This window comes from Asparagus officinalis, chromosome 4, assembly GCF_001876935.1.
Source record: "Asparagus officinalis chromosome 4, Aspof.V1, whole genome shotgun sequence".
NCBI lineage: Eukaryota > Viridiplantae > Streptophyta > Magnoliopsida > Asparagales > Asparagaceae > Asparagus > Asparagus officinalis.
The window spans coordinates 93,975,004-94,040,289 of NC_033797.1; the positions used below are offsets into that span (position 1 = coordinate 93,975,004).

A 65,286-nucleotide genomic window follows, 5' to 3' on the forward strand; every position below is an offset into this window, starting at 1 on the left:
GTCGGAGTAACCTATCGGCTGCTCACATGGGTTCTCAGGTATAACGCGTTCGTCTGTCCGACGCGTCTTCTTCTGAGTAAACATTGCCTTGTTGGCCTCTGCAAGAGTCGCACGTTTGGAATCACTCCTTTGTGAGGGTGAAACCTTAACGGGCTCTTGGTCCTTTGCACGCACCGCCGAGCTGGTTGTTGCAGAGATCGATTTGTTAGGAGATCGTGTACGACCCCCAGTCTGGATGTTGGCTCGAAGCTCCTTCAACGATCCCCAGCTTTCCTTGACAAGCGCTTTTCCTCGATTCTCGGGTAGAGCATCGATACGGTTGTTCAGAGGATTCCTAGACTTGGGGAAATCCACGCTGCGGTGGGGCTTTACCGAAGGTTCGGGACCTGAAATTGACGAAGGTTGGAGAGCAATATTACCTGCTTTTACCTTAGGCGTTGATTCGGCCTTTGGCATCCAAACTCGTTCGGACCTCGGCGATCTCTTAACGGCCTCTCCCTTTAGCATTTCTCGTGCTTTTTGGACCAGGGCTCGGGCATGCGCACGCAAGGCGCGGCGCTTCTGGATTCGCTCCTCGAGAGTAGAACGGGTTCTTTTGACATGAACCCATTTGTTTGTTTCTGCTTCGGAGGAGGGGCTGGTTGTTTGCCGTGGTTGCTCCTGGCGTTGCCTGGATTTTAGATCTACGTTATAGCGGATCCCATCCATCGGCTCCAAAGCTTCGGCCAGCTGTCGAGCAAGACGTTGACGCTGTCTTTGTCGTGCTCTCTTTGATAATGCCGGAGCGTCTTCAGAAGTCATCTCCTCGGCGGAAGAGGAATCCGGATCTGCGATCTCGACCAGGTTGGACGACGTGGGGACGTCGCGTGGTGCAAGTGCAGAGGCGGCAACGGGGTCTTGGATTTTTGAACCGAAGGACCTGCAATCATTTATGAAAGAGGTTACCTTTCTGTACCCGTTTGGAGAGGCGGATCTGGAGGAGGAGGAAGAGAGGCCTTCTTTGAACCGTTGTTGATCGAGCTCGTGTTCTTCATTCACCCCGATCTTGAGTGCTGGTTGCGTCACGACGGCGTCGGTTGCGATGCCGTTGGCTCCCACTGTGGTCGCCAGTCTGTTTGCGGAAAAAGTTGCTGTATTCATTGCTGCATTCATTACAACTTTGATCGTTACAATGAAATAAAAAGATAGCCTTTTTATAAGACCGGTACACAATGAAAACAAAATAAATACAACTCTTTTCAAACAAACGCAAGATCTGTTTGTCATCTCTTGCTTGCGTGGGTCTTTTGCCTGTGACGGGGATGTTGATATCCGTGGACCACCGGGGCACTCAGATCTGGTCCGGATAAATCGGACAGAGTTTCGTTGATCCGCGTGAGATCTAGAAACTTTCTGATCCGGATAAATCGGACAGAGCTTCGTCTATCCGCGGAGGGATATAGAAGCAGAGCTTCGTCGATCCGCGTGAGATCTAGAAGCTATAAGCGTATACCTCGGCTAAAGCGAGGTAATAGCTCTTCTTAGTATCAACGCTAAGGCCAATACTAAGGATCTGACGGGTGATGAAGGCTGATGTAGACCACTCCTCCTCTCGTTGAAGCACACGGGCACTCTTCAATGCGGCAGGGCTTCGCCAAGGCTCTCCAAAAATCCTCCCCAATCAAGGCACTCAAAGGGGGCTATTTATAGCATTTAGAGGGGGTAGGGGACCTCCAAGGGGTGCGGACACCCCTTGGTGTCTCGGCTATGGCCGAGACACCCCTGGGGTGTCTTGGTTTTGCCAAGACACCCCTCGGGTGTTTCGAGCTTGCCGAGACTCCGTTTAGGTGTTTTGTTGGTTCCCCTGTATATTCTTCGTCCGGATTCGGATTTGAGTGATTCCGGGTGCGTTGGATGCGCGACGAAGAGTTTGACCCGCTCTGGTGATTGGATTATCTGTAGAGTGGTCGAGGCATGAAGGGCGTTGTCCTTTTTGTGAACAGTGCCGGGCTTCCCGATTGGTCCGGGTCTTCGTGATTCCGAAGTCCTATCCGCTCATGTAACTCGTCGATTCACTTCAGTCGTTCGTCGACGTCGATTAGGCTCATGTGGATTGGATGGTGACGTTCATCGTCGCTCGTTAACACTGAACTGGTTGTGGAGAACTATAGGCAATTTTTGATGCCTACAAATCGTAGATAGGGACGATAAGTTGGTGAGTTCTCACTATGATTAATTGTTCTGTCTCGGGAGGCTGAGCCAGAGATACTGACAATGCCGCCAATGCGTCTGCGTATGTATTTTGGAGACGCGGAACGTACTCTATGAAAAATTCTTCAAACGAGCTTGCCACCTCAATGGCCACCTGGTGGTATGGAATCAGGTCTTGATTTCTGACTTCATACTCTCCTCGAATCTGATTAACTACCAGTTGAGAATCTCCAAAAGCTTCAAGGTATTCAACCCCCAGCTCTTTGGCAAACTTGAGCCCAATTATCAATGCATTGTACTCGGCTACGTTATTAGAGCATGGTTCGGTTAACGAGTATGCTCTAGGTAAGACATGCTTTCCTGGGGAAACTAACACGACCCCCACTCCTGAGGAGATTTTAGAACATCCGGAAGAACTTGCCACGTTGGTTGCTCGGGAAGCCCCATCGAAGTACAATTGCCACACTTGTTGATGTGATGTGGTATTAACTTCGTGAGTTTCGTCTGGCAGGTCATCGTACAACTCAACTACATCTTTTGTAGGATTTTCTGCCAAAAGGTCGCAAATGGCTCGTCCCTTGACTGATTTTTGTTGCTTGAAGTATAAATCATATTGCGACAAGAGCAAAGCCCATCTGGCTAGGCGCCAATTCATGGAAGCCGGTTGGGTCATGAACACTCGGATAGGATTTATGTTGGAAATGACATAGATTGTCTGTCCAACTAAATAATGTCGCATTTTCTGAATCGCGAATACCAAAGAGAGGCATTCCTTCTCAATCATTGGATAACGAGACTCAGCTCCTACCAATGTACGACTCAGATAATACACAGCTTGCTCATGACCGTTATCGTCGTCTTATGCAAGTAATGCACTTAACGAATGGCTCGTCGCTTTGACATAAATCAAAAACGGTCTGCCCGATTTCGGTGCAACGAGAATAGGTGGATTCGCCAGATATTTCTTAATATCTTCGAATGCCTTTTGGTATGCTTCATCCCAAACGAACGACACGCCTTTCTTCGCGAGTTTAGAGAACGGTTGACACTTTCCAGACAGATTTGATATAAACCGACGGATGTATGCCAATCGACCTTGCAACCCTCTGAGTTCTTTAAGATTTCTCGGGGGTTGTAGCTCGTGTATTGCCTTCACCTTATCAGGATCAATATGAATACCTTTTGTGGTGACGACGAATCCAAGAAATTTACCGCTCGACATTCCAAGGAAGGATTTAGTCGGGTTCATTTTCAGCTGATGAGTTCTCATAAGCTCGAACATTGTCTTCAGATCGTTAATGTGGTCATTTTTATCACGACTCTTAACGATCAGGTCATTAACGTAACATTCGACGGTCTTCCGGAGGTGCTCTTGAAAGATCTTCGTCATTGCTCATTGGTATGTAGCACCGATATTCTTCAAACCAAAGGGCATAACAGTATAACAGAAGACACCAAGGGGTGTTCTGAATGTTGTATGTTTTTCATCGTCTGGATGCATCTTAATCTGATTATACCCAGAAAATCCGTCCATAAATGACATTCTCTCGAACCCACAAGTGTTGTCAATAATGACGTCTGTAATCGGTAAGGGGAAGTCGTCTTTAGGACATGCGGTGTTTAGATCTCTAAAGTCAATGCAAATTCTGATCTTTCCGTTCTTTTTAAGAACTGGAATGATATTGGTCAACCATTCAGGATGTTGTTCTTCTCTGACAAAACCCGAATCAATTAATTTCTTGACTTCAGCTTCTATTGCCTCCATAATTTGCGGACGAAACCGTCTCTGTTGTTGTTTGACGGGTTTAACATCCGGTTTAATATTAAGGTTGTGCATTGCTACCTCTGGATCTAGTCCCGGCATATCTTCATAATTCCAAGCGAATAGTTCCTCTTTTTCATCCGTTGGAAGATCACCGCTGATAAATATAGGCTTTGGGTTAGCTTCGTCACCCATATCAATTTGGACTACTTTATCCTCTGTAGGAGGTTCTCTTTACTCGAATCGATCACCGTATTGGATATTCATGTAATGTGTCCAAGGATCTTCCCAAGTGGGCAACTGATCGTCTTCTTCTGTTGTGGAAAGATCAACCGTTGCATGTTTGACATGAGAGTTTTGAACCTTTCTCCAATGCTCACATCAGAATCCTAAGTTGAAGCATCGGATGAATGTCCACTCTTATTTATTAGTTGGCTAATAATCTGTTGGCCATATTCGTCATCAGATGATGAAGTATAACCTAAACCCCTTTTATGACTGTAATAATTATCTGGTCTTCCTTTTGGTACGTAGGCGGCCCGGGGTGGAACCCTGACACCTTGACCAAAATAAAGACCTTCACCAAGCGAGAGGTTATAGCCTTGGCTCGTCATGTAACCATTTGCTTGTGAACTGTACCGAGAGAAATGTCGCCTGGGTTCCTCCTCATCTGAGTTAGTGTGCAAGAAAAGATCAGGAATTGGCGATGCATCCCCTTTTCCAAAGATTATTTCTTTTTCACGCCCTGTCTTTGCAGGTAGGATTACGGTTGTTCCGGCCGAATTTTGTAGATATTTCGTGGTTGTGCAGGACGAACGAAGTGGCATATGTAGACTAGGGTCGTCGTACAATTCCTGCATTACATCATCAAGATAACGCGAGTACTCTAAATCACCATTTATTATTTCATCGGCAAGCTGCCAGTTACAACTTTCATCCGACGAATCACCACCGTCAAGATCGATTACAAGAGGTTCAATGTCATTTAGTACAAGACCTTCACTATAATCGAGCCCGGCTTCGGTATCAGCTTCTTCTCCGCTGTCCGTGCCATGGGCCGATGGTTCAGTTTCGGACTCAGCACCATAAAGAAGGGAGTCAGTAAAGTAATTTTCTAACCCCTTGAATGGTTGCTTATCCGCGACCACCGTCTTGACCTCCTCATTAGTGTCGACATATTTCAAACACTGATGGAGGGTGGAGGGAACTATAAGATTACCGTGGATCCATGGGCGACCCAACAGTAAGTTATAGGAAGTCTCCGCATCGATCACATAGCAGGTGACTTCAGATTTCAGATCTCCGAGTTGACACTTCACCCGGATTTTTCCCAACGGTCGTGACCCGCTTGTGTTGAAACCATAGATAACCGTTCCAGTGGAGGCTAACTTGCTGGCGGGAATTCCGAGGTGGTACATCAAACGAAGTGGCATGATACTAACAGCGGAACCCGGATCGACTTGGATCCGGTTGACAACGCTCGAACCGATATATCCAGTAAAATATAACGGTCTATCATGCTTTGAATTCCTGACTTGCATGTCTTCTTTTGTGAAAGCAATGCAAGGAAATTTGGTGGCTGTCAGATTGCAATGTTGTACTGATGACTCTGGTCCTCCAGGAGTTGGCTTGATCTGAGTGAGGAACACTTCAGAATCAGCCAAAGCTTCTTGTAAAGCTTCTCTGGTTTCTTTCGAGAGACGTAACAACTCGTATAGCGTGATCCTTGCTGGGATATTAGCCAACTGAGCCATGACATCAAAACGGTATGGTGCGTTCGAGCTTTCCGGTCTATCTCGTCCAATCGGTCGGCTGAAACGAGACTGCTTCGGAATTTGAACCTCTTTATGTTGGGGTTCTTTCTCTTTTTGCTTAGCCGGTTGTTGCGGCTTTTCAGCAGCTACTGGAGGAGTTGCAACTACCCCCAGCTGAGCCATAACATCGAAACGATATGGTGCGTTCGAACTTTCCAGTTTGTCTCGTCCGATCGGTCGGTTGAAACGGGACTGCTTCGAAACTTGAACCTCTTTATGTTGGGGTTCCTTCTCTTTTTGCTTAGCCGGTTGTTGCGGCTTTTCAGCAGCTATTGGAGGAGTTGCAGCTACCCCCAGTTCCTTCAGAGTTGTAGCATTTGGGTTAGAGGTTTCAGGATATTTATAATGGTATTCATTCCTACCCCTTGTAGCAAAAGATTCTTGTTCCCCCTCAGAAAGTGGTAAAGCTGAGATTTCTTCATCATCCTTCTCAGGAATTGCTGAGGCTCTGTAACAAGTTTTCTCTTTTCCTTTGCCTTTCACTTTCTTCTTCGACGTGGATGTCGTCTACTGTTCATCTTCAAGCAAATCCGGATGAACCCAAAGGATTTCGCCGTTGGGGGTTGTGTGAGATACAAGACCCTTCTGGCGCTGTCCATGAGGGTCATCATTGATGGTTTGCATTTTTACTTTGGATACTGGTTCGGCTTGAAACCAGGATAAAGGAACTGATCCGAAGCTGATAGACACCGCATTTGCACCTACTTTCTTCTCTTTCGGCTTCGGTGTCACGATGTCAACATCAATTAAGGTTTGTATTTTGTCTTTCAAGACATAACACGCCTTAGTGGGATGGTGGACCCTCCTGTGATAGGCATAATACTTTGGGTCATTGGTCTTCGTTGCTTCTTCTTGGTTTGTGACCGGTGGAAGCTTGATCTTGTTATTATCCAACAGGTATTTGAAGATGACCGGAACTTCGTCATCTTTGAAAGAGTATTCTTTCGGGAATCTAGGCTCAGAAGGCTTAAACTGCTTCGGAGGCTGTTGATTCTGATTTGGTGCCAACTGGAAGGATGACTGTTGCGGTTGTTATTGCGGTGGCTGTTGTGACGTTTGATGTGCATCCACAGCTGCCGTGGACCCTCTTCCTCGGCCTCGAGGATTAAAGTTCTGTTTTTGATTATTAGCTGGTGGCAGACCTCTCTCCAAATTCTTTCTCTTGAGAAAGCGTTCAGCATTTTCAATTCTTTCCAAGTCTTAGAGTGAACAACCCCTACCACTTCTAATACATCCAAGGACAGGTTATTATGACATGTTTGTAGAATAAATTCCTCAGTAAGTGGATCTCTGCAGTTCACTGCTTTGTCCCGGAATCGCTTGACAAAGACATCAACAGATTCCCCGTCCTTCTGCTTTTCGTCCAACAACGTGCCGATCGAGACTTCTGTGTCGTCGTCGAAGAAATTGGTGAGGAATAGTTCTTCCATATTCTCCCAGCTAGTGATACTCCCAGGTTTAAGGCGTCGGTACCAATCGAAGGCAGGCCCGCGAAGGGTCCCTACGAATGACCGGACCATCAGGGCTTCGTTCCCAGATATTACGCCAAGATGCGACTTGAAATAGATCAAGTGCTGAGTGGGTGAACCCCTGCCATCAAAAGGAGTAAAGTTAATCAAATTAAATTTTGGGGGTAAGGAATCAGGTCTCACTCCCTCGGATACGGGTATGGAATGCCTATTTTTTTCACTTCTTGGGCGGTCATCAAAGCATTAACTTTGCTTTCAAGATCGTGCATCTTCTTGTCCTCTTCTTCACTCTTTTTCAAGTAGATCTGTGGAGGCTGAGTAGATGACTTGGCCGGGCCGCTTCCGGAATTGTCTTTATCTGGAGGAGGATCGTCGAAGATAGTCTCATCTTCTTCGTTACGTCGGCTGGACTCCGCTTTCTGGCTCGATTCTGGTTGGTATTGCTAAACCTGCAAATCTCGCATCTGTTGCATAGTCAACTCCATCTCGGTCTTAAACTCCGCTCTAATTTCTTCGCGTTGTTTAGCCAACACTTCCTGCAGTATGTGAGCCAGTTGATCCGGCGTGATTGCGAATGATTCTCTGACTCGCCCTACGTTGGATGCTGTACTGTCTGAAGCTACAGCCGAACAAGTGTCTGACAATTCTTCGTCTGAAGATAAGCCCTCGTGAATTCTCTTGTAATCTCAATGTAGGTTGGCTCTTCTCTGTAACCGCGACATTCTCTGAGAAAGACCCCGCTCAACTCTCCCTCCCGGAGAGAAATCAGGGTCGTGGTTAACTGACCGTTGTTTTCCTTTGTTGGTCATGTTGATAGTGACCTCAGGGAACTCATCTTGTCGGATTACAGGTTTCTTCTTGTTGAAACGTCTCACTTTGGGTCTTAACGCTACATTGGACAATCTTTGAAATACGGAGACTCTTGTTGAATTATTTTTAGAGCATCCGCATTCTGTCAGCACTGCTTTAATGAGTCTCTCGCAAGCGCAATGAGACTCGTTTTCTTGGACAATCCTTTTTCTTGAATTATTCTTCTGATAGTGCAGCTCATCACTATTGTGATTTGAGCAAGCTATCTGTGATTTCTGAACCTTGTTAACATGCACAGGATGACTAGTTGTCGCCACTGAGCGATCCAAGGTTAAATTTTTAAATATACCCCCATGAGGGTGTGGAGTTTTCATAGGTCCTAAACGAGAGTGAACTGGTATTCTCTCGTTTTGGACTGGTGCAGTTCTGATAGGAGGGTGTTTACGACCCCCTGCGTAAGAAACCACCAAGGGTTTATTCGCTGTATCTGATTGTTCTTTGATTGGGGCTTTGCCTCGATCGTCAACCGAAGGACCGAGGCGATCCGCCATTATGATTTTAAACTTAGACAAATCTGGGCTAACCCAGGGTTTCACTGATGATGCAGTAGACGGGCCCGGAACAGATGTTTGCGACGTCTTCGGCATCCAAACTCTACGGTTCTTCGGTGGCTTTTCAAACACCGTCTCCTTCTTGATTCCTTGTGCTTGTTGACGAAGAGCACGAGCACGGGCGGCCTTCGCCTGATGCTTTTGTATCCGTTCCTTAAGGGTTGAGCGAGCCCTTTTGACGAGGGTCCACTCCTCCGTCGTAAGCTGTGCAGAAAAATGATTATTTTGCCGTTGAGGCAACTGAGTCATTTTCTGTTTCCTCGACTCTAGGTCCGCATAGTAATGGACCCCGTCGGTTTGTTGCATGGCCTTAGCCAATTGACGAGCACGGCGCTGGCGCTGTCTCTGACGAGCTCTCTTTGTCAGCACCGGTGAGCTATTGATCAACGACTCCGTAATGGGTGTAGAGTTGTTTTGAGCAGGGATGTTGCAGGCAGATTCCTTAGTGACGATCGGGCAAGAATCTTTGCCTGCGGCCTCCGTTGGAACTGCAGACTTGAAAGTTTTCTTAGAAAACGAAATCTTCCTATATTTGCGAGACGAGGAAGATTTCGCGGATGAGGACGACAAATACTCCTCAAACTTCACCTGATCGAACTCATATTCGATATCTTCATTAACAACGATCTTGATCGGTTGCGACACCGCGGCCTCGGCAGCGAGGCCGCTGGCTCCCACTGTGGTCGCCAGTTTGTTTTCAGCAAAAGTTGGTTCTGTTGAGGAATTCATTATACTTTTGTTTTATTACAACAAATTCAAAGAAATAGTCTTTTTATAAGACCTCTTCTACACAACAAAGCAAAGATTGCAACTTTTGAGAAAATAACACAGAAGTCGTCTATCGAATCCTGTTTTTGTGGGACTTTGCCTGTGCCGGGAACGCTTTGATTCGTGGACCGCCGAATCACAGATCGTGAAGGGGGTTTACTGATTCTGACTTCGTTTATCGAAGTGAGAACTTGAAACGATATCTTATCAAAGTAAGATAGTCGTTCTTCTTAAAATCAAGTCAAAGTTTAATTTCAAGGAGTTGCACGAAAACTCAAATCTGCTCTCTCTGCTCTGGATTGCTTAAAAATATGCTCGATCCTCGTCAGAAATGACCCTAGGGGGGTATTTAGATCTGGAGTATTAATGGCACAAACTCAAAACAAACACGTTATGGCCGACGATACGTGTTGCTATACTCTGTGGCGGCCAGTTGTTGCTGTTGGCCCGCGTAGACAAGTAATCTGTGTCGGAAATGGATATTTGCGTTTTGTTTAAAGCCTTCCACGTTTAATCCGTATTTTTGGCGTTTAACGTGGATTCGCACGATTTTTCCGTCCCTGTCGTAAATGCACGTTATGCGTTATCAGGTTGGTTTTTTATATTTCACACGTCTCGCCTGGCGAATAGTAAAATATGTATCGCTGGCGAGACGCAAAGGCCATGTCTCGCTTGTGCAGCAGCAAAGTCTGTCTCGCTGCCAGAGCAGTTATACGGTCTTGATTTTCCAACAGTTATGAATCAACTTCTTTGATGTTTGATGATTCCTCTATTTTTAGATATCTATTAGCTTTTGACCTAAGTCGTCCCGCTGTAATTAGCTGATACTAACAACGTTGGCGAAGTGTCTCTTCCAATGTGTGAGAGAACAGGTGTCGAATCTCTGTAGACCGGGCGGAGACCCTTGTGTCGCTCGCCGTACAGCCTGTGGCCGCTATCGACGCACGCGAAGTAGAGGCGAGCGGCCCTCCTCGAATATGCACCGAACGAGTGGGCATTGTCAGAGGATTTTTGTTAGATTCTTTCTGGCGATTTTCGTAAGCTTTAACCATGCGAAGAGCAAGGCAAATTATATAGCCGAAAAATGAACGGCTAAGATTCGCTGTCTTAAATGGATCGAACGACCCAGATCTCTAGCGACGCTTCGGGTTTGACGCCCATAAAAGCGTCGCCATTGGGACTCCAAACCGAACATTCGGATTGAGCGCAGAAGGCTAAGCATCCCGTCACTTCGCTATTAATGAGCACTAACACGCCCACAGCACCTTAGCTGGCAAGCATTGGGGTCCACGGGCAGACGCGTGGCACAAATCCGCCTACGTTTAGGTGTCTTGCTTGTAGTACAAATTCGCCCGCACTCGAGTTTCGCCTACAGCATAAACTTGCCCACACTTGAGTTTCGCTTGCAGCGTGAACTCGCCAGCATTAGAGTTTAGCTTTCAACGCGAACTCGCCAACACGTGAGTTTCCCTCAAGTTGCCACCAGCTTAGGCCTCGCTTACAACGCGAGCTCGTCAGCTCGCCTGTGGCGTAAATTCGCCCAGGCCTGAGCTTCGCCTGCAGCATGAAATCGCCAGCGGTTGAGTCTACCCAAGACACTGAATGACGACACAATGAAATATGAAAAGGAGTATGTGTACAACGAGAAAATGCAAACTTCATATGTGTACAACGAGAAAATGCAAACTTCATTAGATGCTTCTAGACAGTACATTTGAACAAAGTTATGACTTTACAACCAAGAGAGTCATAACATTACATTCAAGAAGCAAAACTAAAACAGAACGTCTTGAATCTACTCCTATCCTACGGTTTATTCTAGGAGTTTGAAAGATACAAGCTTGGCTCTGACTGCGGTTATCTTCTCCGCATGCATGGTGCGAGCTTTGGCTTCTGCCTCCTGCTGGACCCGTGCCTCGAAAGAAGCGTTAGCAGCAGCATCCTCCTGAAGCAGCAGTGGAAGATTGCGCCTCTCTCTGGCGAGGTCACCTTCCATCGTCTCGGTCTGAATGCGCAGGTCTGTCAAAACTGATTCCCCCTCTACATGCGGAATTGAGCCTAAAATGATCGAAGAAGCGACAGACTCAATGTCAGATTACAATAGGCGGTACCGAAGATCCAGATAATCAATAAGGGCCTCTTTGTCTTCTATGTCTCACCTTCGGCACTCTCATTGCCACGCGGCGTGACGACGCACTGGAGCCAAGAATAGCTTCATTTCGGATTCCAAATCCGCATGTCGCAAGTCCTCCAATTTCGTCAGGAGCAATTCTAGATCGATGAGCCTCATTGAGCACCACACTCTGAGCATGAAGTCACCCGAACAACGGAGGCAAGCCACACGATCTGAGAGGGATTGCTTCAGCTCCGCGAAGGTACCATGACCCTGATCAACGAGCGAGATCACTCGTTTCACGGCATCCTCCAACTCTTCTAACTGGACCAGAACAAGCTCCGAGGGTTTAGGCCCCGAACCACGGTCAGGCGTGAGGACCGAGGAAGAGGCATCACCCCCTATATTCTTCGCATTAGACGCCTTCGTCCGCGGTGCCATCTTGAACAAGGAGGAGACAATCAACGCAGTGCCCCCTCCGACAAGAAAAGAAGGTTATGTATGATGTACGGACCAAGTACGTGTCCGTCATCCAACGGTCCAGATGGGCGGAAGAACCGTCCATTGCACCGCCTTTAATGCGAGACGACATGCCAATGTCAGTCCAGCTGGCGGGCACTCGAGACCGCGAGCAGACACGTGGTTACCCCCTAAATCAGCATTAATTTTGCCTTCAGCTTGATTTAGCTATGGTCAGAATGCGCCCATGGATAAAATTCGCATGCGGCTTGAGTTCGCTTGTAGTTAGAATCCACCAGCGGTCTGAACTCACCTGCGTCTAGAATCCGACTATAGCTTGAATTCGCCTGTAGTTAAAGGCCCACCTGCAATGGCCTCACAAGGAAAGATGAAAGCCAAAAGACAAAGGCGACAGCGACTAGGAGGGGTACGTGCACAAACGCATTTGGGAAACCAAAAGAGCATATTATTCATCCAGTCTTAAGATAGTACATTTGAACAAAGTTATGATTTCACAATCAAACAAGTCATGACACAGTGTTAAAAGCAAAACAAGCAAAATGTCTTAACATGGTTTTAGACCTGAAATCCTAGTCCAACAAACTAAAGGATGTAAGCTCTGCTTTGACCGCGGCCACCCTTCTCGCGTGGTCCTCCCGGGCTTTGTCTTCAGCCTCCTTCCGCGCCCGATCTTCAAATCTTGACCTGGCGGCAGCGTCCTCCTGGCGCAATGTGTGAAGGCTTTGAGCTTCCTCCTCAGTAGTTTTACTGACCTTTACACTCTCAGATTAAAGCCCCCTCAGAGTCGCCTCTGCCTCCCCCAGCTCGGCCCTCAGGCGGGATACAGTGGAAGTGGCATCGCCTATCCTCTCTTCCAGTGAGCGCTGCTGACTCACCCAGAAGGCGATGTGGGATTCCAAGTCTGCTATTTCCCTAGAGCCGACATCCTGATCCCAGGCCTCCCGACGTCTAGCATGAGACAAGAGAGTCTCCACATCAGCTTCTGGGCCTTCTCGCAGCAAAGCCTCTAAACTCGTCAGGCGTGACTCCAGAAAGAGTAGCGTGTAGCGAGTCGGCATTCGCCCAGCTGCCGGATATTGGCCACACGATCCAGGAGGGACTATTTGAAGCCATCATAGGTCCCCTTGCTAAGAATGACAAGGGAAATTACCTGCTTCACAGCATTCTCAAACTCTTCAACGCGAGCCTGTATGGACAAAGAATCTGAGGAGACAGACTCTTGACCAGGAGAAAACGCCACGATAGGTGGGACCTCGAGACAAGGTTTGGCTCCGGACGGTGGAACAGGGTTTGAGGCGGAGGAAGCCACGATTCCCTCAGATTCATCATCAGAAATTAAAATGGGCTCAGCCGCACGCTCTTCGGTAGTCGGCACCTCTTCTTGAGCTGCATAACACAATAAAGACACAACAAAGAGTTAGGAATTAGGGGCATCGCCTCGACTTACGACCACCTAACCAAACTACGCAAAGACTTAGATGTAAAGGCACCATCACCGGTAGCGGCTTCGGCGGCGCCCGAGGAGGGACCCCCTCTTCCTTTCTTCGAAGCGACTCTCTTCACCTTCGGTGCCATTCCGAGTGCAACGAAAGGAAACTTGGATTTTCTCCGGAAAAGACAACAAGAAAACTGCGACCTCCCTTAACAAGGAGGGGGGCATTAAATACTCATAGCCTGGATGGTTGTCCGCCATTCGATTGGACCGTTCAAAGTCAAACAGTCGAGAGTAAGGCCGAACAACTCGGGATCTCACATGAACGGCCAAGATCTAGCAGTTCCTAGATACGATCTTCAACCAACGGCCCAGATCGGGCGTGGAGAACGAAGAGGCCCACTACGCCTTCTTTAATGCGAAAAGACGTTCCCACGTCATCTTAACTGAAGAGCGTATTAACGCTCAAATTGACACGTGGCCCACTAAGAGCGGAGCCCGCCCGCGGGTCGAAGTCATCATTTAAACTCGTAACGTTCGAGCTCGCCTGATGGTTGAGCCGTTCAGGTTTGTACGCCACTCTGAAACTCGAGTCAGTCCCGATTTCACCTCTAACTGGAGTCCGCCAGTAGTTGGACTTCGCCAGCAGCTGGAACCTGCCAGCAGTGAGGATCCCCTTTGCGGCCAAGCTCTGACTAGTTTGGGTCCGTGTTGAACAACGACAAAAAAAAACAAAGAAAGAGGCGGGACGCACACAAAAGAAGTAATGACTAGGAACAAAAGGATAATTCCATTCATTAAAAGAAGTTCTAATACAACGATAGAATGAAAAACAAATTACAAAGCTCTCAACCGCGACTCCACTTCGCGAATCTCTCCAGCATGTCAAAGCTCAAGCCTCCTTAGGATCTCTCGACGAAGATCTTCCTCAGTACGCGAAACCAAGTCCTGGACGGTGTGTTTGGCCTCCTTGAGGGCTTGGTCTTTCTCCTCAACAGAACCGGCGACCAGTTGCCGTCGGGACTCGAGTTCCTCTAACTCCCTTACCAGCTGTTCACGAGCCTTCTCCTGGGTAGCTAGTGAGGCCTGCGCATTAGCAATGATTTTCTTGGTCTTCGCTATCTCCCTTACCAGCAACGAGTTCCTCTAACTCCCTTACCAGCTGTTCACAAGCGAGAGAGGCGGGAGTCAGCCTTTTGTTGCTCGTGGCTCACTCGTTCGCCCTCAGCCTTGACGCGCTCTAACTCTTCAGACAACCTCGCCTCCAACGACATGGTCTCGTTCAGTCTGCGGTCGCGCTCCTCCAAGGCTGCTTGAACCTCACCGGATGCAAGATGAACGATCTCGGAACTCATCGCGTGAAGGGTAAGCAACTGTCGGATAGCCCGCTCTACCTCTTCCAAATGCTGAAAGTACGGTTTAGCCGCAGTGGCACCAAGCTTCTTGATCAAGAAAACCATATCATAATCAAGGTCCTCCTTGAACTCCTCAAAAGGGAAGCTCTCTTCCAATGCGAGCTTGATGCAATCAGCTAGAGTGTCTTGGAAGTTAGCTAGGGTTCGAGCCACCTTCCTTTTGCGCGAACGCTCCAAGGGAGAGAGGGTAGCCTCACGGTCACCGAGGATGAGGAAGCGGTCACCAGTCGAGCGGGTGTCTCCCCTTAGATCAGAGACTCCTGCATCGGTGGTCCACCCCCGACCGACGCTTCTTCAGGAATAGGAATTTCCCTTTGACGATCCGACACCTCTTCATGGACAGACACCCCCTCTTCGCTCGATATCGCCTCATGAATCGAGACGTCGTCGTCCGCCTCTGATTCACCCATCTCTCCAGCCGAATGGCCCGCCCAAGAAGAGGGTTAGTAAATGCCTCTCGGGAAGAGCCCCATCGATAGTTCAGTATGTGTGGGTCAGCAGCGCCGGACCCTACTCTTACTTGAGCCACCAAGCTCCCCTTCGTCTCCAGTTCCCTCCTCTTCGTCGGAAGGAATGGAAATCACTCTCTCGACTGTACCTACGTAAAGTCAACACAAGCGTCAGGGTGTGCGGATTCGACCTTACACTCAAGGGTACGACATTAAAGATTACCTCCTGGTACGGTCGTAGGGGTCGTTGAAACCCTCGCCTGTGGCCTCACCCCAGACTGTGGAGGAACACCTTCCGAAGTTACCGGGACTACCCCCGGTGCGGCAGAGGGAGCAGGCGAAACAGCCCCAGTCCCAGAAGTAGTCACTCCAGGAATGATCACCTTAGCAGCGTTATCCTGACCTTCCGCCACTCTGGCAGCCTCAACCGTCTCTTCACGATGGGCCTTCTTGGCACCCCCACTCGAGAACTTTCGGCCGCTGTCTCTCGTTGTCATTTAGAGAGAAGCAAGCTACTCGGAGATAGGAGGGGCATCCCCATCCGTCCAGCTATCGTGCTCTAGGCCTGTTCTAGACATTCGTTCGCCTGGACTAACTCGTCAGATTCTCTCTGCTCACTAGTGGGATCCAACGAAAGACCAGGGGACGGAGCCTGAGCCTCAAGTGCCCCGGATTCATCTAAACCTGCATCAAAACCCTCGGTACCTTCGGTGGGGTCTTCCGAAAACTATTCTCTAGTAGTCTGACGGCCCTTCCTTCTTGAGGAACGAAGTGCCCCCCTTAAACGACGCTCATGTTCCGTCAGACAGGAACTCAAAAACCAGAAGCCCTCAGGATTAGCGCTAGCGCCCCGGTACCACCGGCAATATAGGAGCGTATGGTGCAAATCGTGATCCTTTGCAGGTAGCTCGAAACGAGCATGGGTGCCGTCAGCGTGAGTCCAGAACCATCCCCGAGCACCATCCACTAACCCTCCTTCGAAATGCAAGTGAGGGTTGACGTTCCCCACATATAGGTGGTCATACCCAAACTGGCGGGCGAATCTACAAGGAATATACGGTTCGAGGTAGCACACAGAGCCTGTTCGCAGGATATGATACCCCGGTCGAATATTCACCAACCATCGAAAAGCGCCACAGGAAAGAACGATGTGATGGTCCACCGTCGATACATCACTAAGAGACTCGTCATATCCTCCTCCACTGAAGTAGGGGAAGAAACGGCAAAAGTTATAATAGCCGAAATATGTCTTTACACTTCCAAGAGCATCTCTCCAGGCGTTGGACGAACAGAACGAACCTGTCTCCTTGAAGAGTCGCTGGGGCACTCATCAAGCACTCGCAGTGGTAGACAAACCACGCCATCAAGTAAGTGTACGGCAGCCCCACTCTAGGGTTCGGGGTCCTGATGATTTCCCCTTCCCCTTCGTCGACAATCGACACATGGCAGAATTGGGCCGTCAATGTACGGAGTCCCTGATGGATACATGCCACCATCACCGACACCAATGTGTAAGACTTCCCGTGTGCTAAGTGAACTGCGGGATACACGACCTCCACGGGAAGCGCCTCGAAGGAATGAGTGGGGACTACGCACCTCTTCAGCCACAACATGAGGTACCCCGCGAGCAAGGCCTTTCCAGATATAGGGGACTTGGCCTAGTGGTGGAACGAGTGGAAAACAATTCCGAATTTGAATCCACCCTTGTCATGCTCGAGATTGGTGACTCCCCCTTCGGTCGTCCTCCTTTCCACTTCGGCCTGGTCACACTCGCCCAACGGTAGAGTAGGCCTTCCCTTGATGTCATTCTCCGGGAACAAGTAGTCAGCCCAGTTCTTATGGTAATCCCTGGGGTCCTCTTCTTCTTGCCTTTATGGTCTACTGCCCCCAGGGTATTGAGGCATATATGGTAATGACAGAGCAACTCACATAGGGTCTCAACCACCAGGGGGATCGGGTCGAAAGTTGGTCAATCTCATCTTGACCTGGGACGTACTCCTCATAAGGGAAGCTTCCCAAGGGCAACCCTAATACGTCATACATCTCGTGAAAGGTTATGCCGAGTTCTCCATTGGGGGTAAAGAACGTGCCACTATCCGCACAATACAGTTCCAAGATGCTGTGGAACTGGGGAACATTGATTTTCAGACCGTGTTGAGTGGCCCAAATGGCTACGTACATCTCTGAATCCATGAGATCAGAATTCTCGGCCAAAACGTAGTCAGTAATCTTGGACCACCAAGTGCTGCTACCCGGCGCAGAGTGAAGTCCTTTGGAGGGAATTTCCCCCCAGCCCCAAAGAAACGATGACGGAAGTTCTCCGCGACCGCAGTCATCTCCCCGACGGGTAACTCGTTGAATGGCAGGCCAGGACGTAGAGCGGTCACACGTTTGCAGGAGCTGTCTACCCCGTACCTAGCCGTGGAGCCTGTAAAGACACCGCAAGTGACCCCGTCTTGAGTTGGGGTCAAATCCTAATTCATCATCCTTGGGACTGCAAGGGACCGCAACTCAACAATTGAGAACCCCCTCGGCATGCTTGGAAGATAGCAATGGACCCCGTCAACTACGAGGAGCCACCTGCTCTCCTTGAGCAATAAAACTGAAGGATCAGTCGTGGCATCACCGAATAAAAACTGAGGCTTTTTTAGCTCTATCCTAGCCTCGTCTGTCAGCACCGCGTTAGTAGTCAACTTACACAACGTCAAATGGTGCCCGTCGGTGACTCTCTTGATCAGTCCATCCGGCTTGTCGGCAGCAAACGCGGGCACCGGATCCAGGAGAGGGAATCGGGGAGGCGTCGTATAGCCCGTACCTCTGGCGAGACCAATAGCCATACCCTTCGGAAGGGCTTCGTTAGAAAAGGTCGCTGCAAGGCAGAGCCGGAGAATTAGAATGGAATCCACCCTAAAAGGGGGGAGGGCAAATCCGCCTATTAAGCCAAAATAGGCAAAGCCGCCAGACAAATGTAAATCCGCCTGTCAAAAAGGCAAAGTCCGCTTGACAAAGACGAGATCTGTCTGTATAAGCTGAATTTGTCTTTATCAGACAAAAGTCGAACCCGCCTGTCAAAGACGAATTCGCCCTCGCCCAATAAAGGCCAACTTCGCTTGTAAAGACAGAAGTCATCCTCTGCAAGTGAATGTAAAATCGCCTGAAAAAGACCGATTTTATCCAAACCAGGAAAACTGCCAAAAAATGGCAGAATCCACTGGGGAAGACGAGCGATACTCATCCTCCCGACCCGACGTCGACAATCAACGCAAGGTCGTCAGACAAATCTTTCGACTTACCCAAATGCGTCTCAGGCACGCTGGCGATCGTACCGACGGTAAGGCGATCAGAATAGCATCCAGGACCTCCTCTCTTTGGAACGCATTTCTTAGATTTCGGCGCCATGTCTAAAGAGTCGGGGACGAAGCGGGAATTATTCTCTTTGGAAAGTTTTCACGAAACGAGATTCTTGAGCACAGTAGCTCTCAAAGGAGGGGAACAAAGCCTATTTAAAGGCGGAGATGCTTACGTGGCCACGATCGCTCTCAAGAGGCGAAACACTGGCGGTTAAGAGACGTGGCCACGATTGAAATCGACGGCCCAGATTACTCTCCATAGTTCGTTCTCTTTTGCGGTTACGAAGGAACCGTGGAAACAGGAAACGGGCCAGGACCCGAACCGAATCTGACAGATGAATTCGAAAACCACGGTCACGATTCGTCATCGAGCGAGGTGCACGAAGCTGACGTTATACTGTCAAAATCGTAATTGATGCGACCTGACGAACCCACGCCGCCTTAGCTGAAAAGCACGAAGCTACATCGGCGAACATGTTGTTCACACCTCCTGCCAAAATCGAATTCTGCCTGAAGGAAGGGTTTCGCCTGCAAAAAAAAAACTGGCTTTGCCTGAACGATTCCGGATAATACGACTCGTCCAGAGTTTTGAACCACCAATAGAATGGCCTCACTCAAACCCACGCCTCAAACGGCTAAGGGTTAGAGCAGAAATCTTAGCATTAAGCCTAAGAGAAACTACTCGATAACTCATCATACTGAGGGGAATAGTATGGCTAGCCCGATTCAAACGGTAATCGATAAAGGCAAATCAAACCCGTCGATAGCTGAGGGTTTGCTAAAAATCCTGAAGGGAACCAAATACACTTGCTTCGCTAGGAACTTCTTCATTCAAAGTATTCCAGACCACACGCAAGCCGGTTTAGGTCTAAAAACTTTGAAGGGGGTCTTGTAGACGGTAAAAATTACCTCCGCAAACTTACACACAAATTCGCCTGCGAGTCAGACTCGCCCACATGAATTAAGGGTGGGGCTCACCCATGGACTGGACTCACTAGTGTGAACCCAAACCGCACGATCCCCAAATTCGCCCGCGATTGTTGATCAAAGACTGGTGTGTATGATCGACTCGTCCGCATGAGTCAAGATCATCCAGACTCGCCTGTATGATCGACTCGCCCACATGAGTCAAGATCATCCAGATTCACCTGCTTACTCGACTCGCCCGCACGAGTCAAGAGTCGAATTCGTACCCGACAGCCGCTACGCCGCGTACAGGGATGTGCCTTCCTATTTCCCACGACGTGAAGGGATGGAGCACAGTACTCCAAGCCCATCAAGTAGTCGCTCGTAGTACGAGCAACTAGTCAAATCCATGCAGTCGCCATATCTGCCTGCACGCTCATGATTGAAGCTCACCTCGCCTGCACGAGTCAAGAGCTGAATCCGTCTACAAACGGCAAGCTGACTAGACTCACTTGAGTACTTGACAGCCGCTACGCTGCGTACAGGGATGGGCCTTCCCACTTCCCGCACGACGTAAAGGGATGGAGAACAGTACTCCAAGCCCATCAAGTAGCCGCTCACAGTACGAGTGACCGGTCAGTCGCCATGTCCGCCCGCAGAAAGCTCACCTCGCCTGCACGAGTCAAGAGTTGAATCCGCCTGCGAACGGCAAGTCGGTTAGACCCACTCGAGTACTGGGTAGCCGCAACCCCACTCCTCATGACGTGAAGGGAAGGAGTACAGTACTCCGAACCCATCAAGTAGTCGCTCACAGTACAAACCCAAGACATGGTCATATCTCATGATTCAAGGAGCGACCGCGTCGCCTCTCCTCTATTTAAGAACCTCTCCTGGCTACAGGAAAGGGGTTCGTTCGCTCATAGTTAATTAATTAATTCAATCAGCTAACTGAACCACTAGCTCTCGACTCCCAACAGAGTCGACGACAAGCTCTTTGCATAATCTTTGCACTGCAGCATCTTCTCCCAGTTTCGTGCCCTGATCGCCGTCGAACTCGGAGACTCGAACTCCATCGATCCGTGCTTCTACTGCGTACTGAAGCTCGCCAGCAACCTCGGTCGAATCGTCCAAGGGAAACAGACTCAGTGCGAGAACCGAGCGAAGCGTCCTATAGCTACCGAAAGTCCCCACGTTAAACAAGGAGGGCATTCACTCCGCTTCTGTTGTAATTTTTGATTCATTAGTTTGTAATAAGCTGTTCTTATAAATACAAACGAAATCCCTATTTCGAGAGATCAGAAATTCACACCTACAGCACGTTTTCAAGCTTCTCCTAAAAAAAATCATTTAATTGCAGTTAAACATATTATTAAGTATATAAATGGTACAATTGAACTTGGTTTGTTTTATCCGAAGCATACCACTTTTGATCTTTATGGTTATTGTGATGCCGACTTTGCCAGATACAAGGTGGACAGCAAGAGTACTAGTGGTACGTGTCAATTCTTAGGCAACTCTCTAGTTTCTTGGTCATCCAAGAAGTAAAATTGTATAACCTTATCCACTACAGAAGCGGAATACATTACTGCCGGCTTATATTGTGCTCAATTATTATGGATGAAACAAACTTTGGTTGATTTCGATTTACATTTTCATGATACGAAATTTTTTTGTGATAATACTAGTGCTATAAATGTTCGACATTATTTTTTACGTGATCATGTAGAAAGGAAAGATGTGTCCCTTGTGTATATTGATACAGAATCACAATTAGCGAACATCTTTACCAAGCCTCTTTGCGAAGAAGATTTTTGTCGCATAACAGGTGAATTAGACATGTGCATCCATTGATTCATGTTTGTTTGAACACTTATGATTATTTTTAGTTTTCATGAACCCATAAATCCAGGATATTTTGATGTTACTGTGAGTATTGGATGAGTCTCTAGTCAGTCGACCGGTTATATAACCAGTCGACTGGTATCTGATATGTTGAGTCGGCTGATTTCTGATACAACCAGTCGACCGACTACATTATCAGTCGACTGATTCCTCATCCACTAGTTTTTCATGATTTTTTTTCTTCTTCTCCTCTCTTCATCTTTGTGTACCCCATTTTAATGTTGCCAAAGGGGGAGAATCTCCTAAAATTCGTACACATAGACAAGGGGAGAATCTTATAGATAGGAGGAGCATCTATCTATAAATAATATTTTTATTTCTTTATTTTTATGCTCTTTCATAATGGTGGTTTTTCATCATCAAAAAGGGGGAGATTGTTAGGTCTCGTGTTTTTATGATGATTTACAAACCCCATTATTGGTCCTAATTCTTTGTCAAGTGATCCTACGCAGGATATGTTTATCAAGCAATATAGTGCCATTAAAGGAGGATGGATGGATTTGTGCCTTAACGATGATATTCATGGAGGTGGAGGCAAGTTCATGAAGAAGCCTTAAATGTTCAAAGATCGACTCAAGCATATATCTATTTAAGAAGAGCGTTCAAGTATATATTCAAGAAGAGCATCATCAACAGATCTTAGCAAAAATCGATACTCAAACTTTGTATACAATCGTAAGCGATATTTATATTTTATTTCTCTCTAGATCATAATGTAGGCAAGAAATAAAGTTGATAACTTTTGAAGCATTAGGGGATTACACACACACATTTTAAAATTCGCATTTTTGACGGTTTTTGCAAAATAATGAGTTTTCACAAATGGAAAATGGTATTTTAAAAATTCCTCTTCTAAAATGTTTATTTTCATGTTTATGTTTTTTCATGTTTATAAATTTATTCCCAAGTTTTACTACTTTTGGAGTTGTTTTAATATTTTAAAATGAATTTAGAAAATCAATCTTTCAGTAAATATCTATTATATCAATCTTCGGTCGATCGACCCTATTTTTAGTCGATTGGGCAGAAGGCTATTTTTACAGTCTCAGTCGACCAGTTGACCGGCTGTTAAAAGCGGTTGACCTAACGATTCTTTTAGCAGTCGATCGATATTTTGACCAGTCGACCGATATTGTTATCATCAGCATGTATAGTTTTAGTCGCTCTGGTCAGTCGACTGGTTAGTTGATCAGTCAACCGATCTCGGATTTTTTTCTAGTAACGGCTAGTTTTATCTGCTTCCAGTTTTCAAGGGATTTTGGATAACATTTTTAGGCAGATTTCATCTGATTTCAAACTCATAACTTAAGATTTGATTGAGAGGTTATAAATAGCTCTCAAATGCTCATTTGATTTTAATGAAGTAGAGAAAGAAGGCAACTTGTGTTTTAATTCTTCAAAGCAAATTTCCTCAAGCCTTTTCTTCTAAGTTTTACAGTTTCATATCCCACAAATACTTGTGCTTCAACTTCTCATCTCTTCCTCCTTGTCATAGGATACTTGTAAGAGAGATCATTTTATTCATCTTGTATTTGTGGCATTGTGTGGAGTAATAGATCTCGAGAAGATCATTGTGTGGAAAATTTGATCTCAGGTAGATTATTGTGTAAAAGTTTCGACTTTCAAACCGGGTTGTGTAGTGGATCATCAACGGGAAAGGTGGTTGGGGACGTAAGTCCAGAATGACCGAACCTCGTGAACATATCGTCGTCTTCATTGGCTAACTATCTCTCACTCTCTTTTATTATTGCTTATTAACATATTTTGGGTCTTAAATTGAATTGTATTTGCACATTTTGTTTGCTTACCCTATTCACCCCCCGGGTAATTTCATTCAGTACTTCAAAATCAGTCATCACTTTGAAATAAAAATCATCCATACAATTACTTTGTACTTCCTTTATAAGAAAGCTCCAGAGCAAGGTATCTAATTTTGAAGGAGCAGCAACTCGAAAAAATAAAATAAAATAAAATTCATAAACACAGGCATGAACATAAAAAGAAAATTATAGAGAACAAAGAAACAAGATATATAAAAATGAAAGAAACCAAAGCCACCCAATGCGAGCACGGGCAAAACACTTGTTTGGACAATAGTTAAACAGCAAAAGTTAATATGTGCTATATACATTATAACTCAACTGTACATTATTATGCCTTAACGGACCCATGAGTTTAAAGAAACCTAAGGTTTAACCTTAGGGGGGTTAGATCTTGCTGCTTCTACGGTGCTCTCAAGAGGAAAACACTGTTCTCAAAGAACACCGATGGACTTTTGACAGATTTATTCAGCTTCCTTCTGGGTTGCAGAATAGAGCAACTAAATCTTGGCAGAGAATCAAACGGCAATATTTATGAACGAAGTAGATTGCTGATAAGAGAAGAACGGTGATGATCACTTTTTTAAGCCTTGGACTTTCTCTTCTCCAATGATCCATCTAGTCAACCGGCTAGGGTCTTCAGCAAGGGCTCTACCTGAGACAGCAATCCCAAGCTCATCCCCAATCTGATCGTACTCCCTGAGAGCTGCTTCCATCTCTGCTTCAATGAGTGAATCATCAGTTCGATCTAATCCTATGCAAAGAGCATCGGTGTAGTGTTTCTCCTTATCAGGGTCGTTCTCAAAAGGATCCATCACTGAGCCCTGAAAAGTTCACTGCAATCAGCATAGGTTCCACGGGCAACAGACACGCTAAACAGGGAAATCTTAAGAAGGATTTACTTCAAACTGAGGTATTTGTTGGTGATCAGAAGGTAAACTGATTTTTTTTTAAATACCATAGAGAAACAAATTACATTCAAATTTGTATTTTGACAATATAATTTCCAAATCTGTTAATTTAAAATCACTGAATTCATCCCAACATGAGCTAAAAATATATTTCCCTGGTTCAGTACGGATAAATCCGAAACACAATATTGCCAAGGCTTTAAATATCAGTTATCGGAAATATATCAGATGGCCAAAAATTCATATTAGATCCTAGTTATCGAGGATATATCGGGATAAGTAGTAAAAATCGAAATGTCACATCAGGTAGTGAGCATATATAATATATTGTCCTACAATGGCATGTAAGCACATTTTATGAAATATAAACATACTAAAATGTAAATAACACATGTTTAAGATCACTAACTAGCCAAGCGATCAATTAACCAGCGAAACAAATAAAACACATTCTCACTGCATAACTAAGAGGAACAGGTTGGGTTCAAACTCACAACAATCCGAAATTTATCCTTTTTTCTTACGTTGGTCCTCTCTTCAATCAGTTCAATCGATTGCTGTAGTCAGCAACAAATTGAAGAAAGAACTTTTTAAAAAACAGAAAAGAAATCTTTGTACCTATTTCGAGGGTTGAATTTTGAGTCTTCAAAGTTCCAAGTTTTGAGGGACTCTTCGGTGGTCGAGAGAGCTTTGAGGGCCTCAGGTTGTCGAGCTTGGAGAGAGTCTTCAGTGGTTGAGACTCTTCGATGGTCAAGCTTTGAGAGAGCTTTGAGGGACTTACGGTTGACATCAAGTTTGAACGCCTTCGAGAGAGGGACTTGGGGTCATCGAACGATTGAATTTGGGGATAGAGTGTAGGAGACGGAGAGAAATTAGGGCTAGCTGCTCTAAAAGCTATGGGAAAGTGGGAATGTAGGATTGTTTCTAGTTTAATTTAGAGGGTATCGAGTTCGGGTCTGAAAAATAAAGGTCTTGTGACCTAAAACCCAACAACAGTTGATGTTTTTTTGACAAAATTGGCTGATAACCGCCCCTATAAAATCGGCTGATTAATTGGATTTTCACTAATATATCGAAGGGAATCGGTTAAACGATAAGCGAGTAAATTTTCCAGAAATCATATTGACTATGGTCCAAACCCAATTTATCTGCAATATATCGATAAGATTGGCCATTTAACACTGAATATTACGAAATGGAATTTTCAAGCTGTTGGGATTTGGAGAGAAAAGAGTTTCTTGGGGAGTCCTCCCCTCACTCTATACTTTATTATTTATAGAGATGGATTAGTTACAAATTAGTCTCACAAGCAATGTTGTACTAAGCTAATGCTAAATTAATACTCATACTTTTTTCTAACACTCCTCAAGCTGGAGCGGCATTATGCCCAGCTTGTCACTAATAAAGTCCACTTGTGTTCGACCAAGTGGTTTTGTAAGAATGTCAGCCAACTGATGTATTGTCCATACATGTTTTGCCGTGATGATTTTGTCCTCGAGCTTCTTGCGGATTACATGACAGTCGACTTCAATGTGTTTGGTTCTCTCATGAAACACAGGATTCTCAGCAATGTGAATTGCTACTTTATTATCGTCATATAGATTCATGGGACATTCTGGAGGGAGACCAATCTCTATCAATAGGTCTCTGATCCAAACCATCTCTAGTGTCACATTTATAATAGCTCTGTATTTTGATTCTACACTGGAACGAGACAACACTTGGCTTCTTACTCTTCCATGACACCAAATTTCCTCTAAGAAAGTCACAATATCCAGTAGTCGATCTGCTATCAAAAGGACATCTAGTCCAATCTGCATCAGAGAAGCTTGTAACTCTGGTGTGTCCTTGATCTGAGTAGAGAATTCCTCGTCCTGAAGCCTTTTTCAAGTACCTCAAAATTCCCATTATTGTATCCAAGTGAGTAGTTCTTGGTGCGGATAAGAACTGACTCATAACATTGACTGCGAATGTGATGTCAAGTCTGGTCACCGTCAGATAATTCAGTTTTCCTACCAATCTCCTATACTGCCCAACATCCTCAAGAAGCTTTCACTGGTCTGGTAGTAGTTTTGAGTTCACATCCATTGGAGAATTACTGTTTCTGTATCCTTAACATCATGGCTTCTGAGAGCATATCCAGGATATACTTTCTTTGTGATAGAAAAATACCCTTCGTTGACTTTGCAACTTCAATACCTAGGAAGTATTTTAGAGAACCAAAATCTTTAGTTTGAAAATGTGTCTGTAAATACCCTCCATTTCAAGCTGTCAATACAAGAAGCATCATCCCCTGTAATTACAATGTCATCCACATAGACAACCAACAGAATTCGTTCCTCATTCTGAAATCGTCAGAAGACAGAGTGATCTTTCTGTGTACGACAAAACCCAAATTCCTAAATAACTGATGCAAAACATCCAAACCAGTCTCTCAGAGACTGCTTCAGACCATAGAGTGATTTATTCAGCCTACACTTTCGCATTCTCCCCCTGGACAACAAAACCCGATGGTTGCTCCATGTAAACCTCATCATCTAGAATACTATTAAGGAATGCATTCTTGATGTCCAACTGATGAAGTGGCTAGTGATTTGTCGCTGCTAACGAAAAAAAAATCCGATTAGATGTCATTTTTACCACCGGAGAGAAAGTATCTACGTAATCCAAGTCATATACCTGTGAATAGCCTTTAGCAACCAGTCGGGCTTTCAGACATGATAAAGTTCCAGCAGGATTCAACTTGGCAGTGTACACCCACTTGCAACTAATGGGCCACTTTCCTGATGGAAGTGAGACCAAATCCCAAGTCTCATTCTGCTACAAGACCCTCATTTCGTCCTACATCGCTTGGTTCCAACCTAGAATAGACAAGGGTTCTGACACATTCTTGAGAACCAAATGAGTCGAGGAAAGTAACAAAAGATCGAAAGGTTGAGGATAGGCGGTCATAGGAGACAAAGTTAAAAATAGGATGTTGAGTACAAGTTTATCTCTTTTCGAAGTGCAATAAGGTCTTCTGCAAAAGGAGGTAAATTTACACTTACTGACTCGGGTTCTTCGGGCGGAGGACGTGGTGTTGAGGCGGACGTTGGCACAGGAGCAGGAGCATAGTGACGATGATAAACTTGAATTGGGTCGTTAAACCGAGCTGAGTCTTTGCCAGTAGCGTAAATAGTATTGTCAGCGGATGAACCACCACCGTTAGCTAATGACTCTTGTAGGATTAAATAGTCATACTCATGCGGTGATAATGGAGATGGAGAACTTGAATGACCAGGTTTATCTTCAAAGAATGTTACATCAGCAGATAACACAAGACGATTAAGTGACGAACAGAAACACTTGTAACCTTTATGCTTTAAGAGGTAGCCAAGAAAAATGCATTTAATAAACCGAGTCAAACTTTTATTTATTTGGACTGTGATTATGAACAAAGCACAGAGAGCTAAAAATCCTTGGAGGAAGCGAAAAGAGATCATCGTTAGGGTATAGAACTTGGAAAGGAATTTTATATTGTAAAAAAAAAGAGAGAATTCGATTAATCAAGTAACATGTTGTTAAGATAGTTTCCCCTCAAAATTCTTTGGGAATACGGCGATGGAATAGCAAGGTCCAAGCAATATCAATGAGATGTCTATTTTTTCGTTCAGCAACTCTATTTTGCTGAGTGTAAACACAAAAAGACTGATGATTGATTCCATGTTGTTCAAGGAAACTAGTGAAGTTGTCATCTAAATATTCCTTTGCATTATCAGATTGAAAATTTTTTATCGAAGTCCTGAATTGATTGACTATTTCAGAATAAAAGAGTTCAAAAGTAGAAAAGACTTCAGACCTAGACTTGAGAAAATAAATCCAAGTAACACGAGAGTGATCATCCACAAAACTGATAAAGTATCGGAATCTCAATTTAGAAGTTATTGGGCATGACCCACAGACATCAGAATGAACAAGATCAAATGGCTTAGTAGCCCTCTTATTGATTCGATTAGGATAAGACACGATGATATTTGCCAAGTTGACACGACTCACACTCTAATGAGTAAAGATATTTGAACTGAGAATTTAGAAGCTTGAGACCAGAGAGAGGGATGCCTTGCTGACAATGGTATTGTAGAGCTGATAAATTCCGATACAAGCTAAATATTTGGCGTCCAAGTCCAGTTTATAATGGTCGTTCTGCTCATGTCCCGTCCCAATGGTTTTTCTCGTGAACAGGTCCTGTAAGACACAATGTGTGGGGAAGAATGTCACAGTATAGTTTAGTAACTTAGTAATCTTACTAACAAATAAAAGGTTATAGAAAAACTAGAAAGATAGAATATGGAGGAAAATGGAAGACTAGTGGTAGGATTGGTGTTGCCGACACCCTAAACAGGTATACGTGAACCATCAGCTAATATAACTGAATTAGATGTATGAGAGAAAAATGACAGGATACATTAGTTCTCAGTCATATGATTAGTGGCACATGTATTTATAATTCAAGTATGAGACGAAGACGATGTAAGTAAAGATAAAGGGGTACATGCACTTTTGAGAGTAGTAGATAAAGAAGGAAGACGATGTTTGTGAACTTTGGTACTGATGAAATAATTAAAATTACTGAAATTGACGTTGCCGCTCTGTATCATGAAAGAGTAACTGTGGTTGAATTTTACTATCAGATAAAGTGAGGTTGTCCTGAGCGGTCATGTAAGCACCATTGACCTTCTTCTTTTTCAATTCAGGATAATTATATTTGAGATGTCATGATTGGTGACAGTAGTTACAAGTCTTCACTGAGTCATCGCCATGAGCATGTCTGTTTTGAGATAGACCTTTACAGTCACCTCGTTGATCACCTCGGCCCCCAGAATGACCAGTGTGGTAACCTCCTTTCCCTTTAAAGTTTCCTCAACCTCTTCTAAGACCACCAGTATGATCTCCTCGTCCATAAGACTGCCAACTCTGAGTGGCAAGCGTAGATCGATCCGCAGTGGATGCGAGTGGCTGTGTAGGGACAGCGTTCTTCATAGAAGTGATAAGTCTCAGCTAGAGAACTAATGACGGAGCTCCCCATGACATGTGGTCGAGCAGAGGAGTAAATAGAATTTAGGGTGCCTAAGTAGGTGAGTACCATAAGTTTGTTCTATTAGTTCTGCATTTGTTTTACATCCCCAGTAATAAGAAAATTTTGACAGTTCCTCAGACAAATGATTGAACTCACCATAATGATCATTCATGGGTTCACCATCCTGTTTCTTAGGATTTAGTTCTTGAATTACTTCATATGTCCGATTAATATTGCTGCTACCCATATAGAGATCTTACAAAAAAAACACTAAAGTTTCATCATTGTCATACAATGAAGAACTAAATCCTGAATTTTAGACTCCATAGTATTAAGAAGTTGATGCAAGAGGACATTATCGTCCAATGTCCAAGATTCCGGTGTCGGAGTAGGAGGATCTGTCAACAAATGACTAGTTTTGCCTCACCCCGCCACGTAGATTTCAATAACACGCTTTCACTAGAAATAATTAATTTCATCAAGTTTCCGGTCAGTGATTCTATCAGAAAATATCTCTGAAACTTTCGTCTGGACCGTTAACTCAGAATTCTTGAGTACCTCAGATCCGACCATCATGAAACAGACGAGTAAAATTCAAGACAATATCCTCCACAAGTTATGCTCCAAAATGGAAACAATCAAAGTATGTGCACGTTCAAGAAAATAAGTCTTGAATTAGCTAGTAGGTTGAACAAGTCCAAGAACCCGAATGTTTAATTTTGAACCCGAAGGTTAAAGTGCAAGAACCCGAAGATTAACATGAAACCCGAAGGTTAAAGATCAAAAACCCGAAGGTTAAGATGAAACCCGAAGTTTTTTTTTTTACAGGACAACTCGCAGATCTGATTCAGATCTGAAAATAAAAAGAGAGCGACAAGCGGCGGGCATTGGCGTTGCGGCGAGCGACAGGCTTCATGGCGGCGGCGCATCACAGGCGGACGGCGTCGGGTGGAGTTGTCGGTCGGGTGAGAGAAGCTTGAGGATGAGGACGTGATCGGATGGACGAGGACGAGGATTGTCGAGGAAGATGAGGGCGAAAGACGATGCGAGGACGATAAGACGACTGCGCCGTTTTACCGCTAAGGTTTTGGAGAGAGGCAGCTAGGGTTTTGGAGAAAGTGGCTAGGGTTTTTACGGCTAGAGTTTTAGAGAGAGTCCGGTTGCCTAGGGTTAGGGACAGGCTCTGATACCATGTTGAGATTTGGAGAGAATAGTTTCTTAGGGAGTATTCCCCACTCTATATTTTATTATTTATAGAGATGGATTAGTTACAAATTAGTCTCACAGGCAATGTGGTACTAAACTAATGCTAAACTAATACTCATACTTTCTTCTAACACAAGCCAAAGTGAAAAAAAAAAAATAATTACGCATATTGGGACAAACAGTTTGATAGTTAAATTCAAAAGAACACTTTTTTCATAATAAAGATTAGACGGACAAATCACGAAGTATATGTCATGCAAATTAGAATAAGGAAAGATTAGCAGCTACTCTGTAAAACTTTCAATAATAACATGTTGACGCAATGAAGAAGACAAGTTGGAAAAGTTACCTGACATAGCTCAGCATAATGCTTGTAAACCTCACTGTTACTGTCTTGATCGTAAATTAGTGCGCCACCATACCAATTGTTGGCTCCATCGGCAGATATCATTAGAAGATACCTGAAAATGACCAGTGTTAGTTGCATCTACATACTTTCCTATCAATGCACATAAACTAATAGTGGTATAGAATCCAGTTTCTATATGCTTGATTAGAATTTTCAATTGCATAAACAGAATGACTCAAACAACTTCACAAGATGTGGGGTGCTCTGTGAGCGAAGCGAAGCACGACACACAAGGGGCGCACCCCGATGCACCATTGATAACACTGGCATTACCTAATTTTTATGTCTTGAATGTTGTAGAGTAATCAGATATGATGAGATGTAATCACTGGTCGCAAATTGACGACAAAACATCTGCGAAGAGAGGAGAAATGAGAAGGCAGGAACTCTTTAGGAGGCTAGGGCTTATCCCTAGTTGATCCGGGGGGGCTGCAGTTTGAGGGATAATATTAAGATTGGGTTTGGGTTTGGATTTTGGGTTTTAGTTATTGGGTTTGGTTTTACATTATTGAGTTTGGAAGAGAAGATGTTGAGACTGCATTTCGGGTTAATGGGTTTGGATTTTAGATTTCAATAATTGGGTTTAGGTTTTCTTTATGAAGTCTGATTTTTTTAAACATCTATTTGGCAGCCTAATTAAGTAGGTTGCCTAAAGAAAAATTGTTGCTTAGGCACCCCAATGCCGAGGGAAGGTGGGGGTGCCAAGGTCAAATTGAGGTAGACAATGGGCACGGCCACCTCTCACAATAGAGAAACAACAAAAGAAAGAAACAGTTTTTACTACTTTTTCAGGCGCTTGCCTGGACATATATACTCAAGAGGGTGAGAGGGGGAGGGGGGAGGGGGGTGCAAACTACAGCATTGACCTTAATATAAAAGATAACAGCATCTAAAAAACGACAAAATAAATGATATCGGTCTCTTGCCTATGCATAAGAGGGCCCCAGTGCTCACAAAAGGATCAAGTCATTTATTCCTAGATTTCAAGGCAAATAAAGTTAGAATCCACTCGTTGGAACATGATATTAAAAACAGTATGATCCTCCCACGACATTTTCGTGATCTTGCATTCTAGCTACTTAAAACATGGGCAGGAAAAAGTCAAAATAGATACACAATAGGCACACAATACCTTTCAACTCTGAGTTAATATTAGTCAGAGGCTACTTAAGATATTATCTTTCCTAACAGAAACAACAAACAGAGCATATGACCATTGGACCTACCAAGTTACCGCTTCATTTGATATACTCTGATCAAACTTTACCGTGCCCTGAATGATTTTAAGATGTTGTACTTATTACCCATATTATTTTCTATGTATACAATAAAATTTGTTTCTTAGAAAATAATTCAATCAACCAACTCATAGAACATCTACTCCTCCGTGATATAGTTCATGGATGAAGTTAGCTACAAAACTATACAGGTGATCAGCGAATTCATATTCACAATACCAAATATTAATCAGTGACAGCAAAGAGAGAACGTAGAAGTTTTTCATTCTTTGCTTAGAAAGAATTGGTACCTTTGGACGATATCCTCCTCACAGACATCTTCAGCAAAGGATAGCCAATTCAAGCCAGAATAACCATCAACACGTAACTCATTTTGATGGCCCCCTTTCGCATTTTCACTTGCTGCAAGTTTAGGAGCGGGTGGGCTTTCCTCGTACTTTCTTTGACCAAACAACCAGTTAGGACTTTTAAGTTGTATTTCACTGCATCAGAACATTTAAAAATAAAGATCCAATTAAAAAATTCCAAGGTGGCAACAGATGTAAAGAAAGAACACCTGGGACATATCTTTCAATATCTATTATATACACTGCACAAGGAGAAACTTATGTCAAATTGAAAAACTTTATAACTGATAAAAATTATATTAGCACATGTAAACGACTAGAAATCACCATCTAAGCCTTTTCTATGTTCAGAATGGGTTCATCAGTCAGTACTCGTAACTTTACCAGCTTAACATCAATCCTCCAAAATGGTGCTCTCCATAGAAAGTAAACTATAGCCAAGTAAAGTCAGGGTTACCACAATGGTCAAAATTATCCTGCACTCAAATGACATATTTTAGTGAATCCAGTACGGTGTGCAAAAGCTTCTGTGCTATAAGGAGGGTACCTATTACTTAGGGAGCGTAACAAAGGGTATCAAACTCTGCAGATGGTTTGCTGCACTGCTTTGAGATGGGAACTGATTTAAATATCAGTGCAAAAGGGTAAGACAAGTTGGGATATATGCAGGTTGACCTTATGTTACTGCCACTGATGACAATGGATGGAAGTCCAGGCCATGATAGCCAACAGGATTGAGCAAAACAACCTGGACTAACAACTGAGGTGAGTCAAGTTGGATCAAGCAGAGAATCAGAAAGCACAGAGTGCTCCAGTGTTAGAACTAGTATGTATCATTCATCAAGATTTTCTCTCTCAAGCTTATCATGTGACTGTCTAATGATAATCCAATGTCACAGCCCAAAAGTATAGCCAATGAATACCTTCACATTTGACCAAAGAAGGCTAAATCTTTTTTTCCCCTCCTACTGAGAGAGCCGCTTGTATAGCGCTTCCCAAGCTTTTCTTGCCCAGTCTCCTTTTTCAATAAACATGCTCAACTTTGACGAGGGCGCATAAATAAAACATGGAATATAATATAACTATGCTGTCAGTGCCACTGAGGTCGAAATATGTGGACGGTGATAAATGTTGAAAGAAAAAGATATGACTTTTCCTTTTATTTCCCCATCTTTTTATTTTTAGTTTCTTGGAAAGAGGAGAGATTTGTACTTTTAATGTGCTCCTTAAGGTTTCCCCTACAAGTCTCAATTTTTCATAACTAATTATGCTCAAAATTGACAGGGGGTGTTCAAACAAAGGTAATAGGAGTTATATATCTATGTATTCTCCGAACTTGAGTTAACATGATAGATATCACTTCCCGTTTGGACTCACATTGAACCACAGTTTACTTTGCTATAGTATCACATGTATGACCACATGACAGGGAGTAGAGAAGATGAGGCATAGCATTGTACAGGCCAACCGTAGCCCTAAGTTTCCATTCCAAAATGTCTCAAAGTGAGAATTGAGATGCTTGGCATGATTAAAAAAATTTTGTGCAGTTGAATTGATAGTGTGATACATTAAGTGGGCATAATGAAGGAACATCTCATGTCATGATATACTGTAAACAAGTAATAATATAAGTAAGGGATCCTTTTGTGTTATTATGATATGTACTTCTAAGCTAATTATATGGTAAAACCATAGCAGAACGTTTTGCTAATATTCCATTTTAAATTTGAAGTTTACTATAGCAGTACTTTAAAATGTATGCTCTCATGTTAGAAGGGTTTCTTAAATAAAAAATGACATGAGAATCGCAACTTTAGATTAATAAAACCAGAACAAAGTGTCATAGGTTGAAGAGCGTACGCTGCATCTGGTGCCATTCCCGTATTTCCTGCATTACCAGTAGCTTTCACATCAAATTCAGTAAAAAGCCTCACATTCTTTATCAAACTGCATGTTCTCTCCATAAGTTTATCAAATGATGTCAACTTCATGCGCTGGAAGTCTTGTTTGCAAGCTGGAATTGGTGCAAGAAGAAATCCTTTTCTCTCCATGGATGTTGTATCAAGTGGTACACTGAGAAATCATCAAGCATAAAGCTCAAGCAAGACATATGAGAAAACTTAGCGAAAAGAATAAATGCTCAAATATTCGGATACAGCCACCACCCAAAAAAATAAAGATCAAATTTTCAAGTACCTTCTAGGGATGGTGGGAATTATCTCATCACCAGTCCCAGAAACATGAAGATAATAGTCCGAGTCCAGCTCCCACAGCGCTGCTTTTCCGTCTTGAGGTTGGAAATAACCCAAAAATCTAGTAGGACCACCAAAATATGAGAAACAAAGATGAACAGAAAACCAAAATGATATCGGAGACAAGTACTCTCCAACAAACTTAAAACATTAAGTGCATAGTATGAAAAGCAGCAAACTGTTATGATGGACTAGACAATCTAGGGAAGCACAATACAAGTTAATGGCATCTTGCTTTTCGCCATCCGTGTAGGCATTGCTGTAATATCTCTTGATGGATTTCAAAAACTCACGAGACTGGGTAGTAGCCTTCCATTTACCTTGTCTTTCAGGGAACACCTGGACATAGCTAACTACAGTGTTACACTAAACTGATAAATGAATGACAAAAGAAATGGTCATCCAGTACATTAAAAGTGATGGAAGAAGGCCTAATAAACAATCAGACAAGCAGTGCGTACAGTATTATGTGCTGCAGAGCCTCCATATTGCTGAGCAAGTGCATCACCCATACTTTGGTACATATCCATGAGTGCTTGAGCAATGGTGCTATCAGGATCCACCTTAGGAACATCTGTCAAACCCATTGCATGAAGTTGACGACCTAAAGCTGCTAGGCCATAAGCATATTGTGCAACATTTGTACGGTCTAAACAGTCAATGCAGTTAGTGCGGAGAACTCCACTCTGGAAACGTGGGCCATCAGCCATCCAACATTGTTGTCGTGCATCTTGTCCTCCATTCTGATTAGCAACTGGATTTGAAGTTTCACTACTAACTGACCTTGCAAGATCTGCTGAATTGGTCCTAAATTCACCAAGGGAAGTATCCCTGCATTATATACAAAAAATTCAAATACGGTCTCCGCATGAAAACTAAACATATTACAATTTATCAGAAAACAAAGTTATGTTTAACAAATTGTCCTAGTTATATTTTCAAATTGCATGACATAATTCATAGTTACATTTTAACATTAACATAGATATTCACATAAGAATGGCAAATGTTCGTCAATATCAATCAGTTGCAGTTAATATTAACATAAATATAAATCCCGAAACTTTTGAAAATTCTAAAAGTAACTTTTCACTTTGTACGTTTGTCAAGGTATGTGAATTCTTTGCTAAAATGTTAAGAAAACAATAAGCCCATAATAATAGAGCAAAATATCAATGATATCACAACCAAGAGAATTCAATCAAAGAAGGTATTCGACAAGATGAAACAAAGAATATTACAGAATCATATGCAACCCTTCAAAATCAGAGACAACGTTCATATTTGGTGACTATAAGGAAGGTTAAAGCAGTTGTAACATTTCTGTTGAAAAAGAAAGAAAAGTGCATACCTCATGATGTTTGTCCGACTATGAGTTGACTTTCCTCTGACTGTGTTAAGCTTTCCACTATAGTAAAAACCAGTTAAATCAAGTGCTTCACTTGCTACGGCACCCAAAACCGCCAAAACATTGGCAGATTTGCTGATGGAAAAAAGAATGTAAATGATTAGTTGTCCAAAGAGTTGGAACTCATCAAATAGTATTAAGAAGTTACTTAAGAAGCAACTACCTTTTCGCGAACTTATGGAAATCCCAATGAATAAACTTCAAATGGCTTTCTTCTGGGAGAATCTGGTTAAGGTACCCAACAGCATTAGCGAATTCACGTCGTAGCATCATTTCTCGAGGCCTTTTTTCAACAGTCTGAATGGATTATATATTTCATTGGTTAGGAAAGGAGTCAAAGTTTTCCAGAAGTCAACTAGACAAAACATCTTCATCTCTCCTTCTTTCTTGGGGTGGGAATATGGGCATTGTGGGGGCAGAGGGGGAAATAATTTTAATCTCAAGAAAAATGACAAATAGTGATATTGAGATATTTAACAAATAGTGACATTGAGATATCACCAATATTAAATTATAATCATTAAAAAACTATTTTAAACATGCAGAATTTGCATACCAGAAACGTAGCACATGGGAATGTTTGAAATGGTTGTAAACTTGACTGATAGATGATCATACTACCAAATAAGGCTGACAGAGTGAAAGTGTCATGCAATTACTTTTTCTTATATATTTAGCTATAATGACCTGTTTCATGAAATCCCAGCCAAGGAACTGGGAGTGTCAATGGCCATTTTTGTGGGTGTGGGTGTGATGTCATATACAATTACTTTTTCTTATATATTTAGCTATAATGACCTGCTTCATAAAATCCCCGCCATGGAATTGGGAGTGTTGATGGCCATTTTTGTGGGGGTTCTTTTTTCTTTTTTGGCGCCGGGAAGGGGGGAGGCGCGGGTTGAGGGGGCTTGGGGGTGTTTGATCATATTGTATTTTCAGATTATAGACACTATATTGTATAAACATTTTATCCTTATTATGTGGTTTAAGCTTATCAGAAAAAAGCACGTACTAGTACAATTCGCCAGTTTTCCAGGGGTGGAACATTAATCTTAACTTTGCCTCCAGAACCCATAATTCACCACATAACTCAGGATGATATCCAAATGGGTACAGTTAAGAGGAACAAGCATTCAATTTTTCAAAGATGTACATGTGAAAGAACAATAGTCCAAAAAAATTTCAATTACTAACAAAGTAAGAGGAGAGAATATAAAAGAAAAGCACTTGAAATGCTATAAAAACAAATAGATAAATTTTACCTCCTGCAAGTTTATATAGGTTTATATGTCTACTGAATGCATTCATACAAGCACACGGATGATAATGCAAATTCTGAAAGTAACTAGACAAGCACATGGATTATGTAGGATAAGTTCCTCCTGAAAATAACAAAGGAACAGATAGAAAAAAAAAAAAAGACAATATAAGGCCAAAACTTATTATAGCATTGGAATTTTGGTTTTAGTAGAAATTCTCTTGTAACCTTCTCTATAAAATGTAAGTATGATTTAAATTTTTCCTTACTAAAGATTTGTTTTTATTATTATCAAGTTTTAGTCTATAAAGACTAATTTTCTTCAACAAAGCTATGAGGAATTTTGTATAAATTTATTTGTCATATTGTGTGATGCAATGTTGGCTGTTTAATCCTAGTTTTCAAGCCTGAGACCTTGATCAACAAGTAACTCGTTGATCCAAGCTTGATGACAAATTACAACTAAGAATAGTGCAGTGTCAATAAAAGGTTCCAAAACAAACTCTAAACCCTGGTTTATTTAATCTTCATCAGTCTGCTAACACTGCCTAGCCACCGTCCCCCATTATTAGGTATAAGAGCTAAAGAGATCCACCATCTTAGGTTTGATATCGATCATTAGTCCAATGTTAAGACTTTTACTGCAGAACAATCATCAGTGAATAATTTTAATGATGAACATGTTACAGTCAACTTGAGTCAACTATATTGATTCAAATTTCTTCATGATATCCAACTTCAGCTCAAGGTCAACCAGGGGAGATTTGATATACGTCAACTTCCTTTTTGGAAAATCATAAAGGAATTGATGATGAAAAATGCAAAACATAATTCAGAACTTCATTAGTATTAGAATTTTGCTTTTTGTAGAAATCTTATAACCTTAGTCTAAATATGTAGATTATTAGTAAGAGGTTTTAATTGATTGAGGAATCCTTTTAGAGCATGATTATAATGAAAAATTTATCTTGGTTAGATTAGAAATTTTCCTTATTGATGATGAGTTTCTTGATAATCAGGTTCTGTAAGTTTATAAAGCCTAGTTTCTTCAATAAAGTTATGCAAATATTTATGTTACGATTTATAAACCTGTGTTATGTAATCTTGGATGTGTGAACCTAGTTTTGAAGATGCAAGACCTTTAATTAATTTGAAGCTATGTTGCATGGGTACGGATACCGCTATGGGGATGGGACATTGAAAATTTGTAAAAAGTAGGGCACGGAGACACGGCTATATAGATGTTTATATACACATATACATATTATATATTGGAATTAATAAATTTACATTAGATCAATATTGTTTTCATTCATGCGTTATGAGAATTAAAATCCCCATAACATTTTTATGTTTCTTTTATTATGTGGATTATAAATTGAAAAATCGCTAGTTTTTGAACTAGACATCTAAACAACCGTTTAAAATCATAGTTCTGAACCTATGATTTTAAAATCATAGATCTGAACCTATGATTTTAAAATCATAGATCGAATCTAACTAATGTCCAACAAGTTTCAAGAAGTTGATGTGAAGTGTAGGATATACATTCAGAAAATGTATGACAAGTGTCTTAAATTAAGAAGCTACAACAAATATTGTATAATTGAGTAGATGCTAAATGTACAAATGTATGCATATATGCCAGGAGTGCCCAAAGAGTTTGGGTACGAGTACGTGTCAACTACGGGTACGACGCTGAGATAGAAGTACTCAAGTAATATAGGTATGAAGACATTGATCCAAACGTGAGGCCGAATTACATCTGATATTGGTGTCATGTAAAAAAATGATTCTTGAAAAAACTCAACCAAAACTTAGTTTTCTTTCCTATTCCTCTTTCAACTGCCGTTACCATCCCCATAGCCATCCCCCACAGCCGTCCCCTATTACATTCTCCTATACACCAGCTAGCCTATTAGGTAATATATGTTGTCTAAAATACCGGCCAACATGGCAAACATATCAGCCAATAAGTTATTTTATAAGGCTTGCAGCAAAACGATATGGTTTCAGTGTCATATACTGCTTTGGGCAATTTTTTGGCAATATATTATGCTTTTTCCGATATACAGACCGATATTTGACTTCAAAAGAATGGCATAAATGTTGCAATATCAATTTGGTTTCATATAAGTTTAAGAGCGAATTGCATGTGTATATGCATCATATGTATATACATATATATAAATTAATGTAAATGTACACGATATGCATATGCATCATATGTATATGTATGTGTCTGCATATGCATGCATGTATATTTGTACATGTGCATGCACGTGAAATTGTACGTGTAGGCACGTGTACGTGCACATGTAAATGCATATGCACATGTACACGCACATGTACATGCACATCACACACATGTACACATGCACGTGCGCATGCATACATGTGCATGTATTTGTATATGTATATGTATAGTATATGTAGGTATCTAGTGATAATAATCACATGGATCTATTTTCAAACTGTAAACAAAGATATGGGAATAAACTTTTTCTATAAACAAAACATAAAATGGAGAGAAACCATATAATAGACAGCTAGTTTACTGCAGTTGGCTACAAATGGGCCAATGAAAGGAGGTATACTAATCAAGAGCAGTCATGCACCTTTATTAAATTAAGCACAATTATAGGATTTCCGTATCTATTTGCCAAATCTTCAAAATGTGACTGGGTTGCCTGGTACGTAGGATCATATCTCTGCACTGAAAATATGTAGAAATAAGAGAATTTCAAATCTTTGCTTCTAGAAGACAACCATATTCTAATTTGCGCATTTGTTTTTAATGTTGTTACTTGTTTATTAAAAAAGGACATACAAATAATATCAGGCTTAGGACTAAATCTTGAAGCTTCTTGGGACCAAAAAAGGGGAATTGAGCCCCGCATCTGGACAACTGAACTCATTTTTCCCCTGCACGAGCCAACTTCTTCATCTAGAATAATTTGTTCAGTTTCAACATCATTTGCAACTCTACCTCTATCATTCACTCCTCTTTTCAAATAACTGCAAAGCATTAAAACAAAGATTATACACAAGAAAACTAGAGAATGGATGATAGCTAGATATCTCCAATTCATCATATAATAACAAAATGCTCAACCAAGAAAAGCAAATATTTGCATTTAATTGCTAATAATATTTGACAACTCAAGTAAGAAGTTAATGGTAGCACACATTATTAATAGAAAAAGACAGAATTTTTTAGCTTTTCATTGGTTTGAAGTTAAAACATCTTCAAAACCATGATATTCACTGGTTGTTTGATGGCAAAGGCCGTACATAAGAAGCAGAAGATGTTAACACGAGAATGACAGAAAGAACGAATAATAATAAATTTGATATTTCAATTCAAATAAAAAAGAAACTTAGAAAATTTGTATACAAGACTCGGAAGTCATATGTTTATTCAACACTTGCTAAAAAGAAATTGCTTTGGTCCATTTTTACAAAATCGCACTAATGTTTAATAAATTTTATGAATATCCAAATTTTATGAATGTCCAAATGTTGCTCTAATTTGAAGTACATATTGAATTTTATGCCAATAATGGGCAATAAATATTAGTGTTAAAATGACCCAGATAGCCAGACTCACCTTCCAAGACTTAGAGTGAACCAACCATATCCATCCATATTTCGGTCCAATGCATGGTTTACGATATAAGAAATCTATTAAACTATGATAAAAAAGCAAAAGTTGACAAGCATGGACTTCTTTACTTATACTAGTAAGAAGGTTACAATAATAACCCACAATGTAGGACTAAACTAAAAAAAAAATATGCATCTCCCTCTAAATACTGCCCATCAAGCTAGAACATCATATCATACATGCCCGAGTTGTCACAAATAAAAACTACCCTTTTTTCCAAGGGGCTTTCTAAAGAGACCTGCTAACTGATTCTTAGATGCAGTGTATAAAATATATATCGATATACCAATACATGGACACATATATCAGGTTCTACAGTAGCCCGCACCAATATTTACAGAGTTAGAGCGTGATATCGGCCAATATATCGGTCATTAGCCAATATTGTGTTTTTTATTTGGGTATTTCATGGGTTTAGGTTTGGGTTCCCAACTAGACCCAAATATCGCACATGTACATGCACATCACACACATGTACACATGCACGTGCGCATGCATACATGTGCATGTATTTGTATATGTATATGTATAGTATATGTAGGTATCTAGTGATAATAATCACATGGATCTATTTTCAAACTGTAAACAAAGATATGGGAATAAACTTTTTCTATAAACAAAACATAAAATGGAGAGAAACCATATAATAGACAGCTAGTTTACTGCAGTTGGCTACAAATGGGCCAATGAAAGGAGGTATACTAATCAAGAGCAGTCATGCACCTTTATTAAATTAAGCACAATTATAGGATTTCCGTATCTATTTGCCAAATCTTCAAAATGTGACTGGGTTGCCTGGTACGTAGGATCATATCTCTGCACTGAAAATATGTAGAAATAAGAGAATTTCAAATCTTTGCTTCTAGAAGACAACCATATTCTAATTTGCGCATTTGTTTTTAATGTTGTTACTTGTTTATTAAAAAAGGACATACAAATAATATCAGGCTTAGGACTAAATCTTGAAGCTTCTTGGGACCAAAAAAGGGGAATTGAGCCCCGCATCTGGACAACTGAACTCATTTTTCCCCTGCACGAGCCAACTTCTTCATCTAGAATAATTTGTTCAGTTTCAACATCATTTGCAACTCTACCTCTATCATTCACTCCTCTTTTCAAATAACTGCAAAGCATTAAAACAAAGATTATACACAAGAAAACTAGAGAATGGATGATAGCTAGATATCTCCAATTCATCATATAATAACAAAATGCTCAACCAAGAAAAGCAAATATTTGCATTTAATTGCTAATAATATTTGACAACTCAAGTAAGAAGTTAATGGTAGCACACATTATTAATAGAAAAAGACAGAATTTTTTAGCTTTTCATTGGTTTGAAGTTAAAACATCTTCAAAACCATGATATTCACTGGTTGTTTGATGGCAAAGGCCGTACATAAGAAGCAGAAGATGTTAACACGAGAATGACAGAAAGAACGAATAATAATAAATTTGATATTTCAATTCAAATAAAAAAGAAACTTAGAAAATTTGTATACAAGACTCGGAAGTCATATGTTTATTCAACACTTGCTAAAAAGAAATTGCTTTGGTCCATTTTTACAAAATCGCACTAATGTTTAATAAATTTTATGAATATCCAAATTTTATGAATGTCCAAATGTTGCTCTAATTTGAAGTACATATTGAATTTTATGCCAATAATGGGCAATAAATATTAGTGTTAAAATGACCCAGATAGCCAGACTCACCTTCCAAGACTTAGAGTGAACCAACCATATCCATCCATATTTCGGTCCAATGCATGGTTTACGATATAAGAAATCTATTAAACTATGATAAAAAAGCAAAAGTTGACAAGCATGGACTCTTTACTTATACTAGTAAGAAGGTTACAATAATAACCCACAATGTAGGACTAAACTAAAAAAAAAATATGCATCTCCCTCTAAATACTGCCCATCAAGCTAGAACATCATATCATACATGCCCGAGTTGTCACAAATAAAAACTACCCTTTTTTCCAAGGGGCTTTCTAAAGAGACCTGCTAACTGATTCTTAGATGCAGTGTATAAAATATATATCGATATACCAATACATGGACACATATATCAGGTTCTACAGTAGCCCGCACCAATATTTACAGAGTTAGAGCGTGATATCGGCCAATATATCGGTCATTAGCCAATATTGTGTTTTTTATTTGGGTATTTCATGGGTTTAGGTTTGGGTTCCCAACTAGACCCAAATATCAAATTGAACTCTTCCTTCACTTCAGAAATCATAATTGATCTCACAAATACCCTAACCTCTCTCTATGCTCTCTCTCAGTCTCTCTCTGCCTCTCTCTATCTGCCCTCTCCCTATCTCTCTCTAATCTATCTCTATGACTCTTTGAGGTTATGCACTAGAAGGTTTCATGATGCGGTCGAAAAGCAAGTTTCTACAATCTGTTAGTCATCCAAAACATATATCATGATGCAATTTCTTAAGTTTAGAAATTATTAAATATGTTTAAATTATATATTAGAATGTTATAAAATATAATGTATAAACATCATGAGATGACACCCTCATATTTACTGCATATCCCCGATTTCCACACTCCGATATGAATTTTGGTCATCCAATATTTATCTAATATCCAATATTTAAAACAATGCTTAGAGCAATGTTCTAAAATGCGGATTAAGCGGCTGTTTAAGCGTAAGTGGCGTGGAACTGTTTCGGTAAGGGAAAAAGCACTCCATTATGTAGTCACATGCATAATCGTGCGCATTTCAAGTAAAGTGTCCACATAAAACGCATAATCTAGCGTACTTTTAAGTAAGCGTCCACATAATTTTATTTGTCAGGCACATTTCTTTTATATCATTTCCAGGCTACACATGTTACCTGAAGCCCAACCTGACTACTCAAGTAAAGAAAATTCAAACCCTAACATTTTCCCAAAGTTCCACTATTCCTCTCGCTATATTCTCTCTTGTTCAAATACTACGGCTGCGACAAATATCCCCGGCCTCCGTCGACACATGCTCGACCGCACACCCCTTGCAAAACTTGGTGGAAGATCATACAACCTCCAACACTCTCCTATGAGCTCACCTACAATCATCTAGAAGCTCTCTGACATGCCCCCACAAAGCTCTCCAACAAAACAGATTAGTCAAAACTTGAAACTTTTATTTTCTATGTTCATGAATTTAGATATTTTAACATATAACAACTAGTAAATATATATAAAATTCAAAAGTGCATAATTCCGCATGATACGATTAATTGGCGCATGATCTAAGGCGCTCCTAGACCGCACACATAATAAAACTGTGTTTTTCGACATTGGCTTAAAGGACACATGCTTCACCGCAATGACTCCACCATTTGTGATCTCACGTACTAGATGGCAATCTATTTCAATCTGATTTGTGCTCTCATGAAAGACTGGGTTTTCCGCAATGTGAATAACCGCCTTGTTATCTATATATAAAGCTCATAGGACACTAGGAAATCTCAACAAGCAAACCCTCCACTCAAATAGCAAATTCAGTGTTTTCACACTTCTTGCTTATATGACATATTATCAAACCATATAGCTTGATATTATTCCATGTAAAAGACTTGCATTATTATGCAATATACAGTGCACAGAGTATAATGGGGGAGATCCAGATGCAGTGATAAATATCTCAGATGGCCAAGTGGCAGTACAACCAGAACATCATGTTAAGAATAGAGAAACACAATTCCATGCAAAAGAAGATCAAGAGTGCTGTTGGTAGGAAATAAACATTTATAGTAGAACCACTATCTACATTGATATTGTAGAAACAAAGTTGAAGAAGTAAGCTTGTGAAATACAATGACAAAAGCTTGTGCATTATTAGATTTTATAAGAATTGAGATCAAATTAGTGATAGGTTCCTCTACTAAACTGACCAGACTTATGGATGATCGGAGACCATCTGTTATGAAAAAATTAATAGTACAATCAAAATAGAAGAAACCCTGAAACTTAAAGCATAGTGCACATCCAGTTTTTGTTAGGAATATCATCTGGAAAAAAAAATAGGTAAAGTTTACATCAACAAATTTATTCGCAAAATATATACCGTGTCCCTGCAAAATGACGAGAACGCCTAGCAATCAGAGTCACACTAAATTCTCGACCAAAGATTGATAACCTGACCTGTATCAACAAGAAGGACATCAATACAAAAAGTTGAAGCTAGCACATGCTTTATTACCTTGAAAACAGTACTTACAACCAATTTACAAGAATTTACATATCAAAAGAAGGCATTATATAATTGAGATAGTTAAAGTTTATAAACTCACATCCGGCTTGAGTGAACAATTGGAAATTTTGGGTATGCATATGTAATGTCACTTTTTCTGGAGAAATACCAATTTGCAGCACAGTTATACAAATGATGAGGAGCTCAGTCATGCTAGAAGTACAGCTCCCTTTTCTGGTCGAACAAGTCATAATAATTTTGTATTTTACTAACTTGCATGTCTTAATATAAACCAAGAGAAGAGTATAGGCTTAACACAACATATATAGGAGTTCTTGGGGCACAAATAACAAAGGTCATCATCAATCATTACTTCGCTCGCTGGAGGAGTAACATCTTACTTTGATGTTGTATCTAGCTTCTTGATTGTACAAATACTTTCATACAGTATAAGATGCAACATGCAAAAAAGAAAAAAGAGAGTATGTTTGGTAAAAGCCTAAAAAATAATTCAGCTGGAGTCATGTGAAAAAGATGAATTATACCAAAAGATTCCCTACAGTTAATGACTTGACAGTAAACAACTTTCCCTCAAGACTCTTTCAAAGCAACATACAAATTGTTTCAATACATGCCAGAAGCTTCAATACTGTACTCCTTACTCATAGTGTGATACAAACAAAGAAGTTTAAAAGGCTTAACCAGAAAAAGAATCATGTAGCCAGTGTGAAAATTAGGGTGAAGGCACTATTATCCTTCATACTGTTACACAGGATCAACGACCTATTAAAAAACTGTGACTTCTTTTGAAAAAAGCTACAAACAAATGTGAGTATTTTAACCAAACCTTTTGTATTTTATATCGTTTGCATGTCCATTACTTGCCACGAGTAACTAGCATGTACTATTTCCTTCCTTGTTTATGTTCTCTTTAATATGAAAATAAAAAAAACCAATATAGATCTAAAAAAATATCCCTTCTAAACTCGAGTTATATACATACATATAAGATTATATACATAAATCCTAATTATAGAGAACAAATGCATAACAATGAGACTAACCACTAAGCCCCTATAAACCAAAGGAAATTATTCTTTCTCGTCACTAGACATGATCTCCTCAATACTAGAAATATATGGAATGAAATAATAAAAGAATATAGTTACACACAAAGGAGAGTTAGCCTCGCATCATTAGTGGTCAGTGTTTGCTACGAAAGAGCAAATACACCTAGAGTTGAGGTTAGGCACAAATGTTTGCACCAAAAGTTTATTGTATGGAAAATAGATAAACCAATGAATTTTTCAAATTTGAGGTAAGGCACGTGGCCTACCTAAAATACACCTAGATTCTCCCTAGGTTCCATTGTCAATGATTTGTTTTATTTAAAAAAATTCCTAACTCAATGTGAACTATATATTGGTTTCAACACGTATGAACATTTAGTAGAAGTTACTGAACCTTCCTTCATAGAAAATGGTCTTTTGTTGAAATCCCAAATCAGCATTTAAAGGATAAATGTAAATATTGCACTTCATCACACCATAAGCTTTCATAAGAGAGCACAAAAGATGGTAACATCATAACATGGTAATACAAAACATAGTGGCACACAGGCACCTCTTTGCGGGTTCCAGTGGATTCCTTTGTTTAATGAGGACAAGCATTAAGGACCCTACTAGCTTATCTAAATGCCTTCTATTCATACCAAGGCTAGATCGGTCTTTAACCCATATCTATAAGCCCTCAAAGTTCACTCCTGGCATCCTCTGTCATGACATGGTATCCTCATAATTCATTAAGAATAGGTATCTTGATCAGAGCCAGTAAGTTGTAAGGCATCAAAGTACCTAAAACCAATGAACAAATGCAAATACAAGCTACAAAACTTGAATCTTCCAATATAAGTTCTTCAGCAAAGTCTAAGTTCTTTCTAACTGATGCTAAGCGCTAATCAGAAAAGGATGAAATCTGATTTTATATTTGGTTCAAGAATAATGAAGGAAATGGTTTATAGAAGGATGGAAAATGTAGAAGGGGGATTACTGAGTTTGGTGAACAATGTGAAAGTGATGACTGATAAGGAAAAAAGTAGAGAGGTAGAAAAAGAAAAGAGAAGATGGTTACTTTAACTAACGGCTGCAATTAGACACAAAAGGTTAAGACGAAGGCAATGAAACTGCATTGGGTGTTCTCCGTATTGTTTTTACCTTATTATTTTCTTGTAGGAAATAATCCCTTGTGAATTTGTAAGAAATCCTCCACTCGAAAGCAACTACTTAATTTTGTGTTAGAAAGCAAAAGACCATAGATGTGTACTGCTACCAGTCTCAATTGCCTCTTCAGCTAGATACACACTATCAAAAATGTTTATCCAAAACCTTTGATGTAACCCAAAACCACAATCCTTTGTGTAACTAATTTAGAGGGTGTTCTTCTGGCCCAAATTATGGAGAAATTAGAAGGATAGAACAGAAAGAGAAAGAAAAAAAGAAAATGGGAAAGAGATAAAAATATCTCAGTCTCCACAAAAGCACCTTTCATTCTTAGATTCAAACTCCAGCCTTTATGCAGTGCAGTTTCAGGCTGCTGTTGAAAAAAAAATTTCTACAAACTCAAAAATAAATTTCTACAAACTCTGGCCTTTGTTTAGACTAACAAATATAGAAAAGAACTAAGTTTAGGGTTTACATAATTGAATTTAATATTTTTGACACAACTAAGATGAATGAAATTAATTGAACAGCTTAGATTTAAGAATATACCCTTAAATGTAAAATACAATATCAAAAAATAACTCCTTCAAATTGCATTAGCTTCTTATCAGTATCCAGTAAAGCTCAGTCTTCGTACCTACCCTTTAGAATATATTTCTTTCAAGTCTTTAATGTACTACCTATTGCTCTTATAACTTGTTTCAAGTCTTTTCCTTTTGAGTTGGCTATACATCCACAAACTCAAGAAACTACTAAATTAAACATTAGCTCCAAAAAGACATTCCATTTTAAGTGGAAGTTGGTTTAAATCACCCATTTATAGTGGCAAAGGAAATTTCAGACAAAATCCTGGTGCAAGCTAATAATGCCAGGGCAATTTGTGTAGCATGGAGGTGCCCTGGTCCATGGGGGTTAGCTGCAATCTACATGTCCAACGTAGGAGGACATAGTAGGATGATAACAATTTAGCCATGTATACCTGTGCCCTCTCTTTAGAGCTCTTTCCTCTATTATATTTACACAAGTTTTCTTGGTAAGGCCTCCCTTCTCCACAGTATATTATTCAAAGGGGCTTTCTTCACAATGACTCCTTCACCGTGGTATGTTCTTGTTCCTTTATGGATGTCAGCCTATGGGCCAAATAGAGAACCACTGATGTGAAGTACCACAGAAAAAATATTTTAATGACCAGAAAACCAGACCAATTGTTTCCACAACGTACCAACGGATATATTTACTCACCCTACTCCTAATCATATCTCATCCTAATCTTAAACATTTGATTGAGCGGGCTGTCATCTCAAACAAATAGAGATTCCATCAGCCATTAAATATATAAAACAGTGAAGCAGGAGCAACTAGCACCAATTCTTTTAGCCAGAGTTGGTGATAAGGGCAGCTGTCTAATGTTTGCAGGATAATGCATATAATACTGTATATCAGCTTTTACATCAGCTCAGTAACCAAAGCAAGTACTACTTCCAACATCTAACTCCATATGTAACTGTCTCAAAATATATTGGACAGTTTGTTTAATAGTTTGCTCACAATGAGAAAGAAAAGAAAAGGAAAAGGAAACACTTTAAGCTACTCGACTTAGCCATGAAACATATAATCAAGAAAGCAAGAGCATGAGTTCCAAAAGTTAAGAGCCAAGTTACCTGTTTGAAGTGCCCATGAACTAAAGCAATCGTCCAAAATGTATTATTGCATCTTGTTCGTATTGCTTGTGTGAGAAATGCATTCCACACAAATATATTATCATAAGGCATCTTCTCCCCACCAGAAGCAGTGACATTTCTCTGTAAGTATTGCATTATGGGATATGTGTAACTATAGAAGAAATCCTTTGTAAGGTCAACACTAGATAGGAGCTTCTTGTACCTGTAAAGAATTTGTACATGTTTTTAGGCATCAACGATACAAAGGCATATCCAAAGAGACAGTTTTAACTAATTTCGCATCCAGACACAGATATTCGGAAGAGTAGAGCAGGTTGCAATTCTGAATAATACTCTGTGTTCACTACTAGTTAACTAGTAATGGAAACCCTTCTGTAAGAAAACAACTGAGTGGTGAATCTGGTGATTCTCATGCTAACCAGGTTGTTTTTACAAAATTAAATCTGCTAAATTAATGCAACCCACTAACCAATCAATGGAATCCTATCCAATAAAAAAATGAAAATAGACAAACTGAAGTTGGATAACACGTAGAAATAAAATGAGATGCATTTGCTCAAAATCAAAAAATAAGAACTAAATTCTAGCACTTACAGTCTGAGGTATTAATCAAATCCAGATAACTCATATAAGACACTGTTTATGGCAGTTTGAGTTTTTCATTCACTCGTGTGTTAATTAAAGGGGCCTGTGGTGATGGGATCTCAACAATACTTAAACTGGAGATTCCAATAGAAATGAGAATCTGCCAACATTTTACTTGCAAACCAATTGGAAATGTCAGTAGAAACGGGATTTCTGTTAACTTAAAAAAAGAACTACTTCAGTTTTATCCTTAAGCCGGTTGACCAATTGTGTTAAGAACTAAGCAACTCCTTCATTCTAAATACCTAAACACAATTATATTTTAGCATAAATTCTCGATATTTTTATAGGAAGTGCTTATTTTTCGTGAAAAGTAGTCAACTTTTGTATGCAAGAAATTTCATTAAGAGTTTCCCCATACGTCTAGCACATTTTTCCTATTAGTTAACAATTTCACTAGTACTCTACCAAACATCCCTTCACAGCACCAAATCTACAAAGTTCTGGAGAGTTGTTGAGTAATAACTATATTTTATAATACGCCCCCGCAAGTTGAGCCCCTTTCCATGGGCCAAAACAAGGACTCCCACAATGTCTGTTTACTAAATCCGCTTATGGTCAATGTAATGGATCTGCCTTGCTCTAATGCCATATCAAAAGTTCCTTCCACTGGACAATACTCCGAAGTTCTGGTGAGTTGTGAGATACTATTTTATATTCTAGTGCATTCTATTTACACCCCTTTGCAAAGCTATGTCTTGTTTCTACAACATATTTCTACAGGAAATGACCCAATTCGACGATTTAAAAAACTCTGAATCATGATACTAATAAAGGATTCATAGCTATTCACTTACATTCTAGCAACCACTAAGCAACTTTACATTCTAGCAACCACTAAGCAACTCCCTCATCCTAAATACCTAAACATAATTATACTTCAGCATAAATTCTCAATATTAGTACAGGAAGTGCCTTTTTTGTCAGAAGTGGTCAATTTTTGTATGCAAGAAATTTTGACTAAAGAGTTTCCCCATATGCCTATAACATTTTTTGTATTAGTTAACAATTTCATTAGTACTCTGTCAAAAGTCCCTTAACTACATCAAAACTCTGAGGTAGTGGTGAGCAGTTGAGTTATAGTTTTATACTCTGATACACCGACACAATTTGAGGCCCTTTCCATGAGTCGATACAAGGACCCACACAAAGTTTTTTTTTTTTTCTTTTCTAAATCTGCATATGGCCAATGCAATGAAGCTTTCTCAAAGTTGAGGTGAGTTGCAAGATATAATTTTGTATCCTATTGCAATTTTTTTGCACCCTTTTAGCAAGTTATGTGTTGTTTATAAAGCATATTCTACAGGAGATGACACAATCTGAAGATTATTTTTTTTTTAAATGAATCCTGATACTCATGATAGATTTAAAGCTATTGATATCGATTTCTTATAGCTCAACTCCACACAAGCTCAAATTTTGACACCAAAAACAAAAGAATAAAACTTTACCGGAGCTCGGTCTTGGAATTCGCCAAATCCGACTGAATCGACGAGTGCGGCACAGTAATCAGCTGGCTCTCCTCAATACTATAAATCGCATGCCCGCATATCGTCCCAATCTGCTTCCTCTTGGTTACAAGAATCAAATAATAGGACTCCAGAAACTTAATACAACCTAACAAAAAACCGCAAACATCACCAATTTCGTCAATCAAAAAAATTAGGGAAACTCTACGAATCGAGTACCGGCGATGCCGTAGACTTTTCCGCCGGAGATGAGGCCACCGGTGGCTCGATTGCCCTCGGCGATCCGTTGGAGGAGGTTCTTGACTTCTTGCTGCGAGTAGACGACGGGGTCCTCGCTGACGTTGAGCTCCGAGGGCTCTGATCGATCGATCTTGAGGACGCGGTAGTGTTGCTTGTATCGATCGCTGCCGATGAGATAGAATCGCTGCGATGAGCGAAAAAATTAATCCAAGGAGAGAAGATTTACGGATTGGGGGATTTGACACACACACACACACTCAGAGAGAGAGAGAGAGAGAGAGAGAGAGAGAGATTACAGCTCGAGTCTCGTAAAGGCGGAATTTTTCGAGGGAGCAGGAGTTGGGATCGAGATCGGGAGGGGGAGGGGTTTTGGATTTCGCCATGGAAGTGGGAGAGAGCGAGGGGGAGTCTCTTTTGGGTTTGTTTTCGGATCGAAGCGTACTGTGTTTAAAGTTGAGAAACTCAGAGGTTATATGCGTTCGGATTCACACGCGATGAAAATAGAAATTTGTTTTTTCAGTTTAGTTAGGGGCTCTCTGGTTGTAAGTTTTTACCATGTAAAAGGATGAAAATGTTGGGGTATCTACTCAAACTCCAAGTTAGAATAGAGTTTTTAATTCTTTGTATAACTTCATGAGAATTAGATAACTCAAACTCCAAGTTAGAATAGAGTTTTTAATTCTTTGTATAACTTCATGAGAATTAGATAAGATTAGAGATCTATCATGATTAGGAGTTTTATAACTTCATGAGAATTAGATAAGATTAGAGATCTATCATGATTAGGAGTTTGGGTTCCATCATGATTGAGAGTTTGAATCTTATTCTAATTATGAAGTTAGACTAGAGATAGGGTTTTGGTTTCTCTATATATATTATTCTATTGTTAGAGAAAAAAAAAGTGTAGAGAGAGAGAGATGTTGGACCCTAGAGGAGGGTGATTAGGGTCACGAGGCTATAATTATGCAATAAAAATAAGACAAGCAAAACACAATATGCAAATGCAATCAAAATAGAGGAGATAGGGTTAGGAATCGTTATCATGTGACGCGCGATATGTTAACGAGGTTCGGTCCGCTGACCTACGTCCCCGCTCCCCACTCTCGAGGAGAAATCCACTACACAACCCGGTTTGGAAGCCGGAACTTCGTCTACATAGCGATCCCCTCACGATCTCTCACTACACAATTGATCTCAACATATCACACTCCCACACAATTGATCTACACAAGATCACGCTCTCAAAATAGTAGAAATGGTGTAAGAACCCTCTCTTTACAATGTCCCTATGGCAAAGAGAAGATAACACTGAAGCTGGGATGTGAGACACAAACAGAAAACTCAGATGAAAACAGGTTTGAAAATTTTGCTCTGTAAAAAAATGTTCTCTGAAAATATCTCAAGAGCTGGGACACTGAGGAAGAAGAAGAGGTTGAGTTTAAATATAAGAAACCAGTTGTGTAAACCCATACCCTTAATCCCCCAAAATCTGGAAACAATCGTCGCTGAAACTGAGCGGCGCTGAAAAAGTACTAATATTACCATTAAAACAAATCGGCGGTCGACCGTGGATTTTCGCGGTCGACTGCGAGACAGGTCAGAAACTTACTGAAAGTCCAGAGACTTTCGCGGTCGACCGTGGCGGTCGACCGTGGGAAATTTTTTGCTCACGTGACGAGTGAACTCAGGTGCGGTCGACCGTGGCGGTCGACCGCAATCTGATACACTCAAAATAAATGTTTTGACTCAGTTTAAAATATTTGTAAAATATTTATTTGACCTCTGAAAATTACGAAACTTTGTAAAATGTTTTTAATACTAAAAACAAACTATTTGGAAAAGGAATTTTGCAGATAGGTCCTCATACTTGTGAAAAATAGTATTTTGTGAAATACGTTCAAAACTATAAGTATGAAAACGTGTGTGTTGATATCCCAATAGCTTCAGATAAAATCTAAACTATTTTCCTACATTCTAGCACTAGAGAGAAAATAAAACCTAGCTAATATCCTTACGAGAATACAATTATTGAGTCTTGATATCGCTAGAGTTTGGATGAAGCTTCTAATTTGAATGTGGTGTTCTTGAAATAACGTTGCTTCATCACTATGGCTCCTCCTCCTTTGGATATCATCGTTATAGCGCATATTCCATCCAATCCTCCATTTTTGGCACTAACAAGCTTGATATATGAATTCACTACATTTGCACTCAATAAGCCATTAGTACCGATAATGGTGGTTGTAAAACATCATTAAAACATAAGGGCTAACAATCTCCCCCTTTTTGATGATGACAACCAACCATTATATAAGAGCAAAAATAAATATAGATTATAGATAGGTGTTCCCCCTATCTATGAGCTCCCCCTGAGTATGTGCAACAAATGAGGAGATTTCTCTCCCCCTTTGTCACCATCAAAAAATGAGGTAAAGAGAAATGCATGCAAAAATGCAACTAAACAAGCAAGCAAATAGAGCTTTCACATATTGCATAAGCCCAAACCATTTCTTATGCGACAAAAAGCATCATCACCAAGAGGCTTAGTAAATATATCCGCTAATTAAGATTTTGTGTTAACAAATACTAGGGATACATCTTGTCTCTCTACATGATCGCGTAAGAAATGATGGCGCACATCAATATGCTTGGTTCTTGAATGCAAAACTGAATTTTTGGAAATATTTATAGCACTGGTATTATCACAAAAGATTTTAATATTTTGAAAATGCAAATCATAGTCAACCAAGCTTTGTTTCATCCACAAAACTTGAGCACAACATAAGCCGGCGGCAATGTATTCCGCTTCCGTAGTGGACAATGCAACGCAATTTTGTTTCTTGGAAGCCTAAGAAACAAGTGAATTTCCTAAGAATTGACATGTTCCACTCGTACTCTTGCGATCTACCTTACATCCGGCAAAGTCGGCATCACAAAAACCATATAAATCAAAAGAGGTGCTTCTTGGATAAAATAAGCCAAGATTAAAAGTACCATTAACATATTTAATGATTCTTTTAACGGCAATTAAATGAGATGCTTTAGGAGATGCTTGAAAACGTGCACATGCACACACACTAAACATGATATCGGGTCTACTAGCGGTGAGATAAAGAAGACTACCTATCATACCTCAGTATAGTTTTTGGTCCACATCTTCACCACTCTCATCCGCATCAAGCTTGACACTTATACTCATGGGAGTAGGCGCATGCTTAGAATTCTCCAAATTGAATTTCTTCACCAATTCCTTAGCATACTTGCTTTGAGAAATGAATATCTCATCCTTAGTTTGCTTGACTTAGAGCCTGAGAAAGAATGTAAGCTCTCCCATCATACTCATCTCAAAATAATCTTGCATAACTTTAGAAAATTCCTTGCACAAAGATTCATTAGTAGCACCGAAAATGATATCATCAACATATATTTGAACTAAAATAAAATCATTTTTCCTTTTTCTTACAAAAAGAGTGTTATCAATTGTTCCTTTTGAAAAACTATTTTCAACAAGAAAACTAGAGAGGCGAGCATACCAAGCTCTAGGAGCTTGTTTCAACACATATAAAGCTTTTTGAACCCGGTAAACATGATTTGAAAAAGCATGATCTATGAAACCGGGGGATTGCTCAACATATACTTCCTCTTCTATAAAACCATTTAAAAAGGCACTTTTAACATCCATTTAAAATAATTTGAAATTTTTAAAGCTAGCAAATGCCAAAAACATCCTAATAGATTCCAACATTACAACCGGTGCAAATGTTTCATCATAGTCTATGCCCTCCTCTTGATTGTATCCTTGGGCAACCAAATGAGCTTTATTTCTAGTAACAATGTCATGTTCATCAAGTTTGTTTCTAAAAACCTATTTTGTTCCAATTACACTAGCATTGTTAGGTCTAGGAACTACTTTCCAAACATCATTTCTTTTAAAATTGTTTAGTTCCTCATGCATAGCTAAAACCCAAAATTCATCATTTAAAGCGTCATTAATCTTTTTAGGCTCTAGTTGAGATAAGAAAGCAACATTACCACACTCACTCAAGGCTTTTGAGCGAGCAACAACTCCTTGTGAAGAGCTCCCAATTATTTGTTCCTTTGGATGGTTTGATGTGAATTTCCAAGCTTTAGGAAGTTCAACTTGTTCATGAGCATTGGAGCTATCCACATCCTTTTGTGCTTCTATACAGGGTGTATTATTGATTTGTAAAAGGTCCAATCCTCCCTCAACATCATCATCATCATCTTTCCTAGGTAAAACAACTTGAGAACCAACATTAGTCTCATCAAAAGTAACGTTTATAGATTCTTCAATAACGAGAGTTCGTTTGTTGAAGACCCTATAAGCCTTACTTCGAGGTGCATAACCTAAGAAAATACCAACATCAATTTTGGAATCAAATTTGTCATGATGATCTTTTGTATTTAAAATAAAACATTTGCACCCAAAGATACGAAAATAACCAATAAAATGAGTTTTTCCATAAAATAGTTCATAAGGAGTTTTCTTAAGCTTTGGTCTAATTAAAACACGATTTAAAACATGGCAAGCCGTATTGATGGCTTCCGCTCAAAAATATTTTGGCAAATCAAAAGAATTTAGCATAGTGCGTCCCATCTCTTGTATGGTGTGATTTTTTCGTTCAACAACACCATTTTGTTGTGGTGTTCTAGGAGCGAAAAACATGTGAGTTATACCATGATGAGCACAAAATTCATAGAAAAAAAAAATTATTTTGAAATTCACCTCCATGATCACTTCTTATTTTAACAACTTTCAGATCTTTTTTATTTTCAATCCTTTTGACATGATTAGAAAATTCTTCAAAACAATCACTTTTATTTGCAAGAAATATTATCCATGTAAAACGAGAAAAATCATCAATAATCACAAATACATAGTGTTTGCCTCCAAGAGAGGTAACACGCATAGGACCAAATAAATCAAGATGAAGTAATTGCAAAGGTTTAGAAGTTGATACCTCGTTGATGGATTTGAAGGAAGATTTTGTTTGTTTACCTTTGGCACAATATTCACATATTGTATCTTTGATGAAGTGCAAGTTAGGTAACCCTTTTACAAGATTTCTCTTAGACAATTTTGATATCAAATCCATGTTTGCATGTCCAAGCCTCTTATGCCAAATCCAAGGGTTTTTTTCATCAATAGCCGCAAGGCACTTCACATCTTGATTCACTAATTCATTCATCTCAAAAATGTACACATTTGATTTGCGATTAGCAACAAAAATAGTTTTTCCATTCATACTAATAATGCATTTTTCCGGTTTAAAAGAAATATCAAAACCTTTATCACTCAATTGGCTAATGCTAAGAAGATTATGATTCAAACCATTAACCAAATAAACATCTTCAATAACGGGTGAATGTTTCTTACCAATAGAACCAATACCAATAATTTTACCTTTCTCACCACCACCGAAGGAGACACTACCTCCTTTAATCCTTGATAGGGTTGCGAATAGCTCTTTGTTGCCTGTCATGTGATGTGAGCAACCACTATCAACATACCACATCTCCTTACGTCGTTGCCGTGATGTTCCCTACAAGAGATGAAGATGAAGATGTAGTAACTTTAGCTACCCAAATCTTGGGTCCTTGGTGGTTAGTAGTCTTGGTACCTTTGGGTACCCATGTTAATCCATAAAATTCATAATTATCTTTAATTCTACAATGAGTAGAAATATGACCATGTTTCATGCAATATGTGCACACAAAATTTCTTTTGTATGTATGAGTATGAGAACCATGAAACCTATTTCTACCATGATGATGATTAGCATAAGCATGGGTGGGTCTAATCCTACCATTCTTAATTTCTAGTCTTTCAATTTTGGATCTTAATTGCTTATTCTTGAAATCGAGATCTCCTAGCAATTCATCTTTTAGAGCAAGAGAGGTTTCTAGTTGTTCTAGTTTCACATCACAAGAAGCATGCAACTTTTTGAAAGAAGAGAATTCCTTAGACATTCTTTTAAATTCAATGTTCAATTCTTCTAGAGCCGTAGCTAGATCACATTGCATGTAAAAGGATTCACTCTCGGTGTCGGATATTACCTCATGTTCAAGAGCCATGAAGCAAACGCTGGGATCATGAAGAGCAAGTTTAGCTCATTCTTCATTACTATCCGAATCACTTGGTTCGGATTCCTCCCATCCGGCATAATAGCCTTCTTCTTCTTGTATTTCATGTACTTCTCCTTGAGCCTTGGGCAATCCTTAGCGATATGGCCCGGTTCATTGCATTCAAAACATTTTCCTACACGTGAAGGAAATTTGTTGTTAGATCGTGGGTTAAATTTCTTGTTCATTTTTATGAGTCTAGAAATTCTTCTAGAGAGATGAGTCACTTCTCTAGAAAAATCAACTTCACTATCCGATGACGAGGAGGAGTTGTCACTAGCTCCTTTAAGAGCTATGGTCTTCAATTTTGGTGATGGCTCCTCAACTTCCCGTGAGGGTACTTCCTCCTTCTCCTTTCCCTTGAGCTTCTTCTCATGAACCTTGAGCTTGCCGATGAGGCCATCGAGAGGTAGAGTGGTAAGGTCATGAGCTTCTTCTATTGTCGTCGCCTTGGGTTCCCAAGCTATGGTCTTCGATTTTGGTGATGGCTCCTCAACTTCCCGTGAGGGTACTTCCTCCTTCTCCTTTCCCTTGAGCTTCTTCTCATGAACCTTGAGCTTGCCGATGAGGCCATCGAGAGGTAGAGTGGTAAGGTCATGAGCTTCTTCTATTGTCGTCGCCTTGGGTTCCCACATCGGAGTCAATGAACGGAGAATCTTGTAGTTTGTCTCTTGAATAGTCAATTTCTTGTCAAGACCATGTAATTTATTGATAATGTTAGTGAAGCGAGAAAACATAGCATCAATTGATTCATTTGGAAGCATTTGAAACAACTCATATTCATGCATAAGTCCGCTAATCTTGGATTCCTTAACTTGGGGGGTTCCTTCGTGTGTGATACACAATTTCACCCATATTTCGTATGCGGTTGCACACGTTGAAACTCTATTATATTCATTTGGGGAAAGACCACAAATTAAGGTGTTCATAGCCTTTGCATTGAGATTGGCTTGGTGCCTTTCTCCATCGGTCATAGTCCTAACTTTGGGCTTTTCTACATATTTTTTCTCTATGAGTTCTAGGATGTCAAGGTCAATACAACGAAGGTAAATCCTCATCCTAGCCTTCCAATAAGCAAAGTTGCTACCAGTGAAGAGTGGTGGTCTAGTGGTGGATTGTCCCTCTAGCATATGCACATTTATTGAAGCCTCCAAAAGATCTTTTCTCTAAGGTGATTAAACCAAAAACTAATATAGAGACCAAGCTCTGATACCAATTGTTGGACCCTAGAGGGGGGGGTGATTAGGGTCACGATGCTATAATTATGCAATAAAAATAAGACAAGCAAAACGCAATATGCAAATACAATCAAAATAGAGGAGATAGGGTTAGGAATCGTTATCATGTGACACGCGATATGTTAACGAGGTTCGGTCCAGTGACCTACGTCCCCGCTCCCCACTCTCGAGGAGAAATCCACTACACAAACCGGTTTGGAAGCCGAAACTTCGTCTACACAGTGATCCCCTCACGATCTCTCACTACACAATTGATCTCAACAGATCACACTCCCACATAATTGATCTACACAAGATCACGCTCTCAAAATAGTAGAAATGGTGTAAGAACCCTCTCTTTACAATGTCCCTATGGCAAAGAGAAGATAACACTGAAGCTGGGATGTGAGACACAAACAGAAAACTCAGATGAAAACAGGTTTGAAAATTTTGCTCTGTAAAAAAACGTTCTCTGAAAAATATCTCAAGAGCTAGGACACTGAGGAAGAAGAAGAGGTTGAGTTTAAATAGAAGAAACCAGCTGTTTAAACCCATACTCTTAATCCCCCAAAATCTGGAAACAATCGTCACTAAAATCTGTACTGAGCGGCGCTGAAAAAGTACTAATATTACCGTTAAAACAAATCGGCGGTCGACCAGACTTTTTCGCGGTCGACCGGACTTTTTCGCGGTCGACAGCGAGCCAGGTCAGAAACTTACTAAAGGTCTAGAGAGTTTCGCGATCGACCGATGCGGTCGACCGAGGGAAAATTTTAGCTCACGGTCGACCGTGGCAGTCGACCGTGAATGTTTCTTCTGCCCACTGACGAGTGAGCTCAGGTGCGGTCGACCGTGGCAGTTGACCGCAATCTGATACACTCAAAATACATGTTTTGACTCAGTTTAAAATATTTGTAAAATATTTATTTGACATCTGAAAATTACAAAACTTAGTAAAATGTTTTTAATACTAAAAACAAACTGTTTGGAAAAAGAATTTTGCAAATAGGTCCTCATACTTGGCACTAACAAGCTTGATATATGAATTCACTACATTTGCACTCAATAAGCCATTAGTACCGATAATGGTGGTTGTAAAACATCATCAAAACATAAGGGCTAACAAGAGAAGGTTTGGCAGTCTTTATCCGTGCAAAAGATTATAATTTGGAGGTGATAGTGGATTGATTTTAATCTCGTGGTTTTTCCCTATTGAGGGTTTTCCACGTTAAATCTTGTGTGATTTTATTTGCTGCGTTTGGTGTTTTTTTGGGGTTTTTTACGAAATCTAAAAATCCCTACAAGTGGTATCAGAACGGGGTTCAACGATTCATGGAGATTCGAGATTTGCAATGACATTGGTGGTAATGGAACTGTAGCAATAGCACTGTTCATCGTGGCACTGTAGCGGAGGACATGTTCACGATAACGTACTGTTCATGATACTGTAGCTGTGGTACTGTAGCGGCGATAGATCCGACAGTTGAGGTTGCTTTGTCTTTTGATCGAGGATTTGGAGGCGGATTTCGGTGATCCAGGAGTCGTTCCTAGGGTTTTTCGATGTGCTGAGTTCGTTTTTTACATCAGTTTTATCAAATTCAATCACTATAGGGACTGATTTTAATTTTGATCGTGGTTAGAGAATGATGACTTCTTCGGGTCCGAAGTTTGATATTCCGCTATTTAACGGTAAGACAAATCTGATGGCAGATAAGGAGCAGGAGTTGGTTGGTGTGTATACTTGAGGAGGACAGTGCCAGATTAGGTGGAGCTTGCAAGCGGGCACGACCGAGTGACACACATGGAGATGAAGATGGTGGCGTTGGACTTGAAGATGGTGAGCGCTCATATTTGGTCCAAGCCAAGTAATGGAGGAGATAGAGGCATCAGGCTCGTAGTGTGGAGTAGGAGAGGTGTACCGATATGATTTGACACGAGCGATGCAGGTGGAGTACGAGGACAACAAGTGGGGGAAGACTACTGTGAAGTTCAGTTTGGGAGGAGAAGCATGGTTGATTTGCTTCTAATGTCAAAGGTGGTAAAGATCTCTTGGCCCACACAAGAGAGGTGGAGGTGCCACGACGAAGCAGAAGATAGTGAGGATCATGAAGGCATCTAATTGGGAGTGCAGGTGTTCTGATTTGAAGTGCGAAAGAAATAGAAGACTCTAGCGAGAGAGGCAAAGTTTCAAGACGATGATGGTATATTTTCAAGGGAGTTTGCGAATCAAATCCAAGGTGGAGATTGTTAGGATTTTGTCTTTGATTCTTTGTGTAACTTCATGAGAATTAGATAGGGTTAGAGTTCTATCATGATTAGGAGTTTGGGTTCTATCATGATTAGGAGTTTGAGTTCTATCATGATTAGAAGTTTGAATCCTATTCTAATTAGGAAGTTAGGCTAGAGATAGGGTTTTGGTTTCCCTATACATATTCTTCTATTGGTGGAGGAAAAACCATGAAGAAAAAGTAGAGATGTAGTAGAGAGAGAGCCAATATTCTTGTAATCTAGGGTTAGCAGAGGGCGTAGCCTGATTCAAGAATATTGTGCGAGAGGCGAGGGTTTCATGATCTTTATCCGTGCAAAAGATTACAAGGAGTGAGCTTTGGAGAGAATATGAGAGTTGATTATGTATGTGAGGTTGAGAGATTGAGAGACGAGAGTTTTGAATGGTTCCTTTTGTAGTTCTCCCTGATACATAGTGGATTTCTCGTATTGTTGCCCCGTGGACATAGGTCTAAGTTGGTCGACCGAACCACGTAAATCTCGGTGTTCTTTTTTCTTGATTGTGGTTGTTCTATCATGTTGATTGTGGGTTGGCTTCCGAGTTGCGCATATCGTGGTAGGCGCAGATTACTCTTCTCAGACTCTTGTCCACAAGGGAGAGGTGAAGAATAAGAAAAAGAGAGTGAGTTTTTCAGAAGTCGTTGAGACACTTGGAGATTTTTCGTCGAGGGAGAATATGTTGGGTATCTACTCAAACTCCAAGTTAGGATAGAGTTTTTAATTCTTTGTATAACTTCATAAAAATTAGATAAGGTTAGAGATCTATCATGATTAGGAGTTTGGGTTCCATCATGATTGGGAGTTTGAATCTTATTCTAATTAGGAAGTTAGACTAGAGATAGGGTTTTGGTTTCTCTACATATATCCTTCTATTGTTAGAGAGAAAAAAAGGAGAAGAAAAAGAAGTGTAGAGAGAGAGAAAGGGGGTTTAGCAGTCTTTATCCGTGCAAAAGATTGTAATGTAGAGGTGATAGTGGATTGATTTTGATCCCGTGGTTTTCCCTGATGAGGGTTTTCCATGTTAAATCTTGTGTGATTTTATTTGCTGCGTTTGGTGGTTTTTTTGAGGGGGTTTATGAAATCTAAAAATCCCTACAGGAAAGTATAAAAAAGTGGGTCTCAATGTTAGCTTTCATCACTTTACATTGTTTGTTTAAATTCTCTTTTACATGAAAAGCTTACACCTTTTGATGATGTGTCACCGAAAGAAAAATCACCAAAATTAGGAGTGATTTTGTTGGAAAGCTGACACAATGTCATAAAATGTGTCCAAAATAATAATAATAAAGTCAAAACCTTGTAGAAAGTGGTAAGGTGGATAACCACTTTCCATTTTGTGTCATAAATTCTCTAGTTTATATTATACTATCCAAACAATGTAATACTATTATTTTAGGATTCACAAAGATTCATAACCAAACAATGTAAACACTCGAATGGAAAGTGGTGAGGTGGATATCCACTTTCTATTTTGTGTCATAAATGTTGGCCTTCTTGTTTTGATGATGTTTAACAAACAATTTACTTCTAATGTTGTTTGTCTAGTGTTTGTGTTTTCGTATTTATTCTAGGCAAATAACGAGTTGGAGGATGGATGAAATAGCATTTCAACAACAATATCAAATGGAGGTTGGCGGAATTATGGAGTGAAGCTTATGCAATTCAAGTTCAAGATCCAAGTTCAGCTTCATCCGCATAGTGTACCAAGTCAAGCTTATTCAAGTTCAAGATCTAGCTTGGGTAATCTAGTTTATGTTTTATATTATGTGTGTTAGATACTCTAAGCACAATATCATATATACACACATTTTATTGGTTTCCTTGTATATGTATATATAGTCATATATATATATACATAAGTTTTGGTTTCTATGCATATATATAGTTATATATATACATACATAGTTTTTGAGTTTTCATGTTTATAAATATGAAATCACATGTTTCATATTTATTATTGTGTTTTAGAATATGTTACATAGAATATGCAATTTTGTGAAAATATTGTATTCTTAGTTTTTGGACTTAACAATAATCATATACATATTTTATTAAGTCTACATAATCATTGTGCAAAGTTTCAAAATATGGTTTAGCCAAAATGTCAAAATTCACATGTTTATATTTTCGTGTTTTGGACTATTTTTGCAAAATGATGATTTTTCACATATGGGAAATGTAATTTGGAAATTTTTTTTTGTAACATGTTCATTTACATGTTTATATACATTTCCCAAAGTTTCATTATTTTTGGACTTCATTTGTTATTTTTAACAATTTTCCAAAAGTCTCAAAATCTGTTTCAAAACCTGTTTTCTGTAGTGTCTGTTCGCGGTCGACCGCCACGGTCGACCGCCCATGAGTTCTGAACTCTGGTTTTTTGGTCTTTTCTTGGCTTTCTCTTGGCTTTGGTGTTTCTATAAATACCCCCCTTACCTCAGTTCTAACTAAGCAATCTAAGAGAATGGTTTAAAAGATTTTAATAAGGGTTTAAGTGTTGTTTAAGTTTGTTTAAAGAAGCTTTTAAGCAATTGAGTGTTTTGGGTTTGTGGAATCAATTTCACAAGAGCTTGAGGAGATCTTATTGGTGGTTGAGCATCCAACCATCCTTCCTCAATCTCTTGATCTATTAAGAAGTTTTCTAAACTCTATTTCTAGCTTTATTTATAATTATTTGTTGATTATCATTTCTATTAAGCTAGTTTTTATATTAAGCTTAGATTTGATTTATCTCTTGGTTACACACACCTACTTGAGCTTATTGTATTTGCATACATAATATATTAGGGTTGTGAGAGATTGTAACATTGAGTTGTGCTTAATTGAGTTCTCCCCTTGTATGAGAGAACAAATCATTTATTGTTACATTGTGAGATTGTAAGGTTTTCGGTGAGCTAGAAAACCGAGTGTGTTGTGAAGTTTTCGGTAAACTAGAAAACCGAGTGTGAGGAGTGAACGTTATTCGGTGAGCGTTGAAAACAGACACTGTGAGGTGTAAACGTTATTCGGGTGAGCGTAGAAAACCCGGTTGTGATAGTGGATTTCTCCCCGGGAGTGGGGAGCGGAGACGTAGGACGGAAGGTCCGAACTCCGTGATCATATCGTGTGTTTGAGTTTGCTTTGGCGCACTTAATCTTATATTTATATTTCTTGTCGCCATTGTCCATAGCTCATTATTTATATCATCCACTATCTAGTTCATTTTGTTTACTCTTGTATTAGTTTATATATCCTTGCATATATATTTCATCATATAGGATATATCTCATTGTTTACATTGCTTATCCTAGCTCATATATCTTGTTGTATTTCATACTTGCTAGGATAACTTGTTAACTAGTTTTTAATTGCCATATAATCGGATTAGATTAGCATAAGACCCTAATCACCCCCTCCTCTAGGGTCTAACAATAAATACTCTAGTTTCCTAAAGGCATCCAAACAGCCCCTAAGGTATACTTCGTGGCACCTTGGTAACAACGAGATCCATTTAGTGACACCGATAATAAAGCATATTTAGTGTGAGCTTCATATTGCCATCAAGACCTATCCAGAGGTGAAGTGTGGGCCAAAATTTATAGATTTTTTACTTATATACCCCTCACGTCTCCCATATTTACACATTTACCTACAATTTTTTATTTTTACAAAAATAAAACTTCCCCCTCCTCATCTCTTAACTAACAATGAGAGCAAATTAAATTCTATCTCATTCTATGAATTTAACATGTCCCTAATTAGAGTGATTATAATTGGTTATTGGTTCATGAAGAATACTTGATGACAAATCCTTATGCCTAAGACGCTTCCTAAGCTTCTTCAATTTGTGATTGTTCATCTTCCTCTTCTTCTTCTTCTTCTTCTTCTTCTTCTTCATCATGCTATCAGCACATATCATCGGCCCTTCACCATAATCTTGTCGTTGGATCTCATTACTCCGTCAAATTGAACGAACCCATAAAGAATAATTAGGTTCATAAAGAAGCAATTGGAAAAAGATGGGTAAAGAGTAAGAAATGGGTAATGGTGAAGTGATGGAGAACATATTAGATTTGAGAATGGGCGTTTTGAAGGATGTCAAGAACCTCATTAGCATAGAAGGCAAAGATTTTTTGGAGGAGAGTTTGGAGAAATAATCCTC

The 65,286-nt window shown here is 40.4% G+C and overlaps 1 protein-coding gene across 1 annotated transcript; it reads right to left on the minus strand.

Annotated features, from left to right (window-relative positions):
• LOC109837861 (phosphoinositide phosphatase SAC1) lies at nt 23,483-51,953 on the minus strand. Its single transcript, XM_020406231.1, has 16 exons — nt 51,795-51,953; nt 51,478-51,682; nt 51,241-51,406; nt 49,124-49,346; nt 45,118-45,194; nt 41,979-42,166; nt 41,767-41,864; nt 36,282-36,415; nt 36,062-36,193; nt 35,172-35,541; nt 34,928-35,049; nt 34,655-34,771; nt 34,319-34,531; nt 32,402-32,593; nt 30,814-30,925; nt 23,483-24,115 (listed from the first exon to the last, which is right to left on the minus strand). The coding sequence occupies exons 1-16, from the start codon at nt 51,879-51,881 to the stop codon at nt 23,867-23,869; spliced, it is 2,685 nt and encodes an 894-aa protein (XP_020261820.1). The 5' UTR covers nt 51,882-51,953; the 3' UTR covers nt 23,483-23,866.

Excerpts from the sequence above, each read along its gene's own strand:
- LOC109837861 (XM_020406231.1), bottom strand. The coding sequence starts at position 51,881 with ATGGCGAAATCCAAAACCCCTCCCCCTCCCGATCTCGATCCCAACTCC. Across the intron at positions 45,195-49,123 it reads TTCATGGGCACTTCAAACAG|GTCAGGTTATCAATCTTTGG; the intron begins GTAACTTGGCTC and ends TTGTTGATACAG. Across the intron at positions 36,194-36,281 it reads TTCCATAAGTTCGCGAAAAG|CAAATCTGCCAATGTTTTGG; the intron begins GTAGTTGCTTCT and ends TTTTTCCATCAG.